The following is a 72,089-nucleotide window of genomic DNA, read 5'->3' as shown; positions in this document are numbered from 1 at the left end:
AATAACTCCTTAACGTCATTGCTCCCCGCGAATTAAATGTTTCGTTCATAATCATGCGTGTACAAGTATAAAAAATGCGTCTCTGTCTCATTCGAAACTTTCGAAATGAATAGGCAATCCCAAAAGAAAGACGCTTACAAACTTCTGTCTGAGTCTGCTAAATATTCCGTAGGCTGAGATTCTTCATTGGCAGTATATAGACTATGCTACTCTACCATGAACACATAATATAGTCTTTATAACTTTATGGAAAGATCGCCCAACTCCGAACTGAAAGTGAAAAAGGCGGCGCTGCTGCTGAATCTTCAGGAAGTGTCTAAGGTTGTTGGAGTTAGTTGTGACACTTAGTTTACACGTCAGAAAATCATTGTTGTTTTGTAAAAACAAAAACAAAACAAAAAACTTTTATATAATATTCACATAGACCAAGTAGCATAATAGTAGTATAATTAGTTTCAGTTATAAGTAATCTATAAAATAGTTTAGCCTTTTTATTCTGTAAAATTAGGTTTTACAGGAGAAAGCATCTGACGCCTAGGCCTACACCTATATGGGAATAGGCTACAAATTAAGAAGAAGAAAATCAGTTGAAACAGTAGAATTCCAGCCCTAATAAAAACAACAACAACAAAAATAGCATAGGCCTATATCAGCCTATATACCTGTCTAATACCCTTCCGTATGTTCTTCTTAAATTTTCTTCGCATAAAAGTGTAGGGCTGGGTCCAAGACTTTTTTTTCTCTTGTAAAACCTCCCTTTACACTATATAAATATAATACATTATAAACAGTTCACTAGGTTGATGCTCATGTGGTCCAACGCTCTCGGCTCTGCCCTGGCCTGGTCAGGCACACTGCAGAGTTTCGAGAGTGACAACAGCAGCGGGGTGCGGGAGGGTAGCTATCGTTCCGGGCCAACACACGAAACGAGTGAAACATGTTGTGCCACTTCTTTAGAGTAGTAAAAAAGCATGCAGAACCACATTTAAAACTCAAGAGGGAACCCTAGCATCATGTAAAAATGTAGCCTGCTATTTATCTCAGCTAGCGTCTTTTTTTCTCTTTTTTTACAGTAGCCTGGGCAAATGATAGCCTAAATATTTATAGTACATAGATCATAGGTATTAAAAGTTTCAAGATATTTAAAGTTTTAAATATGGATATTTTTTTTACTAAAAGCAGCGTGGAATACATTTATGATGGATGGATGTACTTTTTGAGCTTCAAATTCGTGGGCCCCGTTCACTGCCATATAAAGCATGGAAGCGTCAGGATATAGGATAGGGTGAGTAAAAATGTTGTAATTTTGATTTTAAAGTGATCTAATCCTTTGAGGCAGTCGAGGGAATTCTGTATAGACTCAGTAGCTACCATTAATAAATAGTAATCAGTTATGGCCTTTATTTACTAGGCTATTTGTTTAGTCTGCAATCCTAAATTGTCATTTAGAGTTTTAATAATTCAAGCAATAGCCTGTTATCTTCTGACGATGAGACACAAGACACAGGAGTCAACTGGGCATCGGAAGCTGCTGTGAGTGTTTGGTGTTGATCCTTTGTGTGGGCTGTCTGGCTTTGATGTGACCAGAGCCGATCAGCATGATGTCTCAATCCTTCTATCCACAGTGTAAAAGACAGAGCATATATATTTTTTGTAAAAATACAATTACACTTTTTTCTTTTTTTTTCTTTTTTAATTTACTGACTTGCTCAATCTATCAACGTATCTATCATGCTGTTGCATTTCTGGCACTGGACACAGAAGAACAGCCATGCAGTGGCCAGCTGACCTGCTGACAGTGACAACACAATTAGCCACACTCTAAGAAGAAAAGGTTCTATCGGCGCTACATATTTGGAACCCTTAAAAGGTTATATATAGAGTTGAGTATACTCCAAAGACCCTTTTATGCTAAAAGGGTTCTATAATGACAAGAAAGAACCCTTTTGGCACTTAAAAAGGGTTCTATATAGAACACTGCCAAAAAAAAAAAAAATGCATTTATCATCAAAGAAAAAAATGCATTTCTTATCCTAGCAAAAACTCTTTTAATTTTGAGTTATTTTACCCAAAATAAGACAATTACTTTTGCTTGTCTAGTAAGTACTTCTTGTTTTAAGAATGTTTAGATGTTTGGACTAGAAACAAGACACAAATACTAAGTAAGAAAAGGATTACCTGTAATTCTTATACTCTGCTTTTTTATCTCAGATGTTTTAGAAGTTGCCATGTTACATGCTCAAGACACTCATCGGGGGGAAACAAAAGAAATTTGAAAATCTTCAGAGCTAGGAAAATATTCAGGCATTAAAACGGAGTTAGACACCCTGGTCAATTCAGGCTTATTGGCATAATATCAAAACAATTGAAAGCAATGCAAAAACGTTCTTTATAGGCTGCTTAAAGTATGTGTGAAAGAGATATGGCTTCTCCAATCTGCCTTTGTCTTTGATCTACATAAAACATGAGAGAGTTGTTTTGTTCCCTTATTGTTTTGTCATGATTGCTTTATCTCATAGTTTATCTTGTGTGATGATTAGTTTGTCATCTTTCCAATCAGGAAAACAATGACAGATGTAATGATGACAAACAGTGAGGTGTGGGTTGTCATGTTACTTTTCCACAAAGACTGTTAGGGAACAGAGAGGTGATTTCTAGCAGAATTGCTAATATTCTAATCAGAGAAGTACCGTGAATTGAACTCCCTCTGCATAAATGTTCTTGCCTTTTCAGATTTTGTAGGACTGTGGCGTGCTTAATTGTAAATATTGGAGTACAAGAAGAGATACAGGATATTTGCTGTCCCTTCAGCATGATTGGGTGACCTTATGATATACATTTGTGGGTGATACATGGGCGTATACAAGTATAGAAGCACACATCAGTGTTTCGTACAGAATATAATGATAGCTTGCAGTTAAGAGAGTGAGTGAGATTTTGACTCAGTAACTGATCTGGTGGATTGTGATGGAATTATTGAGAAGGATGAAAAGAAAACTGATTTAAACATGTCTAATTTGCTAATCAATCATGTCTTTTTGAACTGGCTCATAAGAGACATTTGTTTGGGGTTCAGAACACTGGTCACGCTCAAAGTTTTTGATTCACTAAAAAGCAGTTCATAAGAGTCATTCGTTCAGGAATCAAACTACTCTGGTCAAACTACAACTGGTTCATATGAAACATTAATTCAGGAATCAGATGGTCATGCTCTATATTTTTGGTTCATTAAAAGAAGATCATAAGAGTTATTTGTTTGGAAACTGGACTACACTGCCGTTTGTTTATGCATGGGCCCTGTGAAGACAATTCAACAAAGATGCTGCCATTATTTCATGGTACACAATATTTATTTATAACATCACATTCAATACAGACAGTGAATTCACATTCACAAGTCCTGCAAAATATAATGTATTTTGCCAAGGCACAGCGGGGGAGCATTAGTGAAAGACGCTATAGCTAGGACACACTGATACACAAGTAATGTCTCTGGCACTGGTACTCCAATAATGAAGGGTTTAATTAATAACTACTTGAAGGTTCCAAATTCTAGCTTGATTTTACTTAAGGATCGTGTTTGACCACAGCCAGGCACGTGCACTTATCACAGAGTGGTTATGGCTAATTGGACGGGCAGCACAGCAGGGAATTTTGGGTAAAGGGGCATAGAACATAAAATGAATTGCAACTTTTCGCAACTCTATAATAGCCCACATATTTTCTATAAAGCTGAACCTCGTCTGCATTCAAAGTGTTGGGACATGTTCTCTTGCTTGAAATATTTAAAGAAGAGATCTGTTCACATTTCTTTCATCACATGAAAATGATAACAACAGCCATACAATCATATTTCTGTCCGGCACACCTTCATGACAACACAATTTAGCCTATATATTATTTGGTTTTATAAGAATTATAAATTCCGATACATTGTCTCACTCTAGTTTGCAATCAGTCTTAATCACACATGCTTTGCAGGACATTTGCAGTTTGCACTCTTTTTCGAAATAGCACATCAAAGAAACAGGTGAGTTGACACTGTTTGAAAGTCTGATGTAAAACTGATGTAAAGACTGGGGAGGCAAGCTGGTAAGCGATGTCCTAATTGAGTCGAGTCTTGGTGAAATTGGAAGCCAATTAGTGCTGAGCTATAGAGAGACATGCTCTGTCAAAAAGAAAGAGATCAAATGTCTTTCAAAAAGAGAAAAAATGAAACAGAAGAAGTGCCAACGCGTGTTGCTGCGCATCTGCGACCGCAGTCGCAGGCACAGGCACAGGCACGCGCCTTTCTCTGTGTTTGTGCGGTTACTTTTGTATTGGGTTTTAATTGACAAGAAGATTAAAGCTCACTTCTCTGGAGTTTTCAGCAGAGGGCTAAAAAGAAAGAGCGAGGGAGTGAACGATAGTAGTTAGAGGAGGAGTGTGGGGCATTGTGCGTGTCGTTGAAGGTTAGCTCTGGCTCCCGCTGCGTGAGCACTGCCTGAGATGGGCTACTTGTTGGACATTCATTATCAAACCCTGTTTGGTCCTTTCATCTGCTGCTCTGCAGAGCCCTCCTCGCAAACTACAGAGGCACCTTGCAGCTTGACATCTTTCCATTCACTCTGTACCTTAAACAGCATGCTGCCACATCAAAGCAGACACAAGCCCTTTGATGTTGCAAAAATAAAGAGCCCCAATGATCTACTCAAAACCAATGGAACTTTTGGTGCCTCTCTCTCTCATACGCTCTCCCTCTCTTTTTCTCATTTTGTTGGCCTCTAATAGACTTCACCAGAGTTTGAGGAAGATAACCAGGGCTAACTATGATAACAACGGCCCGTTTGGAGTTTGCACCTTTGAAAAAATGTGAACAGCATGTATGCATGGAATTAACATATCAAGGGCTATATGTAACGTCAGATGCAGATAAGCAAAATAATTGGAATGTCATTCAATTAGACTCATACTGTGTAAATGCCATGCGCCCATCCTGAGTTTGCAACATCATAGAAGACTTTTGTACAACTTGTGGTAGCTGAAGTAGATGTAGCTGCTCTAATATTATAAATAAGGGGGATACATTTCTCACGTGTGGTCTCTGAAAAGGATTTGATAAACCAAAAAATAAAATGCAAGCTAACATTTTTGGAAGGTGATAAATAAAAGCCTCTACCCAGTGTATTAATACCCAAAGGAGGAAATCTTCTGAACTGCCGATTTAATTAAATGAATCTCTGGTTTCCTGTGCCGAATCGAGGTTATGTATTGAAAGTATTAAGTAATAATTGAAATAATTAAGTAAAGTATTGAAAATGTCTAGTTACTTAAAGCTACACTGTGTGATATTTTCCCCCATCTAGCAGTGAAAAGGTATATGACCATCCAGCGAGTATTAGTTTCTGTTCCTCTCAATTCTGATTTCGTTTTAACTCCTACGGTGGCCGATTTAGTCCAAGATTAACATGGAAATCCCCCTCTTCACATTCCACAGGGCCATCAAGTGTTAAAACGCGAAAGGCGAAGCTTGAATTTACGGGTATGTCCCTCTTTGGCTAATGTAGTTTCAAGATGGAGGGGAAACATGGCAACCGGCATTCGAACCCCTCACCCGTATGTGTTTTTAATGGCATATTATAAACTTACGAGAATACTTTATTACTTGAAAGAAGTAAATATACATTAATGAGCACATATATTTTTGAAAGAACTAAGTGTTTTTAGCTATGAATGAACTAAAAATGTTACACAATGTAGCTTTATATATAAGTAACTTTGCAACTAACTTACCTAATGTCAACAAACTCGCATTAGAGTATTTTTTAAACTGTCTGCTTAGTAACTTTAATGTTGATGCTCCCACATACATTCTACTGACTGACATGTCAACTTATTCTACTAACCTTAACTCAAACCCAACAGTGTTATAGTCTTATTACAAACCCAATTCCAAAAAAATTGGGACACTGTACAAACTGTATCAAATGTTGAAAGTGAGAATTTTTGAAATATCATGCCAAATATTGGCTCATTTTGGATTTCATGAGAACTTTACAAAAAAGTTCGGACAGGTAGCAATAAGAGGCTCGAAAAGTTAAATGTACATATAAGGAACAGCCGGAGGACCAATTTGCAACTTATTAGGTCAATTGGCAACATGATTGGTTATAAAAAGAGCCTCTCAGAGTGGCAGTGTCTCTCAGAAGTCAAGATAGGCAGAGCATCACCAATTCCCTCAATGCTGTGGTGAAAAATATGGGAGCAATTTCAGAAAGGAGTTTCTCAGAGAAAAATTGCAAAGAGTTTGAAGTTATCATCATCTACATTGCATAATATCATCCAAAGATTCAGAGAATCTGGAACAATCTCTGTGTACACATCTGGAAAGGCACCATAAATGCCGAAAGGTATATCCAAGTTCTAGAACAACAAATGCTCCCATTCAGACGCTGTTTCTTTCAGGGAAGATGCATACATTTTCCAACATGACAATGTCAGACCACATACTGCATCAATTACCACATCATGGTGGCGTAGAAGAAGGATCTGATTACTGAAATGGCCAGCCTGCAGTCCAGATCTTTCAATCAGATCAATGTAACCCGGCCTGGGATATCAGAAAGCCTTAACCATACCTAACCATCATTAAGAGTGAGAAACTTCTCAGGAACTTCTTCAATTGGCTGGTGCTAAAGAAAGGCCTGTAAACAATGGCCAAGTCCCATGCCGGCACCCTGGTGGGAACCGGAGGCCTAAGTCTTAAAGTGCCACGAAGGAAACAAGTAATAAGCAGATGTCGCCCCAATGAAACACCACCCAAAGGCATGTGGTAAGCTGGTAAGGCCGCCCCATGAACCTTCAATGTGGAGGGAATTAACCCTGTAGAGAATCTTTCCTGCAGGAAGTCCAGCACTGCACCTACTGGGCGGTTAACTGGGTCCCACTGGTGATCCCCACACCAAGAAGTGAAGAGTTTGCACTTCAACGCATACAATTTCCTCATGGAGGGAGCTCTAGACTGTAGAATGGTCTCCGCAACCTCAGTTGAGAGACCTGAACTCATGACCTGGGCCCCCTCAGAGGCCAAGCCCACAGTTTCCACAGCTCTGGGCGAGGGTGCAGAATTGTCCCCTTCGTTTGAGAGAGTAGGTCCCTCCTGATCGGAATCTCCATGGGAGAGCTGTCCAGGAGAGACACTAAGTCCGAGAACCACACTCGGCCTGGCCAGAATGGGGCTACTAGTAATAAAAGGGCCCCGTCCCGCCGCACTCTCTCTAGAACTCCCGGAAGCAGAGTAATTGGGGGAAATGCGAACAGAGGCAGCCTCGGTCACTCCTGTACAATGGCGTCCAGCCCAAATGGAGCTGGAGATGTTAATGAGAACCATAGGTGACAGTGAGCCATCTCTGACGACACGAACAGATCTACTTCTGCCCTGCCGAAGTTCTCCCACAGGGGCTCCACCACCTTGGTGTGGAGTCTCCATTCCCCTGGCCTCGGCCCCTATCTCGACAGGCTGTCTGCTTCCACATTTAAATACCCTGGGATTAAAAGTAGATCGGCGGCAAGGAACTTCCAACACTGGGCCTCGAACCAAGAACCAGTGCTGTTTCCATAACATCTACGCACGAAGGAAACGCAGCGTGACCTTGTTAAACTGAAAAAGATTTCCCCTCAGGGGAAAACCCCTTGGTCTTGAGCCACCACTGCAACCGTCTTATGTACAGGCCACAAGGAATCACGTTGGACACTGCTGCCATCAGACCCAATTGATACTGTTTGAGAGTAAGTAGTTGATCTAGGTTCACCCCTTTGACTGCTGAGAGAATCGACCCCACACAAGGCTCTGCTAGGCGAGCCCACATGGTGGTCGAATCCCACACAACCCCAAGATACGTAGTTTTTTGAGTTGGCAAAAGAATATTCTTTGTGGAGTTCACTCTCAGCCCCAGGTTCCTCATATGAGCGAGAAGAACATCTCGATTTTGAACCGCTAACTGCGGCAACTGCGTTAAAATCCAACAGTCGTCAATGTAGTTGAGAATTCGGATCCCCTGCATATGCAGAGGAACCAGAGCTGCGTCTACACACTTCGTGAAGGTGTGGGGTGACAAACCTAGACCGAACGGAATAACCCGATATTGGTACGCTTTTCCCCCGAAAGCGAACCTCAGAAACTTCCTGTGCTGTGGAAGGATGGATACATGGAAGTATGCGCTTTTTGATCGATCATGACAAACCAGTCCTCTGACCTGATCTGTGACACGATCTGCTGGAGTGTAAGCATCTTGAGACTGAGTTTCGCTACCACTCGATTGAGAATGTGCAGATCTAAAATGGGCCGCAGCCCTCCATCCTTTTTTGGCTCAGTGAAGTACCAGCTGTAAAACCCAACTTCCTGGGAGTAGGAACCCTCTCTATAGCCCCCTTTTGCAAAAGAGTCTGTACTTCTTAAGACATAACCAAAGCCTGCTCGGGGCCCACCACTGTGGGCAGAACCCTGTTGAAACTGGGTGGACGACACCTGAACTGGATGGCGTACACCTTTCTTATAATATGCAGGACCCAATGAGATATATTTGGAAGATTCTCCCACTCTGCCAGAAAATCTACTAAGGGTAACAGCCTCTTGAGGCTGGCCTCTGATGTACTCTGCACAGCAGGCACAACGCCCTGAAGTGGCGAATCGGCAGGGAACAACTGGCCCGACTCCACTATAACCCTCCTCGGAGGGTGTGATCCATCCTCGAATGACTCGAGAGGGCTTTCCGCGCCCCAGCATTGCGGCGGGGTTAGCAAATCGACCCTGTGAGGGCACCAAAGGGAGGCGGGCACTGTATGTTGAGGTGAATACCGCCTGCCTCCGGAGGGGACCACCCTCACGATCCTGACCCCAATGGCGTCAGGATATCTTCAATGCAGCCTTCTTAGAGATAATGACGGTCCTCAGATCCGTCTTACCCTTCAAAGGCTGCGCCTGAGAACGTCATCCCCCGCCCCACCCCTTTTGTGGAGGTGTACGGGTGGCGACGTTCTGTTTTTTTTTTTTTTTTTGCGCTCGGTGTGAGGAGTTTGTACTTGGTTTCTGCTGCTCCCGCCCAGCAGCAGCAGAAGTCTGGGGTTTCTGTGGGAGAAACTGTCAGAGCCGACTGTTTCTTAGCCTCCTGAAATCTGTCGGTGACTGTAGTGACGGAGTCACCGAACAGACTGTCAGGAGACAACAGCGCATCTAACAGAAAGCTTTTGTCTCTCTCCTTTGTCCCGGTGAGGTTCAGCCATAAGTGCCTCTCCGTGGCCACCAGGGCTGCCATAGAACGGCCAATAGATCTGGCTGTCTCCTATGGCTGGCACGGAGAGCAAGATCAGCTGATGATTGGAGAACTCTGATAACATCAGCTCTGATCTCCTCACTTCCCCCCAGATCTTTTAGCAGGTCACTTTGGTATGCTTGCACTATTTCCATAGTGTGCAAGCATGCGGCAGCCTGACCTGCTGAGTACGCTTTGCCCACCAACGCTGATATAGCTCTTAATGGCTTGGTGGGCAATGTCGGGGCTTTAATGGATGACGCCGAATCGAGAGGGAGATGGCTTGCAAGCGTCTCCTCCACCCTCGACATTGACCCATATCCGTGTCTTTTCAGCCCAACTATATTAATATAGGTGGATGTTTGCGGGCTGAAAATCCTGGATGAAACCGGACGATTCCACGACCTCACGTGATGAAACGTGGGCAGGGATGAACACACTTATGAAACTCATGCGGTAATTGTTCGCTCGCCATTTTAACTTAAATGTGTGTGCAGTCAGTATATTGTTTTTTTTTTTTTTTTGTATGGGTGAAACTCTTTTACAAAGACAAAAACACCAAACTGACATACAATGGTTACATAGAGCACTACTGAAGGCACGTCTCATTGGTTGGTTACATACGTGCTTCAGGATGCAATCATGCAGAAGCGTTCTCGCAGCGGTGACACAGCTCGAGTTCCCTTGAAACGGGAACATTTGGCACATCATAAAGAGGAAGATGAGACAAAGAAGACCCAAGACAGTTGAGCAACTAGAAGCCTGTATTAGACAAGAACGGGACCACATTCCTATTCCTAAACTTGAGCAACTTGTCTCCTCAGTCCCCAGACTTTGGCAGATTGTTATAAAATGAAGAGGGAATGCCTTATGTCTAAATTGGACCATCAAATTAAAGTATAATCTTTTATTGATTTGTTCAGTTGTCTGGGGTGTCAAACACTCAAATAATGTTGCACATGTTGTCATGTAAGAATATACACATAAAGTGTCACCAGTTTTGTAGGATCTATGCGCTGGATGGATAAGTAAAAAATACTGAAGGGGTGTCAGTCAGTGCTTTGTTTCTGAGACCTCAAAGGAGTTCAACATAATCTTAAAGGGATCCCCTGGTGTTGAGACTTGTATGGCTTAATATAACATAAATGATGTCTCTTACTGAATTATGTAGTAGAAAACCCATGAAAGATCTACGTTATTTTAAAAATCGATTTTATATTTGGACCATGGGCGGCGCCATTTTGTTTGCGTTCTAGGTTGATGACGTAGAGTGGTTGAACTCCTCAATCAGCTGGCATTACCCGTAGCTATTTTTACCACAACGCAACTCGAAAATTGTTTCAGAGTTAAACAAAACCAATGAATTCCTTTGTAATTATACTTAAAACACACTCAAACATACATGTGCACACAAACTCACCTACACAAGTCACAAACAGATCGGCGGGCGCGCACACGACAGGCTGCTCTGTCTCAATCGAGATGTTGGGCTGCTCAGTCTCCACGACAGGGGCTGAATCTGAAATCGACCCTATACCCTTAAATAGGGCATTATTTGAAGGGACGGACATTTGTAGTGTTGTCCGACACCATAGTGGACATGTTCGAGTGCAGTCATTCAGTCTCATGTTCCACCGAGTAAAGCCGATTTACAAACAGCTGTCCGACTTCACGCACTACATGTGCACACAAACTCTCTCTCTCACACAGACTCACACACACCCCAACAGATCGGCGCGAACACACACACACCCCAACAGATCGGCGCGAACACACACACACCCCAACAGATCGGCGCGAACACACACACACGCGCACGCACTGCGCGCGCATACATAACCCTCAATCTATTCCCTGTGTTGATATCCTGTTCAACACATCCTGTTCCCTAGATAGACTGTTGATAGTAGATTAATAATGCCTAATGTGACCAGCAGAGGGAAATATCTAGGTAGGACGATGGGATAAAGTAACGTGAGGAAGAGAGGCAGGATGTTTTGGTGATGATGCATGCGATTGAGACAGAGCAGTCAGGTGTGTGTGTGCGCGCCCGCCGATCTGTTTGTGACTTGTGTAGGTGAGTTTGTTTGCACATGTATGTTTGAGTGTGTTTTAAGTACAATTACAAAGCAATTCATTTGTTTTGTTTAACTCTGAAACAATTTTCGAGTTGCGTTGTGGTAAAAATAGCTACGGGTAATGCCAGCTGATTGAGGAGTTCAACCACTCTACGTCATCAACCTAGAACGCAAACAAAATGGCGCCGCCCATGGTCCAAATATAAAATCGATTTTTTAAATAACGTAGATCTTTCATGGGTTTTCTACCACATAATTCAGTAAGAGACATCATTTATGTTATATTAAGCCATACAAGTCTCAACACCATGGGATCCCTTTAACATATCTCATACTGATTCACCATGAAGAGACTCCAGAAGAGGATGTGACAGCCTGAACACTGAAGTTACAAGTGAAGCATGTGGCTCTAGATGGATCACAGGAGGAAACACTCATTCAAGACTATAGGATATGCGGGTGACTCAAAAAATGTCTCCACAGACTTCGAGAAAGTAAGTAGCATGAGAGGAACAGAAGAAACAAAAGAGCAGGTGAAACATTATCAGATACAGAGGGTTCAATTAAATCCAATAAACTGACCCGAGAGTTAAGATTTGTATATTAGTTCAGATTTTTTGGAGCACTTACTCATGTCTACTATATGTAGCTCATTGGTTCAAGCCAAAGGAAGAATTAATAGCTTTAATGTCCATAAAGGCTCGGTTATGCTCTGACAGTAGGATTTACTGCTAATTGGAGAGACGTGAGCTATGGTCTCATAGTAACTAATCTCTTGATGATTTACTTTCAAACACGCCACATTTTATTTCTCTTTATCAGTGTTAATTTACCATCTAAAATGTTATAATTACAGGGGGCTTGGTTAAAAAACAATAGCTCTCTGGCATGTACTCTTTCTCCTTTTGAATAATTTACTACAGTTCATTGGCATTTGATGTTCCTGAGTTTAAAAATGTCTCCATCACTCATAAAAATAAAGGTTCTGGAAGTTTTTTTATTTATTTTTTTATTTTTTTATCGCCAGAGAACCTTCCACTGATCAGTTCTTAAAATAATCTTTTTGTGATGAATTTTTTAAAAATCTAAAGAAAATATTTTTTTCTTTTTTTTCTTTTCTTTTTTTTCTATCTAAGGTTCTTCATAGAACCATTGATGTAAATAACATTTATTTTTAAGAGACACACCCTCATATTTTAATCACATGACACACTGGGCTGATGTGGAGATAATTGTGATGGAGCAATCAGTCCAAAAACATAGTTGGAGATTATTATCTGAATGCATTTTTTTAAATGTATTTCTGGAGAGCAATCAGCATAAAACATGTTGATGTTTTATTGAAACGTGATTTTTTTTAGTACAAAGTATACAGCAAATTGCACAGCAGGTGTTTCCAGATTTAGCTATAGAGCCAACACGCATTTTATTTTAGTATTATTTACAAACTGTTATATAGTATATATTATTTACATTTTCAGTTTTCATTTAAGTTCAAGTTTTAGTAATTTTGTTACATTTGGTCATTTGTCTTTGATATTTCTATTTAGCTTTAATTTTTAGTTTTAGTCATTTTAGTACTTTAACTTAAAAGCTATTCAAGGCAACATTTCAATTTTTTTAAATAAGTTTTCATCTATTTTTTTATTTCAGCATCAGTTTTTCACAGCCAATGATCACAGAGAGGCACAAAGAAAAGTAATTATTTAAAACAATATAACAATAACAAAATAAAATCAATAACAGTGATCCTGAGAGCTTTTTCATTTTCATAATTTATTGAGATTTTATTTTTATATTTAATGATAACATTTTATAAAACACAAACATAACGAGACTTACACAATGCACTCATAGAAATGTGCATCCTGTGACATTCCTACCTCCATTTACCATCTCCTTCTGAGCCGTCACACGTGCCCCTGTGATTACAATGGGGTGCTTTTAATATCAATGGTGGTTAGCTCATCATACCCTTAACAGAAATCGATATGGAGCAAATTTCAACTGGGCACAAGACCTTGAGGGCTACAAACACACCTCAAAGACAGACAGAGGGAATGTGAACTTTAGCACTCGTCTCGCCTAATTCAGTGAACTGGGCAGTTAATAAAGTCCTTTATATTCGCACTTCTTCTCATACATAAAAGCCTCCCACACCAATTAGCTTTAATTCACTTTTTTTTCTTCCTCTCTCTTTTCTTTTCATGCTTTCTTGCCTGCAGAATTCGCTATATTCCAATCATTTGCATTATCCAGAGAATCTGCTTTGAAGTTGTGAGATACTGTAAGAAAAAGGGCTCCACTTATCCTGTAGAAAAAACGTTCAAAGCCTCTAAATACTCTGGAACAGATGTACATTATCATTGGATTTGCGTTTTCGCCTCTTTGCTCCTGTATGGGTAATAGTGTAGCGCGTAGTCGCGTGTCCCTCACATCCTCTGTGTTTAGCATCTCCTCTCAACAGAAGCTAGCACCCCACTGGGCCAATCCGCACTTCAAAGCACTGTGTCTATCTACAGGAGACAAAGCACACTCCACACATATGGAAGCAGCCTCCTCACTCACGCTCGAGTCAATAGCATCATTCGCTTGCTCGTTCGCTCGCTCGCTGTCTGTTTGTTTTTGTGACACAGAGATATGGCTCTTTCACACCTACAGCCCTCACCACACAAATCCAGCACCCAATATGAGCCTGGTCTCACTTTCATGTACTTGTAAACGTATTTGTTGAGTTAAGGAGAACAATTTTTTTTAGGTTCTAGTAGCATTCTATTAGGCCTAGCTCAAATGTTAGGCGCTTGCAATGCCAAAGGGTCATGGGTTTTGGTTAACAGGAAACACGTATGCTGATAAGAAAATTGATACCTTAAATGCACTGTTGCTTAAATGTCACAAATGTCATATTAGTGCTGCATAATATCATTGCACCTGCTGCACCCATGTTATGGCAGCAAAGTTCCTTGGTTATTTTGCCGACATGAGAGTGTAGTCCCTAGACATATCAGTCTAGAAAATTGACACTTTTAATTTCCTGTCTTAGTACACAATGTAACTGTACACATCACAACTTGTAAATATGAAAATGTTGGTGTTATTTTGTCACTTTTTGACCAGTAGGCTAGATGGAGCCATTCACCTCCAAGCTAGCTGCTAAGCTTGGCTAGCGTGTGTGTCAGACAAAAATATGGCACACACAGAGATAAAAATGTTATTAATGACTTATCTAACTCTGGAGGATACAGTGAATTAGCTAAAGTCCCCAAAAGTCGCTGTGTTCCTTTCAAATTTAGGATTTCAGTACTTTCTTCGGCCATGTGTAATGCTGAAGCTGTGGGAAATATTTGAAGCAAGACATGCAAAGAACATAGATATCAGAGAGCATGCTAGAGTATTAATATTTTTCTAAAGTATTTGCACATTTGCACAAGCAGAAAGAGATCTCTGCATGCAGCATATGATGTAGTGTACTTGCATGCAAAGAAATCATCAAAAAACAATGGCTAAAGAAATCAGGGCCACCCAGTCAGTAAGCAACAGTTCCGCTTTTAATGAAAGGTTTTCTATTGGCACAGGTCTGCTATTAAATAAATAAAGCAATTTTTCCATCCATCTATATAAACTAAACAACAAGAGCATGAAAAAGTATTAGGAAAGTCACAAATTATATGTACTAGTGTTCAGGTGTGGCATGAAATGCTACCACATTGTGTTCTTTATTTACAAGCATCTCCATGAATCACTTTCTTTGAGTCTGATGAGAGTGGGTCGTCACTCAATCACACCAAACTAAAGCACAACAGAAATTAAGAAATGTTATAGAGACAAATGGAACTCTTAGAAAATTGCAAATAGCATACCATCCAAATAAATAGCACACAATCAGTCTAAAATACTGGTATACAGTGGCCCACTTTTATATTTATAACCATCAGGCCGCAACTGATCAGATATTTAAAGGATCAGTGTTAAAACATGACCAAGAACACTGCAGTAGCTACATATCATGAAATACTATTATAAATGAACCCACTGCGCATTTAGATGTTTTGCACAGTTGCCGTTTTTAAACTTTTCATTTTCTCATAAAGCCATGGGTTGTTTTTAGCAGCAATACATGTTTAAGTAATGGTCAGAATCATTTCAAATGGCAACAGCTCATACTATCTCACTGTAAAGAGAGAATGAGAAGGAGAAATAAGCTCCACAGCACACATTGTGCAACAGCGAGACTGAGTAAAGGTTACTAGCTGCAATGAGACCACCCTGAAGCTGCAGGTGTTTTTTCCAGAGTCTTGTGTGTGATGCTCTCACATTTCCACCATCCTACTGAGCAGAAGAGTCAACCGAGTCACCCTAAACATATTAGGAAGTTGAACAGGTTGCAACCAAGTATAATGAACACATCTCATCACTGACTGCTGTCCATGTTGAGGCCAAAAGCTGCAAGTGCCAAAACGGTACCACATTTAGCATTTAAAGGGTTACTTCAGTTTTTTAACATTAAGGTTTGTATTTAAACTCGGTCATTAACGTAGTAGAAATGTGAAATTATTTTTGAATTTGGTGCCTTTTAGACTGAGAAAAGACAGAAAATGTTTTTTTGTCTCATGGGGATGAAAGAGAACAACTCCCAGAATGCACTTGCTTCGCTGCCCTACGAGGCCACTCCCAAAGCCACCTCTGACACTACACACAGACACTACAATTAAAAACTAAACATGTCTCTTCAATAACATGTGAGTGAGCCAGAGGAGAGTCACGGCACAAATGCAGCAGGAGTCAGATTACATTCATCACTGAGGTAGCCTAATCGCGAGCGCAGCATAGATTCACAGCGCGGGTTCAGCCTGGCGCATTTTCAGTTCATGCCTTTGGAAGCTTAACTTTCATCGGAATTGATTTGAGAAGTTGAAACACTCACTTTGCTCAGCACCGCTCCGTTTACATGAATGCATGCGGCTGTCCGAGCTGAGTGCTGTGAGTGTGATCCCAACACCCCATGCACGAGTTGAAAACATGCCGAAATAGCTCCCTCTACTGGCTGTAGTCTCTAGCCTAAAAATCCTCCGATGATGATGCCAATTGACGATATTTAAGCACGATCCTTCGAATATACTTCTGGGTTTCTACTAATACAAAGCCATATGTTAAATCGCTGAGGTAACCCTTTAATGTGTGTTTCTGTATGTAAAAAATCAATTATGTGATACACACTTGGATTATTAAAACACCTGCTGTGAGTTTCCACACACACACACACACACAACACACACACACACACACACACCAGCTTGAGTTTGAACGTAGGCTTCTCTGTTTCATAATCTTCCGTAGAGCTGGTTTCAGATGCACACACGATCATTAACTCTGTCAGTGGGGTATTGGTGAGTTATGGGAGGACTGGAGACTTCTAGGCGGCAATACTGTCATTCTGCCCCTGAGGAATGAGACAGCTGCCACACACACTCACTCACACACACCCTCTAGGTGACTTGGGATACATCGAACCTAGAATAGATTCATAATGTACTATTTAAATGTTGTTTAAAACTGCTGCAGGGAACAGATGAACTCCAAATCAACCAGACTTGTTCTCTCACTACCCATCTCACTTCTGCCAACAAGCGAGGGCTTCTGAGCTAAAGGCACTACCATACTGTCTAGAAGATCCTAATTCAGTCTGAGGACATATTATTGGAATCTGAAAGAAATTAAACACTCTACCAAAATAGCCTTACAGTCCAGTGGTTTACTGCTCCCTTCAAAACAGATTATATAGTCTTGTCAAATTAATTACTCAAACGTAACCAAATTAACCTGAGAACTGAAAATACTATTTTTCCTTGGCAGCACAATTTTTTTTACACTTTACAAACTTGAATGATCTTGTTATTACTGAACTGGTAACAAGGAAAGGTTGAAACCACAACTAAACAAGCAAAAGATACAATATCATGTATAATATTGGGTCGTACAATATAAACTCTATTCAATGTTTTCCAATATTTTGATTTGACTTCCCATAAACATGACAGGAATATGTTTTTCAAATAAATTATTTTAACAGCCTTCAGAACATTATTCTACAATCATCAGAAGATTATTTTAAGATCTCATATTGTATGATACACATAATAACACTATAAACTCTGATACCTAGTGGTCTTACAATGCAATTAGCTTAATGTTACGGGGACAGGAAAACACACAAAAAATAATTAAACAAATTAATATAAATGTTTCAGTAAGTTTCAGTAATAAAGCTTACAATGGATTAAAATCCAATACATTTCAACATAACTGCAGATTGGTGGCATATTAGAACATACAGACAAATAAAAAATAAAATCTGAATAATAAAAAATTATATCAATAATACAGATAATCATAATAATACTAGAGGTAGCAGCTGATTATGATGCTCTGTTTTCTTCATGTAGATTTGTAGAGTGTAGTTCTCGTACTGTCCTTCAACAAGTCCTCTCTGATGGTTTGAGCGTCTTTACAGGCTCTGTCTATACATGTGTCCTGTATTGCATTTTAAAGGTTGATTCAGATCTGTTTTTTTCGGAGAGAAGCTCTTCATAGATAAAGTGTCTTGAATGCAATGGCACAAGAAGTGCTTTTCAAGTGGTCTTCAGTGGAAAAAAAAAACGAACAAAACAACTGGATAAGTGTAAAAAAAAAGACACCTTAGGCACACAAAGAGCAGGTCCCCCCACCCCCCACACATACAATATAAATTACAAAACCAAGGAATTGTATTCCTTCAAAAGTGGTTGGACAACTAACAATTCTTCATTTAACAGGGCTGACCAGCTTTTCAACCGAATAGGCCAATCAGATAAGCATTAAGAAAGCGAGATATAGAGGGAGAGGGGGAGAAGAGAGAGAGAGAGAGAGAGAGAGAGAGAGAGAGAGAGAGAGAGAGAGAGAGAGAGAGAGAGAGAGAGAGAGAGAGAGAGAGAGAGAGAGAGAGAGAGAGAGAGAAAGAAAGAAAGAAAGAAAGAAAGAAAGAAAGAAAGAAAGAAAGAAAGAAAGAAAGAAAGAAAGAAAGAAAATGGATATAGAGCCCTTACGTAGTACGTAAACCTGTCCAAAGCTCCTGTTGCCAAAGACAGGACTGACTACATCAACGCACATTCAAACCAACCCACGACCTCACACACACACACTTATATATACAAATGCCCACACGCTGTCTGCCACTTTTTCATGAACATGATGCATTGTGTCCTTCTCAGCCTCAATGTGACCATGCAAGAAGATTTAAGATCATTCATGTGTTACATGTTCCTTGTGTTTCTTCTTATTTGTATGTGGGTTCACTCTTCAGGACTGATAAAAGTGATGATAGTGATGATGATGTTCATGATGATGATGATGCTCGTGTCGCTGGACCACCTGAGCTAGTCCTCCTTCATACAGCACCAGACTGGGCAAATCCCTAACGTGCTCTTTCTCCACTACCGGGCCGGACGTCACAGTTGGCCCCAGAGCCCGATAGTGCAGCCCTTCTTTAGGCCTCTGTTTGTGCCGTCGGTATGGGCCTGAGCTTTGGTGAGGAGGGGTCTGGTTGGGAACCGCTGGGGGAGGCGGCGCTCCTCTCCTCATCACCCGACCGGCAGAGGCCTGAGTGGGCGGCATGCGATGCGTCTTGGGTGAACGGAGTGCGTGTGTGTGCCGGCTGAGGACTGCAGGAGGATCTGTAGAGATGGGCTGTGAACGTCGATTGTGAGCAGGGTAAATGTGGCCATTCTCTGGTTCTTGAGATCGTGAGCGTGTCTGATTGGATGAACGTGTGGTGTGGTTGGGTTTTGCTGGTTCTGTTGCAGGAGCTGCTAAGAAAAACACAAAATAATTATTTGAATTGTTATTATTATAAATGTTCATCTCCACACACACACACAATACAATTACAAGAGTTGATACGTGCACTTACAAAATATAATTAAAACAATGATTTTAATATATATATATATATATATATATATATATATATATATATATATATATATATATATATATATAATTTAGTATTATTTATATATATATATATATATATATATACACTAAACTACAAATGCTGGATCACACAAGACAGATCCATGCTCCAGGTGTAAGTAGGGCCTTAATGAGGAAGATCTATTGGCTCTATTTACTTTTTGTGATTAAGCTCTTACCTGTTCCAAAGCGGGATGTGTAGTTTTCAATGCCAGCCAGGTCAAGGTAATGGTTTCTTCTCTCTAAGTTCTCATCCACGCAGTGCCGCTGGCAACCCTGCTGGTTGTGGTGTTCAGCATGGTAACGCCTAATACAACAACATCATGTTGAAATGACAGCAAGTACCTTGCTCTGAGATTCAACACAGACTTGAACCAGTCCTCCGTTTTTCAAGTTTCAACTGTGACATGTTCTTCTGAAGTGTATATATTGTAGTTTTATGTAACAATGACAAACTGTAATGTTTAGTGTAATAAGTTAATTTTATAATTACCTAAGAAAAGCTCTTGACTTTTTCTCTGAAGTCTTGGAGTCCTCAATGCACTTTTCTCCCCTGTGCTTGGGATGGGGAGTGTCTAAATGAGAGAGAGAGTGAGAGTTAGGAAGGGGGTCTTTATCAAAGTGAACGCCGTTGAGTTGCAGAGCATCACACACACATATACTGCAGCAGCTTTAAAGACCGACCAAAATAAGAAAGATTCCTTTGTTCCCTGTTTTCCATTTACTTTGAAGATTCATAAAAGAAGAAAAAACAACAATGCTTCATTTATTCTATTTTGAACCTCAGGCCTCATATAAATCTAAAAAACACACACTTGTGAATTTGCATGAAGACAGCTGCTGTTCAAAGACTCTTCTCTTTCAAATACATGACGGGTATAAATAGCCCAAATGACAGCACTAAACAAACAGAAACACTTTCTTCAGTGTACTTTCTCTTCTCAATCACATTGTGTATTTTTTTACCAAGTAACACAGTAAGAAAGTGGCTAAATGTGGATATATTTATTTTTCAAACAGCAAAAGACTGTCTGAAAGAAGACTTTTAGAGAAGGATAAGATAGCGCTTTCCAAAAGGAATCCAAAAGCTCAGGGCTGCAGAGGTTTGTGTTGTTTCTCTCTCTCGTCATCTGCCTTTGACTATGAACTCATCTTACAAGAGATACAATGACACGGAAGACAGGGAAAAGGAGGAGGGCAATAGTGTAGGTAGGAGACAGCATAACAAGATTGTTCTCCCAAAAATTCTGTCACCTTTGTGTCATCTTTTTCATGGTTTTTCTTTTTAAATGGCATACAGAATTTGGTATTTAACAACATGTCTAGGCTGCACTGGTCCAAAGAAAATGAGACTGTCAAGCTCCAAAAAGAAAAGAAAAAAACATAAAAGTATCATGGCAAATTACACACTGCACATATACAGTCCCTGTCCCTTACATAAACCTGCACGGCTTCAGAAGACTCAGAATACAGTCCTACTGACAGCATGACATTCTCCTAAACCTCTTCTTTTATGCTCATGTCATACAGGTTTGGAAAAACATGAAGGTGAGTAAATGGTGACAATTTCCTTTTTGGATCATTTGGATAATTTTTTGAAAAAGATCTCTTAATCTGGAAAAACACGCTCTCTTTGTACCTGTGTTGGTCTGGGTGCAGTTCCTCCATCTCTGGCTGGAGTCTGGGGCGACGGAGAGTTTCACTCTGAGGGTCTTACTGCTGCTGGGGGAGTGATTCACTGATGCGTCCACCACCTCATATATAGTGTGCAGTAGACTGGTGATGTCCTGGAAGTAGAGAGATAAAGAGGAAAAAAAGCCATTAAATTAAGAGGCCTTCACTGACACAAGACAGTCGATTACTCTTTGTGCTGTGCAAGCCTTTACGTGATATATAAGATACATGCATTATTCATAATTTATACCCAGGCATGTCCATAATAATGTGGTAATCAGAATCTCAACAGCCTCAGGGATGGAAGACAGATGCAGTGGAGACCATGTGTACAAGCATGAAACATACTATACACATGTGGCTATTTAGGATGAGAAAATGAAATGTAAATGCAGAGCAATTATGAGGCTGATGGAAACAGTGAGAAAGTGAAAAGTGAGAGATGCAGAGACAGGGTAGAGACATTGACACGGTGGAAGAAAAAAGACAGACAAACATGACATACATCAGTCACTGTCCTTACTGCATAGAGGTTTCCGGTGTCTTACCTCTCTCGTGACCTTGCCATTGTTATCGAAGTCGTAGAGTGTGAAAGTCCACTCCTGCCTGTTATCTTCTTCAACTGATACAGCGCACTCCAACTCCTGATTAATAAACAACAATGTTAGTAACACACACATTCAAAATGCCCTTCATAACTTCGAGGTGGGTACACATTTTTGGTAACACTTTACAATAAAGTTTCATTAGTTAACATAAACTAATGAACTGCACTTCTACAGCATTTATTAATATTTGTTTATGTTAATTTCAACATTCACTATTACATTATTAAAATCAAAAGTTGTATTTGTTAACATTAGTTAATGCACTGAACTACATGAACAAACAATGCCTGTATTTTCATTAACTAACACTAACAAAGATGATAAATACAATAGCACCTAATTGCTCATTATTAGTACTAGTTAGTTATTACAATTACTATGTTAATGAATGAAACCTTATCATAAAGTGTAACCAATTTTTTTTTTTAATGTTTTTTAAAGACGTCTCTTATACTCATAAAGGCATCATTTATTTGAACAAAAATACAATATAATCAGTAATATTGTGAAATATTTAATTAAAAAGATTTTGATACATGTCATTTATTCGTGTGATGGAAAAGCTGAATTTTCAGCATCATTAATCCCGTCTCCATTGTAACGTGATCCTTCGGAAATCTTTTGAATATGCTGATTTAGTGTTCAAGAAACACTTTTTGAAATATATTTATTTATTTTATTTATGTTGTATTAAATATAAAGTTCAAAAGAACATAATTTATTTGAAACAGAAATATTTTGTAACATAATAAATGTCTTGACACTTGACTCTTGATTTCTTCTTCAAAAAAATTACTGACCACACATTTTTAAAAGGTAGTGTATGCCTCACCCATCATGTATGTGTGGTGTATACTGACCTCAAACTGTAATTGTTTGTGTGGGCCGACGGTGGCAGAGCCTTCAGTGTCCTGCATTCTCTCTTCCACACTGCAGTTGTCAGTCTTCTCAGGAGGCAAAGCCACTGTAGAGGGACACACATTCACATAATGTTCAAGTGCTTAAAGAAGTAACATATTGGACCTTCACTGACATATTCTGTATGTAGCATCAAATAAAAGCACAAATGTGTTGAGTTACAGATACCAGTGTAGAAATGTGTGATTCACAGTCAGCTATTTGATTAATATATTCCAAAACTGAAAGATTCTAATAATGGGGTTAAGTTAAAACCAGTAATATTTGGCCGGACAAGTGGAATGGGTTTTCACAGACCACTGATATGTCTTCATCGTGTGACTTTACATAATTTAATACATTGTTCAAGAGTCCTATTAATTTCTTAATGTGTTCTTTTTTTTCAATTAGGAAAATATTGAAATACACCATTGAAAAAGTATAAATTCAAATAGACAGAGAAGAGAAAGAGTTAAATGAGAATGCAATTCTCATCTATTTTTGAATCAAACCATGCAATTTTAACTACGGCCGTCCAGTAACAAACACTGAAGACACTCACACAATCTTATAGTATGGGACATAAAATAAATCACACTTTATACAAAATAAAAAAAAAAAAGTTAAACTCAGAAGAAGTACACACTCCTCTAAATACTTTGTAACAGCCTGGGAAGGTATTGATGGACATGTGACACACATGTAGATTCTGTCTAAATCTCAAATCTGTACAATTTTATTTGTGCAAAGGCAGCCCTTTCATTATGGATTGCCTGAAAGCAGATTAAAGAGAGCCTTACATCCCCCACTAAGTTATTCAATGGCAACAATGGTGAGGAAAAACGCTCCAAGATGGTTAGAGATGATCAAGAACCAAAACAGCAGATCGAAATGTAAGCAGTTTAAATCAACATGCCAAGTTTAAGTAAAATCAAGCTTAGCATGAGTTCTGGCAAGTCACGTCAGTCAAGCTTGCATCAGCTGACTCTCAAGATGATCTATGTCTACCTATAGGAATACACTGCCTATCACAGCATCCCTTTATATAAGGTTCATTCAGTGTTATCAGCAGCTTTATCGTGTTTCTCAGGAGCTTGTTACCCTCCTCCATCCCTAGCTCCTCTCATCCAGTCAGGACTTCTTATATTCCTCTTCGAATTAGAAAATTTTTTCTTGAATCATGTTGTACATTAAAGGGGGGGGGGGGTGTGAAACACTCAGTTTCAGTCAATCTCATGTCAATCTTGAGTACCTATAGAGTAGCATTGCATCCTTCATATATTTGTAAAAGAAATATGGGCTGTACCGAGTGCCTGGAGGCGTATCGTGTGGGCGGAGCTAAAGAATGACGAATGCGCAAAGCGGCGACGTCCTCAAGCGTGGAGAAACCCTTGCTATCGATCTCAGCTAATAGATATGATCCAGAATCTAATTCGGAGGCTGAAATAGAAACAGCAACAGCAGGACGTCCGTCTCTGTGGTATGTACTGTATTAATGGCCTGTCAACATTTGTCTTTACTCTCAGTTTATGAGGACATGATTCGGTTTATGGACTATTGTATGCGACCAAACCTTAGTAGCAAGCAAAACGGCTTTGCACGTCAGACTAGTGTAACGTTATAACCTTATATAGAACAGCAATGAAGTCCGTTAGCGCATTTGAATGACGAAGCACGCGATCGTGTCGTTTACTGATGTTTACATACGCGACGATAAGCACAGCACAGACATTTGAAGCAGTTTTACTCACCGGCTGCTTCCAAAGCAGGACTGAACCTTTATCGCTGGGACGGCTCCGTCAAAAACACACTTCTTGGAGTGTGGAGATCCACTTTGCGATGCGACTGAAGCATTTCTGCGTTCAAATTGGTTCAAATGCAGCGCTGCCTTCCCGGAATGCTGTGCTGAAGCGTTGAAGTCGCTTAATGTCAAAGTGGAGGAATGGAGCGCGGCGCGGACTATAACCGACGTTAGTGTTCACGGACGACTGGATCTGCAGCTGAGAGAGTGTACGGCCGTGCATTTCCTCTCTCCCTCTAGTCACGCGCGCGCGCACCCACCCTACCGAGAGAAGAGCCCGTACGGCCCATAGACCTTCCGTTCTATTAACGTCAAGTAGACACCCATACTCGAAAAAAACTCTCCGAAACTTGTGAGAAAACGGAAGGAGTATTTTTAACACAGAAATACTCCATCAAACGTCCAACATTAGTTTTTGAAACTTTGTCTATGTTTAGGATGGGAATCCAAGTCTTTAACAGTGTAAAAAGCTCAGTATGCATGAAACAGCATTTCACCCCCCCTTAAATTATTGATCATTAATAATTGGTTTACCCAAAGGCACGTTGTGTCTGCTCTCCCTCTCCTCAGTCTGCTCTCTTCTCCATGCTAAGCTGCATGTTCTTGCCCAGAACAGAACCATACCGCCAACCCAAAGTGTGTGCTAGCGTTCAATCATTTTTGATGATAGTTGTCCTGGCAGAACTGAAATTTGGGTTCTTTGGCTGAAGGCAATATTTTCGGTCAGTAACTTTTGGTAAAAAGTAAAATTTGCAATATAGTCATATGAGGTTAGGTTTATAGTGCTTTTTTACTGTCTTTTTTATGTTCTAAAAAAGATAAAAACAGGTTCAACCAGAAGATGTCAGAATATTAATTTTCAGTTAACTCTCCCTTTAATGGCAGACTATGGGAGATCAGCTATATGCCTGGATAAAGCTGTAAGTATAAATGCTTAAATAGGACAAACTTCTGCCATCACAACCTAAGACTAGACTTCAGAAACCTCCTAAATATCCTGATTACTTGCCTGAAAACAAGCAAATTTAAGGTGAGAAAGACAGTCTAACAGCGGCCCATTCTGAACTAGAGAATACCTGTCAGGATTAATCCTGAACTCAATACCCAAATTTGAGAAGCAACTTGTCTCTTTGTATATTGTGGGTAATAATATGGAGATGTTTTAAATGAGAGCAGATCTAACGCAGCTCAGTGAGGACACAGCTCAGCACCAGGCTGGGTCCTGCAGGCTAAATCCTCCCCCCTGCCCCAAATCCCTGTGCTTTGAAGTTCCATTCTCAAACCTTTTGGCCCAGGATCAGTCCGTCTGTAAAACAGAATCTCTAATTAATTAAGCAAAGTCAAATCTGAAACAGTGTTTGTTGTACGAGCCAAAAGGATAGGCAGACACAACAGTATCTCTCTGTCTTCTCTCTCTCTCATTCACTTCTCCTCCGCTGATCCGCTCAGATCAAAGAGGACCTGTCTTGTCCCTCTGCAGCGAGAGGCAAGGGAGGATGAAAAAAGAAAAGAAAAGCACCAGAGGATGAGAGCAGTCGTACCCGGGGAGCTTTTACAGGTTTTTTGGAGGGAAACTGCGTCAGATCAGGGCTTTTGATCAGGGCCAGAAACTCAAAGGTAACTCTGAGCTCCAGGGCCAAAGCCTGCTTGCAAGCCAGCTCACAATATACAGGAGCTGTTTATCTAGAGGACTAACAAATGGTCACAAAGAAACTAAACACACATACACACACACACATATACACAAAGAAAGTGCTAACTCTCACAGCAATGGTCAAAGTCCTGCCCCACAGAGTGATGAGACAGCCAAAATCTCTGCAGAGCTCTGGTGACGGAGCTTAAAAACAGCCCTATAGAACACAGAGGATAGCTTGGCGGCGTCCCAAACGTGGCTTTGAATCTAAAGGTTCACCTGGAGTTCAGAATGAACTGTGTGGTGACTGGTTAATAGCTGAAGCCGAGTGTGTTTCCTCAGCATGAATGTACGGTACGGATAACGTGCAGTGGAACTTTAACAAGAAGTGAGCATTTTAAGATGCAAGGTCAAAACTCCCAGCTTCCAAATATAGAATATAGAATATTCAAGAATATCCAAAAATCTGCATTCTGCATCACTTTTTTATTTATTTTTAATTTTTTTACAGATTAAATAAAATGTGCCAGATCCAATTTCAGAGGTAAGATCTGATATAATGTAACTATGAGGCAACAATAACGCCAAAAATACCTTAGCCAATCACATATCTCTTCGACTGACCTTTGAACCACACAAATATGAGTGAACCACAAGCAAACATAAGCTGTACATTTTGAACAGGAATCTGACCTTGTTGTAGCCTTTTGATCATGACCTTCACTTTGAGGTCAAATGATTTAATAAACATCACAAGAACCAGTGCCAACACTGTGATTTCAATAAACCTTTTGGTCAAATTAAATCAACCAAATGATTTTGACCAAAACTAGTGGAACCAACCTTTCTTCTCACTACCACATTGATAATATATTATCTAATCCAGGCGGAGAAATAATAAAACTGCTCTTTATATCCAAGAGAACATCAATTGTTAAAGGGTTACTTCAGCGATCAGCATATGGCTTTTTATCAGTAGAAACCCTGGAGTATATTCAAATGATTGTGCTCCCACCCCTCATATCCCTCTGAGACAAGAGATTTATGCATTTTATTTCTGAAGAAAATCCTCCAATGACGCAAATATCATCAATTTGGGTCATCTGAGGAATTTTTTGCCAGAGACTAAAGACTACAGCCAGCAGAGGGAGCTATTTCCACATGTTTTCAACCTGCACATGGGGGATGGGAGATCACACTCACAGCTCAGCTGGCAGCTGCAGGCATTCATGTAAACAGATAGGGTGCGAAGCAAAGTGAGTGGTAAGTAAACTTCTCAAATTAATTCCTAAGAAAGTTAAGCTTCCAAAAGCATGAACTGAAAACGCGCCAGCAGTGCCGGCTCTAGCTCTTTGGCTGGTTTTATTTGCTTCCGACGCCCATGTAGAGAGCATTTGTACTTTTCATAACTAGCATGCATATGATACGTTATCCACATTTATAACGTACTGGACTTTGATATTTAAATTACATCCATGTAGGTTATTGTAGATTATTGTCAGTGAAGTTATGTTTGTAATACGTAGCGATATGTAGAAAACTAGCAAGTGACAGCTTAGTAACAGAAATGAAACAAACGCCGGCCCTGCGCGCCAGACTGAACATGTGCTGTGAATGTATGCAGCAAGCTTAGTCGCGTTTACCTCAGCTCTCATCACAAGCTCATTCATGACGGTGAATGCCATCTGACTCCTGCAGCGTTTGTGCTGTGACACTCCCTCAGCGGATAAATCACATTATATAAAACAGACACGTTCAGTTTTTAATTGTAGTTTCTGTTCTCTAACTGAACTGATTTTATGAAAATGAACGCGACCGCGTAGTAATCTAGTAGCGGTGGCTTTGGGAATGGCCTCGTAGGGCAGCAAAGTATTCTGGGAATTGTTTTCTTTCATCCCCATGAGACAAGAATACATTTTCTGTCTTTTCTCAGTCTAGAAAGCACTAAATGTAAAAAAAAAAAAAAAAAAACCTTTCTACATGAATGACCCAGTCTAAATACAGATTCATCTTCCCAGCGCTGAAGTACCTCTTTAAGAGGATATTGTGAGAGTTTACCTTCTAAACGATAATGTTCATCACTGATGCCCTCAGCATAACCTTCATCCAGTGGGTCCTGCAAAGACAGAAAGGAATAGAATGTTAGACCTATTCAAAAGAAAATGACTGTAAAATGATATGACACTTCTCAGATTAGAAAGAATGCCAAACTAATGCAATGGTAGTATTTCAAACAACACATTTATGCAGGTGTTTTTGTGCAATAAGTATTATGAAGACAGGAAATTAATGACAGGACATGATGCAGGCTGGACTTGAACTTGCATCCCCCACACAAGCACCTAGAACAAGCATAGAACTGCTAGAACAAGTTGCCATGGGATTAAATCACCGAAACATTGAGGAAGGAGTGCCCACTTCATAGCCCACATAGCCCATATAGCCCTAAACTCAGCCAAGTTGAAGGAAGGTCTTAAGACAGGCAGAGGGGAGAGCAATGCTCTGACTCACAGATGGTGCAGGGCGATTAGTTGTAAAGGTGAGATGGTTGCAATAACCCTATGTTATATTGCGTGTATATGATGAGTCTACACATCCCATAACAGATAATGTGAGCAGGTGTGGTTACCCTGGATACTGGAAGTGTCTCATCTAACATATTGAACCATCCTACCCCTACAACACACACACAAAAGCAACAGTCTACAACATTTCTGTCATCTTTCCAACCAGCAATCAGTCTAGAAGAAGACTATTGTCTCAACACACCTGCTACCTTTGTCTCATTTTAACACTCCAGCTGTCTGGATACTAACAATTCATTTCTCTTGCCCAAAGACTGACCCTACAGCATCCACTGGAGCTCTGCAGCTGCATGTGTGTGCTCTTTCTGCCGATGAGGGGATGCTTTGTCTTCATCTACGCTAGACAGGAACACTAAATGTGTTGCTGTAGTGCCTCCAGCCATATACTGGCCACTAGAGACACCAAGCCGCACAGACAAACACACACGTTTACCACAATGCCCGAGAGGTTAGCCAACAGCATGCGAGGGGAATGCGCTAATTATGAGTTGTCTGGATGATGGATGGGATGTATTATAAATATGACTCTTCTCAGTTGGTTGAAATGAGAATCAGTCAGCAGAATTTCTTCTACTATTTCTCTTTAATGTTTTTCTTTCTCTCTATCATTCAAGGTCAAGTTGGGATAAAGCACTACTTGGCCTTTTCAAATGATTGTGCTGTGTTTGAGAGCAAGGATAGGTGTTGTTACGCAGGACATTGAGGGCTGTGAGAAACTCACTAATCCCTGAACTTCACCTCTAAGTGGCGTTTAGCACAATCACTGTGGCGTCTGTCCGCCCCTCTCAGTCACTTTTCAAAAGCTCTATAGAGTCCCAGTCTCCACCACCATATATCAAAACCTCTTTTCTTGCTTCTCTGCTTCTGTTTTCTCATCTCACCCAACACCCTTACAATAATAAAAATCATTTTCAAATGTTTAAATAAATGTATAAATGAATAATATTTAAATATTGGATCTCACAAACCCAATGTATTTCACAATCCATTACACTTCTTTTTTTTAGAAACACATACAGAAACATAATGAGCAAATGAAGGAAAATATTTAATTTGAAGGAAAAAAGTGGCCTGGGTGCTCAAGGAGTTAGAAAAGGATTATTTGAAGGTGCTCTTTGGGGTCGGGAATTCAGTAGAATATAGTAAAAGGAAATTCAAGACACTCTTCTTTAGAAAATAATAAAAAGCCTTTATTAAACTGACTATTTCATGATAGAAAGTATAAAAGCTATGGGAGAAAAAAAACAACCCAAAAAACAGCCCTTTCGTTGATATGCCTTTTGTTGCTATGTAACCTCCTAGTGGACCTTCTCTGTATGTGCATGTGATTTGTCATTCAGGTGTTTCTAATCAGCATCTATAAAAGAGTAAATTGTTTGATTGTAATACATACCTTGAAGAAGGCTGTTTGGGCCGCTACGTGTGGGTTGTTTTTTTTCCCCATGGCTTTTATACTTTCTATCATGAAATAGCCAGTTTAATAAAGGCTTTTTATTATTTTCTAAAGAAGAGTGCCTTGGATTTCATTCTACTATATTTAATTTGAGTTTTAGAAAAACAAAAATATTCATTTTACATGGATATTGGTAAGACATGAGAATGTGAGTACTAGGGACATATAGGAATTAAAAAATAATAAATCAAATAAAATATAATAATATTAAACTTATTAAAATATAATAAAATATATTCTGGTAAAACCACACACACCATGGAATTATATGGTAGATGTCCATGTTACTTTTTAGATCCAGCCACCTTTCAAGCAAACAGTTGAGCATGTCACTACACACTTGTAGAGGGGACACACTGTACTGCGGTGACCTTGACCACCGAAACCAGTCTTTTTTTAAATAACATGCTTTTGTACACTTACCATTTAACATCAGAGGCTAATTGGCTGTGAAGAGTGTAATCAATAGAGGCTGATCTCTCTTCAGTGTTGTAATGAGAGGCTGAAGAGGGATCTGTACACACTCAGCCTGTGTTAAGGTGACCATGTGCTTCAGGTCACTCACTAATGTATGGAGACTAAGTGCCATTTATAGCGCAAGTGAAAACTCAATAAGAAAAAAGGGACAGAGTTTGCGTGTGAAGAGTGAGAGTGAAGGACAGAGGTTTTGTTTAAAAGAATTATCTTGTAATTTCACAGATGAAGTCTTGTGAGCAAGGGTAGGCGATTTGACCAAAATCTTATAGCTAATCTTATAGCTATGAGTAATGTTATTTCACGTTAGCGAAATAAAATCAGGATAGATATATCATGATATTTTACTTTGCTTCAACACTGATTAGTCTTAACTGTGTTATTATGCTATACATTATGCTAAATTCATAATGTTACAAAAGTCAAAAGCAGTGAAAGATTGTATCTCTTTACTTGGGCAACATTTTAAATGAAGAATGAAAAACATCTGAGAGAACTTGTATCCTGCGACTAACTCCTGGTGTGAATGCATTTGTGTCTATGTTTTGTACTGTCTTGTGTTTATAAATGTTTATAACAGATGAAACAATGACATTTCTGCTGTGGGACTTTTGCCTCAGCAGCATCATGAAAAGGCCTGTGAAACATAAACAAGGGCTTCATCAATCTGTGCCAGCAACCAGAAACTCTTTCCCAGACACCATGTTTCACACTCTGTGGAAAACCAGCTAGATCTTTTTGTTTTAATGCAAGCCAAAACAGGAAAGAAGAGAAGTTTGAGTACAAATAGATGCCCACAGAACCCAGTGCAACATTACTGATTTGCCAAAACACATAAACACATATCAAGCACTCCGTTGCTGTTTTTGTTGGCTCTGTTATCAGTGGAAGTAGCCTAAACGAATACTTCAGTGTGAAAGTACAAATACAAGAATGAAATAAAGAAAAACTAAGGGGAAGAGATACAAAGCGATCTTAAACCTGGAACCACATTCAAACACAATGCCAAGTGTCTGTAAATATGTAAGGGTCACCCCCAGGTGTCTGGACTGGCACATTAATATGTAAGCACTATGAAAACAAAATTGGGAAAACTGCAAAGAGAAAGCCAGGGGATTTCTCACCCAGGTTAAATATGGGATATGACTTAATTAGATTACACATATGAATGTTGCCTTGTTCATTTTGTCATTACGGTATGTGTGTGAACGCATGTATGTGGGTAAGGGAGTGTGTGTGTTGTGGAAAGTCCCACACAACTCTCTGTATTTTCTGTTTGCTTGCCACGCCACAAGGGCTGATGGACAATTTACACAGCTGATGACAGTTCTGCATGATCACGGGCCAGATGCACACACGCACACATAAAACACACAGACAGATCAGTCGCCAAGCCTTCACTAGGCCACAGCCTTGGAACTTCATCAAACCCGGGAAAACCCAATTAAGACTGTCGCCTCTCTCTCTCTGTCGCCTTTTCACTTCTTCTCTGTCACCTTCAGTTTTCACACTCACAGACCAGTCCTAATCATATTAAAACAAGCAAAAAAGATGGAAAGCTTCAGTACTGTGAACTGCAGCCAACCTGAAGCACTCCATTTTTAAGACAATTTAAGCCTTGACAAAGACACATGTGCCTAAAGGTGCCATATTTCATCAGCGAGACAATCATCCACGAACATATAGTCAAAAGCGCTGACAGAAAAAGACTCGCAACTGAATTCCTGATTAATCTTCCGTGTCTGTTATCTTGCTTAAGCATATACGGTTACATGCACAGGATCTCTGGAGAGGGGATGTATATGCTTGCGCGACCCCCTGCACCGAGGGCACGACAAAACCGGTCCTCACTAGCTACAGGGCCAATCCAAAAATGACTCCCTATACTCCCCCCAGTACCCTACATACTTTTCTAAATGTGAGGATGAAAGAGTCTGGAGTGCAGTGACCTACATAAGCACCTCATACTTTATAATGAGCAGAACAGACAACCCAGACAACCTGAACTACTGACTGGAGTGTCAGTACTGCACTCTTAAAGGAAAAGTTCACCCAAAATATATACTGTATATTTGGGCATCATTTACTCATGTCCATTGAAACCTGTATGAGTTGTAGTTTCTTTTTTCTTTTTTTTTTGTACATGCAATGATCATAATGTTTTGAACCCCATTTAATTTCATTGTATGCACAAAAACCTCCTTTAAAATTACTTTTTTGTGTTCCACAGAAAGAAAGTCATGAGTGCGAGTAAATGATGGCAAAACTTTTTTCCTTTTTTTTTTTTGGCGGTGGCATTGCCCAAATAAGGCAATGTCTCACTGCTGTTCTTGAAATGTTGTGGGTTATTACACCAATTAAAGGTGTTGTGGGTTATTTACACCAAAACGGACTCGGGTCGAGTGCAATAACAAACTTCTGCCAATCTGCAGGCAAGGGGCGTGTCTACTATTGGTGGTGAGAAGAGAGCGCTCTGTGCACGTCATTATTCAAAACACACGAGTCACACAGAACGGACATTAGCCGATAACTAATATATGCTGGCTTTTGCTTGAATATGCTTGTGTGTCATGTTCACTTGTTTATTCATTTGCGATCGTATTGTGGCTCACTTAAGCGATGATAAAGACCCGTTCATTTCCACACCGTATGGAGCATCTAATCCTCCTCACTGTCTGTTTCAAGTGTCAACTCACAAAATGTGTCCCACAAGTAAGATACTATAATTTTAATATATGTTTGTTTCCTCTTTTCATTATCTATATACCCCTTCTCCGGTCATAATTGTAAAATGTCGTTAGCTGGACTATCGTGCTTGTGTACTTTCGAGTTGCATGAGAACTGTTTGTCTTTTTGTGATCGCTATAACTCTGGTCACAATTGTAATATGTTCATTAGTTGGACTGTCGGCTCGTGTTCTATCGAGTTGTTCATGAGAAGGGTTTGTGTTTTTGTGATGGAGATTCACTTTTACATTGAATATTCGACCTGGATTAGTAACACGCAGATTCTGCCATATTCGTTGTTACGTATGTGTGGGCCAGAGTTATCAAAATAGGACCAAGACCCTTTTTGGGGGTTGGGGTGTGTTTGTTTTGGTGATTTGAAATAACAACAATATTTACCAGTAAGCACTTACCCCACCTTTAAGACTGTAAAAGAGGTAATAAATGAAACTACTCCCTCTGACACTCCTCTTTGATTCAGTGTCATGTATTGCAACGCCCCATTCTGGCAGCTAATCAAAGTGAAGATAGAACCATCGTGCAAATGGTGACAATTATATCAGGATTCAAATCATGTAGGGACTTCACACTGTTTACGCGTGTAATATGTAGCTTATTTGTCCCTTCGGGGCTTGCCGTAGAAAGTATGTGTTCATGTGCGCCGGGAGCGCTTGTCAGCTTGAGAGAGAAAAAAAGATTTACATTCTATAACAGACTGTTGACTCTTCATATTTCACTATTCATTTAAGGTTAAGCGAATGCCAGGAAAGCACTTGGTTAAATAGCATTTGTGACAGACTTGTGTTTGTCAGGTTGCAAACAATGAGAAGAAGTATTGTTCAGTGCCAATACCATGATATCCCACCACATCAATAAGAAAGTCAATTAGGCTATTAAGTCAGCAGTAGGGCTGTGCAATATTGACATTGCAATATTAAGTTTTTCTGCAATATATATTGCAATGTGAAAATAAATGTCACCAGATTCGTGAATAGCTGAATATATTTGGAAATAATTAATAATTCTAGAATGATTGTGGTGATTTTCAAGCATAGATAAATACAATACCACAAAGATAAGCTATAAATAAAATAAAAAGTGCTTTATGTTTGTCAGGTAAGTTTAATTGAATGCAAATATAACTAATTCATCAAATGCAAAATAACACTGCATAGTCTTAACTGTATACATTAGATATAAGCAATCTTTGTTACAGCTAAAAAAAGTGGTTTTCTCTTTATATTTTGTTGTTTGATTAACGTTAATGAAACAGACGGCAGCAGGAATGTTAGGTTGCTGTCACTTTAAGACTGAATGCACAGATCCAATATAATGATATGCATTTGTTTTCTTTCTCGATTGTTTAAGTTCACGGAAGCCACAAGCGTGTGTGATCAGATATAGATGCAATAAGATATAGATGAAAAAGAGCGCAGAATACAATGTTCGCAGGCTGGCCTAAAACACATGCAAAAGATAAACTTTCACTCTATGATGGTTAAACTTTGCAATTAATTTAAGAATCTCGTGCATTTGAACCTGTGATGCTTGGTCTATACATTCAACTACAATCCCGATACTTGACATCGCATATGCGCACATTACAATATCAATGCTAAAATGATATATCATGCAGTGCAGCCCTACTGGCACCAGTGAAGCAGAAAGCTGAGTCTGAGGGTTTGTAAAGGCTCACCTACTGACAGATGCGGTCATGAAATTGCGTACAATTTAGTAGGGACTCTAGGCACAGAATCCAAACACATACTGCTAATTTACTGAATCACAGGTTTCTAAATCAAGGTAAGCTGAGAAACAGAAATGTAGAGACTGGTTGTGTGTGTAAATCCATGCCTCTGTTCAGATGGTTAGGAAAAGAAAGAAAGAAAGAAAGAAAGAAAGAAAGAAAGAAAGAAAGAAAGAAAGAAAGAAAGAAAGAAAGAAAGAAAGAAAGAAAGAAAGAAAGAAAGAAAGAAAGAAAGAAAGAAAGAAAGAACGAGTGATCTGAGAAAAACAGAGACTATTTTAACCAAAACACTGGTAAAGAAATGTTTTTTTTGAGAGCTACATTAGTACATACTGTAAGCCCAAAAATAAACTTGCCATCACAGCCAAATGACCTTTGGGAACATATTTAACATTCCTAGTAATTAAAATAGCATCTCTGTCATCAGCATATCAAATAATATATTTTGTAGACTTATTTGTGTGTGTATGTGTGTGTGTGTGTGTGTGTGTGTGTGTGTGTGTGTGGGAGGGGGGGGGGATTTAGATATTCTCAAAACTCTCATTTAAAAGGGTAAAATATATATTTTTAATATTTATAACTTGAAACGTATCCTTGATTAGACTGTAACGTTACATATGCATCTGTACAGTCCATGTTTTTTTTTTATATTGTCTTTGCAAGGTGGACACAAAGAAATCATTAATGTATGTGTGTGGGCAGCTGCTTGTGTCAGTGTCTGTAGAGGCTCCTTAGTAATTTCTCAGATGAGATTAACATTGCAAACATTTCCTCACACATTACCTCATCCACATCAAAGCGCTCCACGCTGATGTCACCACATTTTGTCCACAGAAACACACACACACACACACACACACACACACACACACACACACACACACACACACACACACACACACACACACACTCTCTCTCTCTCCCTCTCGCTCTAGCCTTTCTTACTCCTATACACACTTTATGTCTACAAAGAGATATGAATATAATATCTACTAATGCAGTTAGAGAGAGCTTAACAAATGAAGATTTATTAAACTAGATGTAAGCTTAATTGTGTTATCAAGTCTGTTTGATCATGTATTTTGAGCATCAAAGACCATGAAATGGCTTAACAAGTGCAGTATTTCCTATTAAAAAAAGGTTGGGCAGGACATGGCCAGTTCCTCTCTCTTAATGAAGAATATAGATAATATTGACAAATACAAATGCATGAGCTTGGAGGACACTTTTACACAGTTTTACACACTTTTCAACACATTATACAACTAACACAACATCCACAACACATATGAAAGTACAAAGTCAGTACCACTGAAAGATTCAACAGAAAGAGGTTGTTGGCAGAATAGTTAGTGAGAGATAAAAGCATCCATCTTATCACTTTGGAGGCAACAACAGAACACTTACTGAGATAAAATGATGCAAACATATTGTACTGGTGAGGCTACGCTCTCATTTACCGGAGACACCTTTAAAGCATGATAGCTGCAGGAGGGAGGAAGGGAGGGAGAGAGAGAGAGAGAGAGAGAGAGAGAGAGAGAGAGAGAGAGAGAGAGAGAGAGAGAGAGAGAGAGAGAGAGAGAGAGAGAGAGAGAGAGAGAGAGAGAGAGAGAGAGAGAGAGAGAGAGAGAGAGAGAGAGAGAGAGAGAGAGAGAGAGAGAGAGAGAGAGAGAGAGAGAGAGAGAGCTTTGAAGCACAGAAAATGAAGCAGCGTTCCCCATTTGTTCTACTCTCTCTTCCCCTTAGGTGATCCCTCCTTTACCCTCTCCCCATTTCCCCTCTTCCTTTTCTCTTTAAAGGCAGAGAAAAGGAATAACTAAACTGCCCCAAAAATACAGAGAAAGACTTTTCAAACATTGTGTTTGAAACTCCAGCCTGTTCCTCTCTGAAGGACTTTAAACACCAGATATCAGAGAGCTGGAGATTTGTGAAAACAGCAAGTCAGAGATTTATCAAATCCTTCAATATTACTATTTCATAAGTACTCTAAACACAGATAGATGATAAACATGTGATAAGATAAAACACAGATAAACATAGTGGAAAAAATCAAATAAAAAATCAAATAAACCGTTTTCCTGCTTTTTTTCTGTATCTTACAAGTCATGCGCTAACAAATACAAAACAAACCAAAATCTATCCCAAAAAAAATGGATTTTAATGATTTTGAAATAAGTCTCTTATGATCACCAGGTCTGCATTATTTTGAATAATAAAAGTAATATTAAAAACATTTTTATTGTGAAATATAATTAGCCTACAATAATTACATTTGTTTCTTATTTCAATAAATTTTAACATTGATGGCAAAGCTCAGCATCATTACTCACATGATCCTGTAAAATATGCTGATTTGGGGCTCAATAATTTATTGACTTATTATCAGCTATGTTGAAAATTGTTGTGCTAATTACAGTTTTTTTCAGTCGCTAACAAGCGTTTGTCCAATCACTTGTCACATTTTCAAAACTCTAAACACAATTAGCACAGCATCAGTCTTTTGTGGCCATACCTTTCACACATTTCGTGTCATTTTCACACAATATGCAGTTAGTGAACACATTTCCACAATGCTTACATTTTCTTAACAGACAAGTTATACCTCCCAACAAAATTATGGATTGTTTTTGTTGTATTTGCGAATGCTAACACACAACATCCCACAATAGAAAAAACAATATTCCAAACCTTAGATACAGTATAAAAACCCTTGCTTCAGCAATGCTATCAGTTCAAAAATAATATATCTCAGCTGATAATAATTCTATTCTCACTTGACATGTCAATATGTCAATAAGGTCATACAGCAATGCATATGTAGAATGTTTTGTCCCTCTAAAGAATACAACGTCTTCCACCCTCTGGGAGAAGAGGAAAGCTCCTCAGTAATGATCAAGAGCTTGCCATTGTAGACATGGTTCTTGAAAATAATGCAATAAAACCGCAAGATATTCAAACTAGAATTGTGGAGGACCATGATATTTTTGACAATATCGATAGCATTAGCCTCACAACCATTACGCGGGCATTGTCCAAACACAGAGTGCGGATGAAGCAGCTCTACACTGTTCCCTTTGAGAGGAACAGTGAGAGAGTCAGGGAGCCCTATTCACCTTTCCTCAACCCCATAGAGGAGTTATTTTGTGCATGGAGATGGAAGGTTTATGACCATCAGCCACATGACCAGATGTCCCTCCTTGAAGCCATGGATGCTGGCTGCAGGGACATCACAGTTCGTAATCGCCAAGGGCGGATCCGGCATACCAAGTGGTCTTATCCCAGGTGCATCGGCTTGGTTAATATCAGATGTGATGTTGATGAAAACGTGGCCTAACCCTGAAGATCGCAGAGATTAGATACAGTAATTTTGTGCTTATTTTTGTAGCTTATTTTTTTGCTGTTGTTTTTTCTTTGTTCAAAATGTTCTTGTGTGTTTGATGGATATTTTGTTCACTGTAAGCAATACTGTAAAACTTTTTTCTGTTCTATCATACCCTGTATCTACTTTACCTCCTGTAGTAAATAGTAAAGAAAAAAAAAACTGATTTGTTTTTTACTAGAATGCTTTTGAATGTGAACATACTTTACATGTGGACATACAGTTCCCAACCAAGATATTTAGTGCAAAACGGAGGATTGCATGTTTTGCATGCAAATACCTGTAAAATTGAAACATAAAAGTCTAGGCAGTCTTTGTAATGTTAACAATAGCCAGAATTTTGAAACCTGGTATACTTTAATTGACTGCATGTACCTTGTGAAGTGAAAAGAAGTGTTATTCTTTGACAGAATAATTCCATTTTGAGTCCGATTTCCAGTGTTTTGGTAAAGTTAGTGTGTGCAGAGAAAGATGTGTTCTATTTTGAAATGAAGAGTTAGTGTATATTTAACAAAATGTGTTTTTGAGAATAAAATTATCCATTTGGCCAATTGTGTTTTGTAGGTGTAAGTCTGTGTTAAGAGTTTAGAAAAAGTATCTGAAGTATGGGTAAGTGCTTGTTAGCGACTGAAAAAAACTGTAATATTCTTTTGAAAATTGGATACAATTTGAGGATTTTAAAAATGTATGTTTGTTAGTGTTATATACATACTAGTAAAAGTTTATTTACGAGTAGCAAATCAAGTATCTCAATCATACCCTTTGAAGTGCGGAAGAAACATAAATGTGTCAGAGCAGCTGAATAAATAGGGGTGTTGAGGAGGTTGGAATAACACTGTCCTGTGTGTGTGTGTGTGTGTGTGTGTGTGTGTGTGTGTGTGTGTGTGTGTGTGTGTGTGTGTGTGTGTGTGTGTGTGTGTGTGTGTGTGTGTGTGTGTGTGTGTGTGTGTGTGTGTGTGTGTGTGTGTGTGTGTGTGTGTGTTAAAGGAAATTTGGAAAACACAGCCCAATTCTCAGCTGTTAATCCTGGCAACTCAGTCCACACATTCCCACCATGCACTTTGATCTCTAGAGCACATCCGGACAGACGTGCTTTAATGCACAACACACACATACACTTTATTTCTCTCTGATGCACCTAGCCAGGCGCCATCCTAGCCCCCAGCACACCCCCATGACACACATACCTGAACACTATTTTTACACACATACTTACACACACAAATTAGTCATAGTTAAATGGAAAAACACATACAAAACACTGGGTAAACCTTTTAAATCACCTACAACAGAGATGACTGCAATGCTTTCTGTGTGTACTTACAAGCCAGCTTTGCATGTCTGCTAACCAAGAGTAACTCGAGAGGAAAGTCCAGTCACCTCAAAGCTGCCTTTCAAGTTCCACATCTCATTACAGGCTAACTTAACATAGATCCAGTGCACAGGCTACTATTCCTGGATCCAGACTCATTCATAAACATCAATGGATGAATAAATGACCGTCAAAGCATTTAAATACAGTTTAATTTCAGTAAAAAAAATAATCTGTCCTTTGAAAAAGTCATGTCTGCACATTAGCTTAACTAAAATTGTGGCCGTATGTTTCTTATGAAATGTCTTACTAACTATGTGATTGTAGGTCCGCTTTGCCCAGCATGTGAAGGTTGGGGCCAGTAAGATTAATTGTATTTAGGAAATTGTTCAAATGGAGCAGTAAAAACATTTACAGTGTTACTAAAATCAAATCAAAATCGTATTTCAAATAAATTATGTTTTTTGGAACCTTCTATTCATCAAAAATCCTGAAAAAAATGGGCACACCATCACAGGAAACTTTCTGCATTTAAACATTTTGAACAACTGAAAAAAGCTGTTTTCCTCATGAGGACCAAAAATATATATCCACACACGGTCAAAAATGACTGGCATTACTACCTTTGTGGGTACATTTGGTCTTCATAATGTAGGGTTTAGCAGGTACACAAACACACACAAGTATGGAAATGAAATGTGTCAAATGTTCTGAACTGACAGATATGTTGCAGGATTTAAATGGAATGAGCTCAGTCTGTAGCATGTTACCATTAAACAATGGCAAACACTTGACAGAGTAGATGACAGAGAGCAGCCACCAGCAGGTCCCTTCACTCTTTTAGACCTGGAAGAACTCTGTTCCCCTCCTCCCTTCTCGTCTCTTATCCTCTTTTCCTTTCTCATTGGAGGCCCTCAACAGCCCTACACTGGAGCCAGGTGCTGTCTCACTCCCCAGAGGCACCATCTTCCCTTTTCTTTTTCTTTTATAGAAAAAAAAAAACATAGCCTTTCCCTTCCGCCCCCACCCTCTGTCTTTCAATCTCTTTCTGTCATCCTTTCTTAACCAGCCCTGGAGAGCATGGTAAAGCTGACGTCTAGAACAGAAAAAAAAGGAGTCTAAGGGTAAGTGTGTGACAACCACACTTGAAGCTTAAAGTGAGAGAAATACTTTGGATATTGGGAAGGGAATAAAAGAGACAAAGGATATAGTGCATATACTGTCATTCTTTGTGTTAGAATAAAGTCAATTTTGAAGTAAAGACAGCAAGAAGAGAAAAGTGTTTGTGTTGTCAGCAAGGGTTTAAATAGCAAGCTTTGGAATCCAACATTTTCCCCAAAAAGTTCTGAAATTCCTAAAAAAAAATATTTTTAGAATTACAGTTCTGTGTTTGATCTAGGCTTCAAAGTGTTTGGTCCCTGAGCGATACTACACACAGAGTGAATGCTTTCAAAGTCATGATCAAGCCTGGTTTATAGTTGACCTATTGGCCGCTTTTGACTGTGGCGGAGATTATGTTTAAAGCTGTGATGTTGTCTGGTTTGCCCTAGTTTAGAACTGCTGTGCCAACTGGTTTCAGAGTGGTTTTCAAAAGCCACATTTCAAAGCAGTAACATCGTCTGGTCTTGGCACTTTGATTCTGACTGATTTTAGAGCTATGATGTTGAGTTTCTTCTTTGATAGTGTGATTCGGACCGGTTTTAGCGCTGTGTTGCTAACTGAAAGCTGCAACCCAGTGTTACATGAAAGCAGTGTGGAGTGGACATTGTTTTAGAAGGTTTGACCTCTGTTTAAATGATGACTATAGAAGCTGAGCTTTACTAAAGCATGGTAATGGGACTAACACACATAGAATGACCAGTAAACACGACTGTAAGCCACACAGTGATAAAAGCTGCACCACATGACAGATCGGTTATAAGGGAACACGAGCATCACTGCACTTTAGACCAGAATACAAAAAGTGTAACAGTATGTCTGAAAAGCAACATTAAGAGGACAGGAGATGATGGAGCTATAAATTTACATTGCCCACATGAGAAGCAGTGCTCAACCTGCCAACAGCTATAGGCCACCTCTTTTTGAACAAGACCTTATAGTGTAATTTACAAATAACACAGGACCAATGTAAAGCAGTGGAAAATGTAATAAGCAGTTCTACATAAGAAAGTCTTGTGTGTGAAGGCTAGTTAACTCAGCACAACACAAACACGTTCATCAAACAGATTCTTGACTCAGACTCCCCACCGACCATACCATCTGAACCACATTAACAACACAGACACACACAACTGTCCATACAGCTCCTATAAATAACTAACTCTCCAGGTAGCCTCTATTAGTCCCAGTATCAGTCTGCGTTTATGAGTAAGGTTTATGCTTTCTTCATGCTCAGAGAGTGAGGTAATTCTTCTCCAAGCACTCCATGGTGCTTTTCTCAGTATGAAAGAGAAATCTTATATAAGTAGATTGTTTAACTTGTAATAATTACTTTTGACAACCTCATTTTATATTCTCTTTGGAAAAAGGTGGTTACTTCATTAAAACTCAAGAAACATTAAGAAAACAGACAAATAAAGTAGGGGGGTTTCAGTAAAAACTCCATATGCTGGTCCAATCAACATTTCTCACTGGAATAATAGAAATAATGGTTGAACCATTCTCAAATTGTTGCAATCTAAAGAGGGAGAACAAACAAAGGGATGCAAATCCTGAACAGCCTTAAATTTTATCACTCCATAAAATATTAAACGGTCCTGGAGATTCTTTGTTATGTTCAATCCATAGACTGTGAAAAAATATAGACGAAGTGTCCCCTGACGTCCCCCATAGGATTCTGAAGAGCAGTTTTGAAGCGTAGGGCCTGTCCAATATGGCACACTTCATGTGCACTTTCGGTCTTGTGGACATAAAATGGCCGCTGCGTGTGCATGTCCGTTAAGTCTAAGAGACCGCAGTGTGTCCCATTTGTCATTTTAGGTCTCAGAAGGGTGCTCGAGAGCACCCCGTTTGAGGTCGCTATTCGCCCTTGATGCACGCTTCTGCCGAGTCAGCACTGGTGCGGGTTACGCAGCAGACTTCTTCCCGGCAGTCAAAGCGGCATAACGTTGTGAAAGTGCGGACTCAGAGGAAGACCGTGAGGATTTAGGGTGTCATTTGGGACAGGGCCGTACACTCTCAGAAAAAAAAGTACAGTGCTGTCACTGGGGCGGTACCCTAAGGTACAAAAGTGAAAAGGTACATATTTGTACCTACTCACCCCTAAATGTACCTTTAAGGTACTAATTTGCACTATCAAAGTACTGATATGTACCTTTTAAGGTAAAAATATGTAGGAGTGAGTAGGTACAAAGATGTACCTTTTCACTTTTGTACCTTAGGGTACCGCCCCAGTGACAGCACTGTACCTTTTTTTTCTGAGTGTAGATACGAGCTGGCCATTGCCATTTTGGCAGTGCATCATCGCGCGTCACACACGGATAACAGAAAATGGGTAAAGAGGCGGGATGTGGGCGGAGCTTAGGGGATGCAATGACTAACAGACATCAGATAAATGGCTATCCACCTGTCACTCAAAGTGGCCACGCCCTTAATTATGCAGAAGGCTTTATATTATGTAAGCGAATGAGTACTAAAAACATATAAGCTTATGTTATACAAATGATTGAATGTTTTCAAAAGGGATTCTTTTCCAGCCTGGCCAAATCACTTCACACCAACTGGGAAAAAACACAGTCCTCAGTACTGCTATTGTTACTTAACTCGTCATAAGTACATCAGAAGAAAAACAATCAGGTTACATTGGCTAATCCCTGGTTCATTTGCTGACTATCATATTGATGTAATGAAGGCAAATATTAAAATAGAAAACTGAACGAATGTTTGGCATTATAAAGTTAAGTGCGGTGAAGTCTGAATACCTAAATAAACAACAGGTAAATCAATGGAGTCATTTCAGACTTTGTAACTGTTGTTCAGTGCATTATGATCTCTCCAGCTAATAAAACCTCCTTCTCACAGTAATAAACATTAAACAGTGTGAACTTTGAGCAAAGCAAGAGCCATGCGTTCAGTGCACCTTCAACTTGTTTTTTCCCCCCCTTCAGTTCACAAGATCTAAAATCCACACTTCACAGTTTTGCTGCAGTCTTTGTTTGCATGGTTTATTGCCTTTCTTAGTGATTCAAAAAATAAATCAAATACAGCACTCCTACAGCAACATTCCTGATTCTGAAAGTTTGTGTTGTGTTTGGATGTCCACATATGAGGATTGGGTTTTAAGAAGTTGTGGCGGCCCTCTCTCCTGCTGTCTGAGATGGCTGTTTAATAGCAGCCTTCTGGATTTCCTCTCTCTCTCTCTCTCTCTCTCTCTCTCTCTCTCTCTCTCTCTCTCTCTCTCTCTCTCTCTCTCTCTCTCTCTCTCTCTCTCTCTCTCTCTCTCTCTCTCTCTCTCTCAGCGTCTATCGCTATCTCTCCAACCCTCAGAAAAGTCTTTTGAGACTCCGCAACAGTCCTTGACCAAAAGAGGCTTACTCTGAGGTATTTCCAGAGGATTTCTCCTCTCCTAAACGACAGTGCTCTTATGTGTTTACTAGGATGCCAAATCTGAGACAGACTGGCCCTCCCTCCACCCCTCTCTCTACTTCACAATACAGCGCTGTCACCAGCCTGTCAGCCTGCAATGCTTTCAACCCGCCGTGATCTATTACCTACAGAGAGAACTTGCATCTGTTCCTAGCCCTCACACAGTTCTTCCCACCACGTTCAAATAAACCATTTACCCATGTGAGCCGCCAGTGAAAAAGTTGACGCGCCTTTTGTCTAAACAAGACTGCTATAACATTTTCCTTGTTGAGCAAATTTAATATTTAAACATAATTTTTTTGGAATTTTTGCTTTGCAGAATTTTTGCTTTTAATAAAAAAATTGTTAATATCCTATGCTATTTTCAAATAGGCTATGTGCCGCCTTTAAGATATGCTAGCTAAGCTACCAAACATATGTATTTATTTACCCAATGATATTTCCTCTCATAATGACAATCTGAACCTGTCTGGAAACTTGACTTTTCCTCTTTCTATCATGCAAATGAATAACAACACAAAATCTCCTCCTCTGGCTTCAAAGGCATCAGTTGGAACCGTGGAGAGCGTTTTAACAGACATCATTAAAGGGAAACGTGTATTCAGAGAGTGTTTCTTCTTTAATCACTGTTGATAATAACGCCGCTGGCTTTTATAGCTGGGCTCAAACTACAGAGTGTTTCCAGAGAGTAAACTATTGTTCTTGATGACGTCACAAACAATGGCACGATCGTTTTCAAAGCGCGTGTGGTCTAGAAGCGCGTGTGGCCTCTAGAATAATGCAACGATCACAATGCTACGGGAATACATCGCTACACACACTTTTGCCACCTACAACCGATTCGGGGAACTGTCATATAATATGTCCAATAACTTATAACTTCTCGCCATTCAAAATTTGCATGCGCAAAGAAAAGTAGCCTGTGTTAGTTAGCCTATTAACGGGTAAACATTCCCTGTTTAAAAAGTTTTTAACCAATTTTAAACCACTTCCTTTTCACTACAATTATTTTAAATCGTGCCGTAAACAATATTTAAAATTATAAATATTCCAATTGTTTCTTAATCACTCTGAGGTCATACTGCATGTAGCTTATTAGGCTATACAGAATACTATTTGGAATTTTCCGTTTGACATAGCTAGTTTTAGATAAATTAGCCTACAGCACGTCACATCACAGAACACCGCTTGACATTTCATGTCAACTACCCATCATTAAGAACAGAAATGAAAAGAGTTGTACATGCGTCAGTTGTAAATGTTGTCGTACATTTATCACGACAAAACAAAGTTTTGATCAGTTTAAATACAAACTCTAAACTGCAAACAGCTCAATTTTCTTGGGCTACTTCAAAGAGCGCAACATTTTTCCATAATAACCTAACACCCAAACAGTTGATTCATATGTCTATGAATGCAATGAAGGCGAAGCGCAAGGCTTAGTCCAACTTTCTCAAACTCCAAAATCTTCACACCTCACATGCACGTGTGATAAAGTTATTAAAACCGTTCACGTACCCGTGGAGACAGTCCGCAGGTATTTTTCTGCTGGCAGTCCTGCTGTTCTACACGAGAGCTCGAGCAGTAATACTTCTGCTTAACCATCCAGTCATCCAGTCCTTTCCTCGCCAAACATGCGTTAACTACAAAACTATCGCCTAAAATAGTAAGGAAATACAATTTATACATATGTTTAAAACTACTGTGTATCTACCAGTTAAACAGTTTTTAAATTTAGTTTCTAATGCTTTTCTTTGACGTTTTTTATGTTTAACGGTGCTGCTTTGTTTTGGGTGTTAATAAAATCAATAAAAAATAAGCGTTATTATTTGTATAATGAATAAGAGTAGCCTACTCACCTTCAGGACTCTCCCTCGCTTTACAAATAGCAGCTTTAAAAAGGAAAAGACGTCGTATAAATGTATATAACTCGAAAGAACTATATCTAAAAGAACTAAGTGCTTTAAAATCAAAGACTTGCTCTAAAACACCAAAGAGGTGCCATGTCTTACCATGTTTGGAATGAAGTTTACCCATTTCTCTGCATCGGAGAGCAATTGAGAAACATCAGAAATGAAAAAAACAATCCAGAAAGAATGCGATATTCGTGAGCGTCCGTAAAGAACAGCGCGCGGGTTGCGTACACATCCAGCAACGGCGGAGGATCGAGTCGAGTGATCTGCAGCTCCAGCGGACGAGACGAGAGGCGCTTCAGCCACTCAGCGAGCGTGATTGACGCCTCGCGCAGGCCGCCTCTCCCTCCGTCTGATTGGACCGAGGCGGCACATGAAAGAGGAGCGGGATTCTTTTGGAGTCTCCAAATATAAAAAGAGCAGCGCAAAGCCCCCCGTGGGCGCCATGAGCAGGAAGGACGTCAGCTAAACACGTCCAGCCGAGCGGACACCAATCGCTGGTTTGGACAAATGTTGAATAACAAAAAAAGAAAATACAGTAAAAAAACGATTGACTGGAGGAACTGTAAATTGGACCAAATGTGCACAGTTAAGCTGAAATCTATCTATCTATCTATCTATCTATCTATCTATCTATCTATCTATCTATCTATCTATCTATCTATCTATCTATCTATCTATCTATCTATCTATCTATCTATCTATCTATCTATCTATCTATCTATCTATCTATCTATCTATCTATCTATCTATCTATCTATCTATAGCAACTATTACAACTTTAGTTCATCCAATCCCTAATCCTGGGACTTTCTCTCTCCACAGTAAGGAGCCATAGCTTGACACTAGAACATGCAGGTTACACCAGTGACACCAAGAGAGGGAAAAAGGGAACAGATGTTATCTCTCATACAGATCAGCAGCATATATGGTGATTCTTTCTCCCTGCAGTGTTCTACAGATGACAAATGCACAGTATTTGTTTGTGCAGTTCATGATGCTTTTGTTAAACCGATTCGTTTGATTTCATTGTTTAAAACTGATGCAGTAATGTTGGGGGGAAAACATATCCTGCAATTCTGTCTCTATTCACTTCACAAAAGACAACTGGCCATAAGCAAAAGTGTGACATAAATAAGGTCCCAGACAAGTCAACTGAACTCATTAAAGACTTTCTAATGAAAGCTGAATGAGGTTGAGGGGTCTGAAGAAAGACATTCCAGTGGATCACTCTCTACTGTACAAAGAGAACCTTTTCCAGGACAAGTTGTGCATGTCCGTGGTCTTGGAAAAAACGCATCCACATACAAACAAACATTTGCATATGCCAGAGTGGGGCATCAGCGCCACAGCAGATTTTACATCCTGTCTCTCAATACCGACGATTCTGTCTGGCTTTGAACCACCCAGACACACACATATATATACAGGCAAAGAGATGAGCATGTTATTACACCCTGCATACACATATTTTCTCTCTCTCTCTCTCTTGCTCACACACTAACACACACGCAAAGGCTGGGAACCAGCCGGCTAGTCGCTTTGACACACTTCCTGTGCTTTGAAGCGGCCAGCGGAGAGATGGCTTTTCCCATCATCGCCTTTGAAGCCTTCGTGAGGAGGAGGTTGTGTGTGTACATGATATGGGGGAAGGGAGGTACTGACATTAATTCATTGTAATGGTTCATCAGTCGCTTTTTTGCTAAGAAACGATTAAAGCACCATGTAGCTGTTTTCTTTAGAAAGTTCTTGTCTTTTTCAATAAATATCTGATCTAATAAATTAACCAATCATCACACGTCCTATGGTTCTTCTCATGATGATCCTGCTTTTGCATTCCAAAATGGTCTTAGAAACATAATAAACATAATTCATATTCTATAATCCTTTAAATCACCTGTAAACATTTCAGCAGATAGACAGACAGCAAGAGGAGGACAAGGCCAGCAGCTGCGGGGTGTTCAGTGGACATGTGACCGTTGCTTTTTTCTTTTGGGACAAAGGAGGGCTGGGTGTGTGAGAGGGCAGAGGGCAACAGTCCTGCAGTACAGTGCAGAGTCCTGGGACGGCTGCAGAATAGGGCTTTGTAAAGACCCAGCATGCTGTGTGTCAGAAGAGGGGGGCCTGGGACAGTTGTGTGTGTTGGGGGAGGGTGGTGAGAGACAGCAGGCTGGCATGTGTGTAGTGTGTATGCCCGCTAGATTAGCACCATGACCCCATTGTGCAATGACTGCAGACATTGTCAGAAGATGGGCTTCTCACGTGATGGTTAACACAAGCCACCCTGTCTAGTGCACTATATTATTTACTGCAGAATTCCAACATGTTAAGATAGTTGAACCAAAAAGAAAAAAATTGTCATATCATTCCAAACCTGTAAGACTTTCTTCTGTTCAAGATATTTTGAAGAATGTTTTTGTCCATATAATGAAAGTCTGTGGTATCTAAAACAATACTTGACCCCATTAACTTTCATTATATGGAAAACTTTTTTTTTCTTCTAAAAATCTTCCTTTGTTTTCTGCAGTTTGGAACAACACGAGGGTGAGAAAATTATTACAGAATTTTTATTTTGGTGTGCATTATATCTTTAAGCTGTCTATATTAACCTAATTAAAATACAAACCCTATTCCAAAAAAGTTGGGACACTGTACAAATTATGAATAAAAAGGAATGCAATAATTTATAAATCTCACAAACTTATATTTTATTTAAAATGCAATATACTGTAGGTAACATATCAAATGTTGAAAGTGAGACATTTTGAAATGTCATGCCAAATATTGTCTCATTTTGGATTTCATGAGAGCTACCCATTCCAAAAAAGTTTGGATAGGTATAGCAATATGAGGTTATAGCAAACAAATCAAAATTTGAAGTTAAGTTCTTTTTGGAAAACTGGGATGCCATGTCATCTAGACTAAAGAGGACAAGGACAACCCAAGTTGTTATCAGCGCTCAGTTCAGAAGCTTGCGTCTCTGATGGTATGGGTTTTTATGAGTGCGTGTGGCAGAGCTTACACATCTGGAAAGGCACCATCAATGCTGAAAGGTATATCCAAGTTTTAGAACAACATATACTCTCATCAATCGTTGCCTTTTTCAGGGAAGACTTTGCATTTTCCAAAATGACAATGGCAGACCACATACTGCACTTACAACATCATGGCTCTGTAGAAGAATCATGGCACATCATAAAGAGGAAGATGCTGCAAAGAAGACAGTTGAGCAACTAGAAGCCTGTATTAGACAAGAATGGGACAACATTCCTATTCCTAAACTTGAGCCACTTGTCTCCTCAGTCCCCAGATGTTTGCAGACTGTTATAAAAAGAAGAGGGGATGCCACACAGTTGTAAACATGGCCTAATCCCAACATTTTTTAGATATGTTGATGCCATGAAATTTAAAATCAACTTTTTCTACAAAATCAACAATTTTCCCTTAAAATTATACATTTTCTCAGTGTAAACATTTGATATGTCATCTATGTTGTAGTTCTGAATAAAATATTGAAATTTAACTTCCACATCCTTGCATTCTGTTTTTATTCACAGTTTGTACAGTGTCCTAACTTTTTTTGAATCGGGGTTGTATCAAACTTGCTTAAAATCGTTTAAAGGACAAATTATTAAAGACACACTGAAGCCCAATAATGTATGCTGTGCTCTAGGAGTAAAGCATCTTACTAGATAAGCTTATTTTTTATTTAAAGGTTTGTCCTGTAATTAAAAGAATGCTGATGTGGTGTTTTATCTTGTGGGCTCCTGGTGTAAAATGAGGAAACTGTGTCCCACTTCTGTTTTATCTGATGAGGCACACACAAACATCCAGACACATACACATACTCAAACATACTCATAATCACACATCACAACCAAGAGTGATTAACCCCAGACGTTAACTCAGGTTACAATGCAGATAAAAGTACATTTTCAGTTGAACTAAAGCAATAATAAACCTTTTTAACATGGAAACACTTAAGTCTGATTGAAATCATAGCAGTCTGGACTTGGTCAATTCAGACTATACAGATAAAGTGATTTTACAGCTTGAAAACAGTGTATCTATAACACAAATTGTATTTATAGTGCGATTTATACGGCAAAATTCGTTTTTACGTGCATTTTTTTATGTATGTGAATAACCAAGTATGTGTATCACCATGTGATATGCACTTTATAACGTGTCATATACACATAACCTACAACACTACCCAAGCATGTTATATGCACGCACTCCACATCACTAAACTCACCCAATGGGGTGACAATGCGTATCATATCGGACTACAAATGGCATTTGAGAATGGTCGAGGAATGTGTCCTTTAGTAACTGACATCCTTTTTGTTCAGAGAGGTCGCAGAGACAGATTAGCTTTATTAGCTTTAATCAACACTTTTTTGTGAGTAAATATTGCTCTCTCACTAATCTAAGATCTAAGATTGATCTAAGACCAATTTTTGACAAATCTGAGACGAATGCCTAAACTCCAAAGCATTACTAGGAAAAACACGAAACCAATCACATGGAGGCATAAAAGTAAAACTTCTCCCAAAGCAGTTATTTGAGTGTGTCCCCTCACTGTGCTATCTGTGCCCTGCACTGGCTGGTTTTGGAGCAGTTGGGGGTTTTGCCCCATCAAAATGAGGACACAATTAGAGCGCTGAGCAGAGAACAGTGGGGATCCCTCTTTGAAGTGTGGATCAAATAGAAGAGCCGCATGGTTTTGTTCAGAATGACAGAGCTGGCAAACTCACCACAGCACGGCTAATAGAGAGAGCGCTTTATGATGCTCGTTAATTATCCTTTCTGTCACAGGCCATAGAGAGGAGAAGAGAAAGGAGAAAGGAAGGAAGAGAAGGACAGAGTATGAAAGAAAGCTACTGTAATGGCATTGTGGGTGGATGTAGGTGAGTGGTAGACTGCATGCGGGGAACACTGAGACGGCTGGAGGGAAACTGCATGTGGAGAATAGGAGAAAGACAGACATGATGAGGAAATAAATTCGGGTTAGTAAGAGTTTAAACAGAGTTTGTTGTTTATTTGGAATGGGGCAGATGGTAAGAGAGGAGGACAAAGATGCTAACCCTGAAATAATGTCAACAAAAAAGACTAAACAGGAAGCAAAAGTGGAGGGAAGAAACAAAGCCAAGAGAAAGGGAAGCTGGAGATAAACAGTTTCCTGAGATAAGAGGTGCCACCAAGACAAATCCATGCTTGAAAAGTGAGATGCTCCCTGGGGGCCGCTGCACTGTAAACCTTTAACCACAGCTTCAGAGGAAAAAACCCTGCTCCTGATCCAAACACTAGCCATCCAAAAACACCCCCCCCCCCCTCCCTCACATTTACTCTCTTAGCCTATTGCTCCCTGAAGTGACATATATCCTTCAACATCAGAACTTCAACAAGTTTATAAATCATTGGCAAAAATTAAACTTCTATAAAACTGTATCTGTAATAAGAGTATTTAAAAAGACCAGAGTACTCAGTTCCTGAAATAAATGGCTAAAATAAAGAAAATGTTCCGTCTATACTGATCTGAAAATAGCTGAAATTAACCAGATGAACAGATTGCTTTGATGTCTTTGGCTACATTAATATTAAACTAAAAGTCGAAAGTATACTTCACTTGTCCTTTTCAGCATCAGCACAGTCCGCTGATGTCTGCGCACACCGTCCATGTGCAGACCAGCAGACTTGAGCAGTGCATGTGCAAGTGATTTGAGCGTTGGAAAACAATGGTCTACGAAAGCATCTATCCGAGCTCACAATCAAAAGAGTATACTTTGAAAGGCTTAAGCACTCAACTGTGCGCGAGAGGGAGCGGAACGTGCAAGATGAAGTATACTTGGGCTTTAGGTGTTATATTTATACTGTGAGCAGTCTAAATGACAGGATTTGTTTTTGAAGTATACAATATTTGACCTTTCACCTTTTACTACATTGATGGTACAGTTTGGAAGAGGCTGTTGTTCTCAAACGAGTCAAAAGGAGGTGCAGATGGCAGTCAGTCAACCCTGGATATGAAGAAAGAGAGAGAGGGTGATAATATGTCTGTGTATACTGCATGAAAAACTCATGAAAAGCAAATGGCGTAAAATAGAAACTAAATATTTTGGAAATATTTTGACAAACTCACGTGATACTATAACTAAGCCCCTAAATGTGATTTAAAAAAAGAAAGGATGGAATAAATACAGTTATTCTAAGCAAATAATCTTGAATTAAGTGTCCACTATCTTATAATCAATCATAAATTAAACAATGTTTAAAACTAAGCACAAAGAGACTCTGGAACTTCATTCTGGAGTTATTTGCAATCAAAACTTGGCAATCATGGCGGCATTGTCGTTTTAACTTTATATGAACCACATACAGAAAAAACAAAAAACTTGCCAAACACTGGTGCAGGCGCAAGACTACAAGCAACATTGTTAAACATTTGCTTAAAATACATATTACATTAAATGTTTTATGTTTCTTGTTGGTGGTGCATGTGAATCTGTGATGGAAAACATGCGGAGAGCAAGCAACAGCTATGTTTGTGCTCTGATAGTAGCAAGGAATGATGATAGAACACCACACCACGTTTTTCAGAAGTACGTTTCTCATCTTCACACTAGGTATTCAGCAGACAAAGTGTAAGTCCTGAAACTATGAAACTATGACATAAGAATTAAAGGAACTTATGAGGACTTTACCCATGTCCCCACTTTTCAAAAAGGCTTGTAAATCATACAGGATGAGTTTTTTTGGAGAAAGTAAAAATGCAGAATGTTTCCTGTGATGGGTATGTTTAGGGGTAGGGGCAGTGTAGGGGGATAGAAAATACGGTTTGTACAATATAAAAACCATTACGCCTATAGAATGTCCCCACATTTCACAAAAACAAACGTGTGTGTGTGTATGTGTGTGTTTTGATCTGGGACCTTGTCCTTTGCAAGAGGAAGTTACAATTTCCTCTAGGATTTAATCAAAATGCCTGGCAGGATCTCTCACCTCTACACAGAATCCCTGCTCCCCCTGACACATTCAGCAGATGTGTGTGTTCTTTTGCTTGCGTGCGGACTCACCTTCCCTTTTCATAAACCACTCGACTATTTGTGTGACTGTCTGTGAGTGTCTACGTGCACATGCTCTCTTGCCATGGCCTTCCATTGGCCTTCTGTGAGTGTTCCGAAGACCTTGAGGAAGAAAAACATGCTTTAGTCTCACGCACCAGGCAGACATGGTCAGCTGTACTGTACTGAATATATGGGCACATTCAACTCTTCTACTTTAAATAGCAGTTTAACAGTTCACCACTACAGAAATAATTTAATTTAAAGCTAATCAGCCAAACCTTGACACATAGTCTTCCCACATCAAAACAGGAAACCTTGTTTAACTTTACAGTTATTCCGAATAATGTATTATTGAAAGCTCTTTATGCATCAAAGAGAAATTTATTTCAAAAATCATTTCTAAAATAAAAAATTAAACTACAATTCAACAGTTTGGGGTCGGTAAGATGTGTTTTTTTAAAAGAAGACCCTAGACTGGGTAAACCCAGCCTGATCTGTGGGCAATTTGATTTCACCCTCCAACTCAGTCTGGAAACCTGTACATTCAACTCTACTGCTTCTGTTACACTTTTGCGGGAACCAATCACAGACTGGCTTATCCACCTGCATATTGGCAGGTTTAACATGATAACAGATAGAGAAATGATGGGTCGGTGCCCGTCTCTGCAGGTTAGTAATATATGTTACCCGATCAGTGGAAGTGGCCAAACAGAGGGACATTTTCAACTGTGTTACCTGATTTGCCCTCATCACAGTGTGAGTAGGGTTTAGGGGTAGGGTCGGGTCTGGTGAAGGGGATCATTTTCATTGTATGATTTATAAACACCCATCAGTTTGAAAACACCCACAAATTTATCATGCCTCTTGTGCAGTATAAAATACAGAGCAGACTCCTCAGACCAATGTTCAATCTTAAATTGAGCTTGGTCTCGTGATAGCCAGACAACCCTTATGCAATCTTAGGCTACATTTATTTAAAGGTGCACTATTTTAGCAGCATCTAGTGGTGAGGTTGCGAATTGCAACTGCCTACTTCTCCTTTTCGAAGAACATAGAGAAGCTACATGGCTGACAAAGATATTGTCGTCTGAGACATCAGAGAGTAGCTAGCGCTCTGTAGAGCAGTTTGTTCATTTAGGGCTACTGTAGAAGCATGACGGTGCAAAATGACAAGTTCACTAGCCTACGGAGACCCGCGGTGTATGTAGATAGAAATGGCTCATTCTTTCGTAAAAAAGCATAACGAAAGTTCATTATGAAAGGTCTTTATACTCCACTAAAAACATATTTATATAAAGAATAATTGATAATGGGCCGTTGAATTGATGCGGTCGACACAAAGCGGAGTGGCCGTTATACCTCGGGTGTGAATTATTTTTTTAATAGCCTAATTCAACGGCCAGGAGTTGCATCACGGTTACCACATCTCAAAACATTGTTCCGATTATATATTTAAAGGGATTTGTCCGTTTTTTGTACTTAAATTGCTATCGTGAGTAGGACTATTTCTTCTGCGTCTCATCCAATGGCTCGTTTGCTAGTTCCGAAACGTCATTTTAAAGCCGGCAACGGTGGCTTGAGCCGTTGATAGCATTCTACTGCAGTTATTAATTACTAAAGTTATTAGAAAGAGAGCGAGATGCCATTTTATGTATTTTGTTTTTGCCGGCTGCTTTTGATGTCCGCTTCCGTTTATGTAGTTTTTCATCTGGACCGTCTAATTCTGCTGCCGCCCAGTTGTTGAACATTTTATATTCACTGTAAATATAAAAATTTCAGCATCATTACTCCAGTTGTCAGTTGCATGAGCCTTCAGAAATGCTAATTTGCAGTTTAAAAAATATTTTTTATCATTATCAATACCAATAATTAATACATTTGTGCTGCTCCATATTTTTTGTGGAAACCATGATATATATATATATATATATATATATATATATATATATATATATATATATATATATATATATATATATATATATATATATATATATATATATAAAAACACATAGTTATATAAAGTTATAAATTATATAAAACACATAGTTATATATATATATATATATATATATATATATATATATATATATATATATATATATATATATATATATATATATATATATATATATATATATATATATATATATATATATATATATATATATATATATATATATATATATATATATATATATATATATTATTATTATTATTATTTTTTTTTTTTTTTTTCAGGATTCTTTGATTAATAGAAAGTTCAAACTAACAGAACGTGATTGAAATAGAAATCTTTTGTAACATTATAATGTCACATTTTAACAATTTAATGCATTCTTGTTTAATTAAAGTATTAATTTATTTATAAAAAAAATATAAAAATACAGACCCAAACTTTTAAATTGTAGTGTACATATTGTCACTTTGTAACATTGTAACATGAAGATATAATTAATACTCTTATTATTTTTCTAATAGATGCATATTAGGTCTCAGCTGGAACATGTTTTTGAATGAAATGGTGGTTCTGATAGCTCTTCTCGTGAACAGAAATTCTGGCACAAGCAGGCATTTACAGAAGTAGGAAGGAGGAAAAAAACAACAGCAGCGGTGAGAAAAAGTTCCTATAATTTTAACTTACTACATAATGTTAAAAGGACCATACAATTTAAAAAAAGTCATTTTTGTCAAATGTGGGTCAAAGTTTATGTGAAACAACCAGTGTAGTTCTACATGAATATCCACTCTCCCTGACCCCTTAGTTAAGTCACAATATATATACATATATCACACTTGCACCTGGTTGTAAAGGGTGTGATGTCGGCCTATGGTAAAAAAATAAAAAATAATAATAATAATAATTCAAGTATGCAAATTATACTTTGACTTGATTCTCAAGCAGTGTTAGTGTAGTTAATCTTTTTAAAAGCATTGTGTTGAAAATGACATGAGTAGGTGAATTCTCTAGAGATTTGGACTGCAACTTTAGAGTGAGACTGGGCACAGGGTTGCACAGAATCAGTTGGACTAATGATCAAAATTGTATACATTATAATGTATAATTAATTAAATCGGCCTGAGAATTTAAATATAATTATAAAATAATTTAAAAATAATATTTATATTTAATTTTTAAAAACTGGACTTAAAGTTAGACTGGTTATTGTAAATCGTGTCTCAGTTTATATTAATGATAATGGGAGAAGAGAACAGGAGAGGATATGTCAAAGAAACAGAAGAGACAGCAATGAAAAGAGGGAAGTGTGGGAATGACAGATGTATGAGCATAAAAGGAAGTAAAGGTCTAGTGAGCCAGCTGTTTCATGGCCTAAGAGAATCATTAATTCAGGACGTTTTCTATTTCAATTCTTCTTGTTCTTCTGTCTGTCAGTCTGTCTAAAAAACTGTTAAATAGCTCAGGTTTGGCAAATTTGCAAGCGTAATATCTGTGTGTGAACATGGAATCTTTTTACGATAAAATCATGACTTGAACATGCCATTTAATGAGAATGCTGATAAAATAATTCTTCATATCTTGTCATATCTCATATCATTCATAAATGTTCTGCTCAAATAATAACTGATTATTAAATAAATATATAAAAATAAGCACCCAGATCTTCAATCAAAAGCAATCTCTTTCTGTCATTTTTCAGTTTTAACATTGGTTTCAAGATTGCCAAAATATCAATGACAGTTTTTCTCAATCGCTTTGGCACATTTTCAAACTGTAAGTTCAATGATCAAACTGTTTGCTGGAAAATCTGAATAGCATGTCTGCAAAATGTAATTACTCACCCAAAACATTTAATTCATGCCTCAAAACCTAGTTAATGTGTAAATCAGTCAATATAAAAAGTGTTTGTCATTGTGTAGGCCATACTGGTAAAAATGTTTTTGTTATTTTGTTATAATAATGTCAGTGTTGTCTATCTGATTTCTCTTGTGGATCACAACGAGCTTTTATTTTGTTTGTTTTTTTGTTTTTTGTTGCAAAAACAGATTCAGACAGTAGGTCAAATTTGACGGAAGAATATAAATAATGTAGTACACAAAAAGAAAATCAACATTTGCATGTATACAGTACATTTATTTTTGGAATAAATGTTTTACATGTGAATTTAAAATTCACATTTTTTTTACACACTATTTTATGTATTTCTCTAACATGTACATCTTCTTACACATCGTCCTCAAATATATATGTCGTACATATTGCACCGATAAGTACAACCATAAGTATATGTGTGTGTGTGTGTGTGTGTGTGTGTGTGTGTGTGTGTGTGTGTGTGTGTGTGTGTGTGTGTGTGTGTGTGTGTGTGTGTGTGTGTGTGTGTGTGTGTGTGTGTGTGTGTGTGTGTGTGTGTGTGTGTGTGTGTGTGTGTGAGCCTGTTTATGTGGTTTATGAGGACACAAATTTGTATAACTACATGGGTATTACACTGGTATTACACTATAAATGTGGTTTATGAGGACATATCAAATGTCCTCATAATTCAAATGGCCTTAAAAACATACTAAATGATGTTTTTTTGAGAAAGTAAAAATGCAGAATGTTTCCTGTGATGGGTAGGTTTAGGGGCAGGGGCAGTGTAAGGGGATAGAAAATACGGTTTGTACAGTATAAAAACCATTACGCCTATGGAGAGTCCCTGTAAACCACATAGACCAACGTGTGTGTGTGTGTGTGTGTGTGTGTGTGTGTGTGTGTGTGTGTGTGTGTGTGTGTGTGTGTGTGTGTGTGTGTGTGTGTGTGTGTGTGTGTGTGTGTGTGTGTGTGTGTGTGTGTGTGTGTGTGTGTGTGTGTGTGTGTGTGTGTGTGTGTGTGTGTGTGTGTGTGTGTGTGTGTGTGTGAAGCAATAGATAGTTTTACTGAGAATCAACTCAGTTTTGCACGTGCCAAAAACAAATGCAGTTTGCTAAAATCAATAAGAAATTTTAATCTGATATGAACAGGAAACTAATTATTCAGAGATCGGAACTAATTGTTTTGAGAGAGAAAAAAAGTATCAAAAAAAAAAGTTTGAGAATTTAACCAAAGTAATTAAGAAAAGAAAATAAGAAAAGCCATAAAATCCAAAGGGTATTTTGTATTTAATGATGTGACATTTCAATTTTTATAAAGTTTCTTTAGGTAATTCAAATGTTCTTCACGCTTAGAAAAAAAAGGTTTTTCTTTTAAGAACAATAATTTGTTTATTGAAAGGTTTTTTGAAAAACCTAAAAAATGGTTCTTCTGGTTTACTCTAGTATCGTTCTCTCTGCTGGTGAGATGGTGCATTTAAGAGCTCGGAGGAAAGTCTCCATGAGCTCACTCACACACACAGGGTTCACTGACCCTTGAAGGAAAGGTCACCGGGCTATGCCCTGATGTCCAGCATGGGCCCACCCAACTGAGTGATCCTCCAGGACACACACACACACACATACACACATTCCCTTAAGCATTCTCACAATACATTCAGAAGAGAAGAGAAGAGAAGAGAAGAGAAGAGAAGAGAAGAGAAGAGAAGAGAAGAGAAGAGAAGAGAAGAGAAGAGAAGAGAAGAGAAGAGAAGAGAAGAGAAGAGAAGAGAAGAGAAGAGAAGAGAAGAGAAGAGAAGAGAAGAGAAGAGAAGAGAAGAGAAGAGAAGAGAAGAGAAGAGGATAATGCAGTGATTGATTGATTTGTGATGATCCAGTAACAGTAAATTGGAGTGGTGTTTATAGCGAGTGAGAGGGCAGGAGGGATGCGTGAGAATGGAGGGAGGAGGTGTGGGAGGACTCTTCTTAAGGGCCTGGTGATGTCATCTGAACCCGAGCATCAGGCTGGTGTTGTGTTGCCCCTAAAAAGGCCTGGGAAAATGTTCCTCGGAGTGTGACAGCGTCTGTGTGTGTGTGTGTGTGTGTGTGTGTGTGTGTGTGTGTGTGTGTGTGTGTGTGTGTGTGTGTGTGTGTGTGTGTGTGTGTGTGTGTGTGTGTGTGTGTGTGTGTGTGTGTGTGTGTGTGTGTGTGTGTGTGTGTTAGGTCATGTGTTTGTGAGAGTGTGTGCCTGTACTAAGGGAAAACAAAGACTGAACAAAGAAACAATGCCATTCAAAGTATTCCCTGAAGATGAGGGAGGGAAAGAGAAAGGAATGTGCAAAGATGGAAGGGGAAAATGAGACACGAATGGGTGTTTATTGAGATGTTGAGGGCTGGTTGTTCATGATGTTGGTTTATTATTAAAATCCTTCCAAAAAATTGATACCAGACCAAAAAAAAAGAAGAAAAAAAGTAAGTCTGGCATGCTTGGGATGACTTCATGAAATGAAAAATAATGAGCATAATGTCCTTCTCAGGGTTTGACGTGTGAAAGAGGAGGGGGTGAGGTCTGAGCTCAGGACGTGATGCTAACCAGCCCTGATCTACCATAAAGAGAGGCTGAGTGTGTGTGTGTGTGTGTGTGTGTGTGTGTGTGTGTGTGTGTGTGTGTGTGTGTGTGTGTGTGTGTGTGTGTGTGTGTGTGTGTGTGTGTGTGTGTGTGTGTGTGTGTGTGTGTGTGTGTGTGTGTGTGTGTGTGTGTGTGTGTGTGTGTGTGTGTGTGTGTGTGTGTGTGTGTGTGTGTGTGTGTGTGTGTGTGTGTGTGTGTGTGTGGCAGGGCCTTCTCTGAAGTTTTTCTTCTTCATGTCTCAGCTGCGTGGAGAAGAACATCTGGAGAACGTATGGCCTCCTCTATAGGACTGATTTCTCCCCCTTTCTTTCCTCCACTCCATTTCTCTTTCCCATGATCACCCAGCTTCAATCTTTCTCATACTGATATTTTTCACCATCTTTTGTCTCAATCATCAAACAGAATAGCAACACCTATGAAAACAATCAACATTTATCTAATTTAAAATTACAAAAAAACACACACACAATACTTTAAAAAAAGAAAAATTGCACCATGTACTCTGCAATTTGTAACAGACATTATCAGGTCAGATAAATAATGAATTTGAGCTGAAAACAATACAATGGCATGCCCTAAAGGTAAATCACATCATTTTCACTACTAATAACTTTTTGAAAAAGTGCTATGGAGTTATGTACTACTTTATGTGCTTACATTAAAAATTACATTACATTAAAAAACCTCTAAAAGGTTCACTGCAAAAAAAAAAAAAAAAAAAAAAATGCTTTTCCTAATTTGTATTTTTGTCTTGTTTCTAGTCCAAACATCTAAAAATATTTACTAGACAAGCAACAGTAATTGTCTTGTTTTGGGGAAAAAATTACAAAAAATTAAGAGAGTTTTTGCTTAAAATAAGATAAATAATCTGCCATTAGCATATTATTTTGCATTTTTTTAAGCAAAAACTATACTTCTATATAGAACCTTTTAGGGGTTCCAAATACGTAGCACCGATAGAACCTTTTCTTCTAAGAGTGTAGATATAATCTGTACATTGTAAAACATGTGCACAATAAGTGCATTGTATCAAATGATTCATTTAAATGTTAGTACTGTATTTAAAAAATAAGTTGGTTGCCTTAAAATTTTGAGTTCATTGAAAGTAAAAATAATAGTATTAAAATATTTTGTAAGCATATTGGGTAAATGTGTGTGCTTTATTTGTGTTGAGACAGTGAAGCATGACAAATTGTGCTGTTTTCATGATTTTTATGTGGTTTAGATACAATAATATTTTGAGTTTCTATTTATTAAACCAATTTCCCTCATTGTCTCAACTCAATTTTTTAATTTCAATAAACTTACAATTTTAAGGCAACTAGGTTACTTATTTTTTAAGTTAAACCAACAAAAAATTTAAGGCCACTCAATATAAAGTGGGACCATGGAGTGTTTGCATACTATCCCTCACCACCTCATTTTCATTCCTGTCAAACATTAAATATGGGGGTATGGTTTATTGTGGCAGAATATTATATAATTGGTCCTGTAATCTCATTTCAGACCAGTTAGATTTTAGGTTTAGATTAGGATAGTCTTAGAGCTTTTAACCTTCTGTTTTTAAAGGTGAAGTTTGTAAAGTTTGTGAAGTTTCTGTGTCATTAGGGTCACTGAAAGGAATTCAAAAGTAATGGAAAATAATGGTTGACACTATAGCATATAGCCTTTCGGGAATAAGTCAACAAATGGCTTACATAGTTGGCTCTATATATTAAGTTTAAAAAGGTGTATTTAATATTTAATATTGAATATAAAAATATATACACATCATCTATAACGTAACACTAGTTAAATACTTGCAAGACTTGCATGCAGGATCAAAATAAAATTAAAAATCAGTCACCGCAAAGATTTATTCCATGTGTTCATCAATCTATAGCCTAAATTATTCAGCAATAGCGGTTATGATTAAGCCAACCTATTATGTGCTTCATGGTCCTAAAAAAAATCACAAATACTTTTATGTATGCCAAATGAACTGAAATGACAGTTTTTTAAAATCCATCTCAGCCAGACTGTTGCCTTTTTGGTCTTTTACTGAAACAGCATATAATATGAACTAATAAAAACTGTAATGACTGACTCTGCAGTTGAATTTGACCTTTCCAGTGTTTATAACAATCCATCAAGTTATCCGCAATGTCTTATGTTCTCTCTTTTCAAAGGCTTCTGAACTTTGATCCTTCCCCATTAACTCTGCCATGATCCCAGATGAATATTCTAATATACCGATATGAGTTCAAACCCTCTCACTTTATGTTCAATCAGAGGAATGCTTTTCAAAACATCACTCCCTGCCAAACTGAAAATGAAAGCCAGTCAGCCATGAAAAATAAAGAATGCATGGAAGAGAGTGAGAATGTGACCAAGAGATGCTGAATGGAAGAAAAACACAAGAAGAATTATGAAGTTGTTTTTTTCCCCTTATTGTTTTTACACCCAGAATTCCAAGGATCCTGTAAGTTTAATAATTACACTACTGGGAAAGAACTTACTGGCAACTACTGCAATTGATTGTATAGACATTTTGTGTGTGTATAGTTCTTATTCTTATTATGTTTATTAACTTAGCTGATTTTTTTTTTTTTTTATCCAAAGGGACTTACTAATGAGCAAACAAACTGCACAATCAATTTATCATACAACTACACAATATTTTCCTGCACTGAAATGGCAAATGTCAAGTTAGAGAGCTAAAGCAAAAGTGAAATGAAGAAATGCAACAATGTACACTACAGTTCAAAAGTTGGACGGCATTCGTTTTTGTTTTTTTAAATAAATATTTGTTCTTATGCTCACCAAGGCATTTTTTAGACAAAAAATACAATAAAATCAGTAATACTGTGAAATGTAATTACAGTTTTAAATGACTGTTTCATATTTGAATGCATTTTAAAGCTTAGTTTATTCATGTGATGCCAAAGCTGTATTCTTCAGTCTTCACTGTCAAATGATCCTTCAGAAATCATTCCAATATGATGATTTGGTGCTTAAGAAACATTTCATTATTGATGTTAAAAACAGTTGTGCTTAATATTTTTTGTAGAAATCATGATGCATTTTATTTCTGGATTCTTTGAAGGAACAGCATTTACTTTAAATTGAACATTTTAATTCAGAATGTATTCAAAAGCCATAACCACAATGACGTTACTTAACAATTAGTTAATAGTCATGTGCCTCAACAACTAAAGTCATGACATAATGATACCTTTGCAAACTGTTACCTAATGATTAATTAAAGCTTTAAGGCTTTGACCCATTGTGGTAATTAACACATTAATTTACATTATTAGTCTATATAATATTATAGACATATTATATTCATGAGTCATGTTATAGTACAGTAGTAATAGTTCTAGTACATTTTAAAATATAATTTTAATAATGTAGTCTGTTCATTATAACAGGCCCACACTAATTCTCCCTAAACATCAAGCAATGCTCTGTTGTGCAAAGTCTGTTTCTCAGGTTCTCCCAGTTGTCTGGTTGCTGTTGCGGCTCCACAGCAGGTTTATTTGGAGGAGGTCTTTCTAGCAGGTTTAATAACCTTCTGAAGCCCTTTCCCAAGCGTGAGTGCTCTGAGGATTTTTTCACTGGATGTGTGTGTGTGTAATTGAGAGCAGACGCTGAGGGGCCTGTGGCCTCTGCGTGTTTCCACAGTGATGTCAGCTCTGGCGGTCTGTGGGCGATGGGGAAATGTGCGGCAGAGCGGAATGTCTGGGAGGACGCACACTCTCTCTGTTGGGTTGTATTGTTTCCGATATCTGCTATTATATCTCCCATTGTCTCTGTGGAACCCCAACAAGTTCATCTCTGACGCTACCTTACTTTTTACCTTCTCACTAAAAGAAGAGTAGATGATTATACAACAATTGACAGTTGTTTGGAAAAAAGCGTCTTGTCAAATTAAGGGCAATTATGTCTGACTGCTATGAGGCTGTAAATCTGCTCCTGTTAGGATATTTGTGCTCCACATACTTCACTGTAATATGAGCCATTATTCCACCAAGCACAAGTGGGATTAGTGAAGAAAATTAATACATACAGCCAAGCTTTTGGTTTTCTCTTAATGTGACAAACCCCCTCAACTAAGCAGAGCGGAGCAGACCTTAAGGGGAACCAATAAACACTGGCTTAATTACTCTCTCTCTTGTTTTCACTCTGTGATTTTTACATTTAAATATCTCATTAGGCTCTCTGTAGACTGCAGAGCTCATACTCTAACAGGGATTTAATTCACACACACACATACACACACAACATACAGATGAACACATGATTCCAAACATGCACACACTCCCCGCGTGCAGCACATATCATCTTCTGTTTCTGCCCTGACCCATTTCAGCATGCTTTGGATCATTTGCATGAGAGGATGCAGGAGATGAACGCCAAAATCAACATCAGTTATAGCTGTCATCATTTAGCAGCCAAAACAGCTGCAGCTTTGAACGGTACTGCAGCGGCTTCAAACACGGGTCCCTTTAAAGCACAGCTCCATACAGACTAAAGGCCAGGCTGTTTATAGACCACACATATCCTTTCTACCACTAACATGACCAGTATGATGACCTCTGTGGAGGATTACTTTATTTACTTTATTTAAAATGTGGAGTGATGCTTTGTTAATAAAAAACAAAACAAAAAAAACAATGGTGTTTGTCTATTTGTGTACATGAAAGACTGATCTCACTTTTAAAAAGGAGGTGTAGGTTTGTTTCGAACAAAACATTTCTTGATTTAGTAAGATCTCATCTTTAATCTGTCATTGTGTGTAAGAGCAAACAAAGTTGTGGTATTAAGGTGGCTTGACTTGACCAGGTTAGTGGCATTAATCCTTTGAAAAATACTCTTTTGATCCACTAAGAAGGAAATAAACTGCTAGATATCTACAAACATCACTACTTAAGCCTCTGGGCTTTTAGTTATGAAGTGGTCTGTACTTACATTTTATTTTTGTACAGTACTGAAAACAACTACCAGAAACTTCATAGTCTCTATACATTTTCCCCTTTTATTCAGTATGCTTTCTGTAAAATTATTCTGTTTTCAAATACTGGCATTATTTCCAATGCTAATATTGTTTAGATATAAGGCTATCTCTGATAAATACAAAAATAAACTTCTCCAGCAAAACAAAATGAACTGTGATTGATGTCAATCAGCCCTTGGACAGAACAAGCTGCAAAGACTTTTTGTTTCCTTGCTAAAATATCTGGCTACATGAGACAAATCCCTAGTGGGCTCACTTTATATTAGGTGGCCTTGTACTATGTACTTACATGAAAAAACAAGTACAATGTACTTACTGTGTTCAAATTGTATTGCAAAGCACTTTTGCTAACATTGAGGTGGGATACGGGTAGAGTTAGGGACAGGTGTGGTGATATGGGTAAGTTTAAGAGTAAAGTTAGTGACAGGTGTGGCGATATGGGTAAGTTTAAGAGTAAAGTTAGTGACAGGTGTGGTGATATGGGTAAGTTTAAGAGTAAAGTTAGTGACAGGTGTGGCGATATGGGTAAGTTAAAGAGTAAAGTTAGGGACAGGTGTGGTGGTATGGGTAAGTTTAAGAGTAAAGTTAGTGACAGGTGTGGTGATAAGGGTAAGTTTAAGAGTAAAGTTAGGGACAGGTGTGGTGGTATGGGTAAGTTTAAGAGTAAAGTTAGGGACAGGTGTGGTGGTATGGGTAAGTTTAAGAGTAAAGTTAGGGACAGGTGTGGTGGTATGGGTAAGTTTAAGAGTAAAGTTAGGGACAGGTGTGGTGGTATGGGTACGTTTAAGAGTAAAGTTAGAGACAGGTGTGGTGGTATGGGTACGTTTAAGAGTAAAGTTAGAGACAGGTGTGGTGGTATGGGTAAGTTTAAGAGTAAAGTTAGGGACAGGTGTGGTGGTATGGGTAAGTTTAAGAGTAAAGTTAGGGACAGGTGTGGTGATAAGGGTAAGTTTAAGAGTAAAGTTAGGGACAGGTGTGGTGGTATGGGTAAGTTTAAGAGTAAAGTTAGTGACAGGTGTGGTGATAAGGGTAAGTTTAAGAGTAAAGTTAGGGACAGGTGTGGTGGTATGGGTAAGTTTAAGAGTAAAGTTAGGGACAGGTGTGGTGGTATGGGTAAGTTTAAGAGTAAAGTTAGGGGCAGGTGTGGTGGTATGGGTAAGTTTAAGAGTTAAGTTAGAGACAGGTGTGGTGGTATGGGTAAGTTTAAGAGTTAAGTTAGAGACAGGTGTGGTGGTATGGGTAAGTTTAAGAGTAAAGTTAGGGACAGGTGTGGTGGTATGGGTTAGTTTAAGAATAAAGTTAGGGACAGGTGTGGTGGTATGGGTAAGTTTAAGAGTAAAGTTAGGGACAGGTGTGGTGGTATGGGTAAGTTTAAGAGTAAAGTTAGAGACAGGTGTGGTGGTATGGGTAAGTTTAAGAATAAAGTTAGAGACAGGTGTGGTGGTATGGGTAAGTTTAAGAGTAAAGTTAGGGACAGGTGTGGTGGTATGGGTAAGTTTAAGGGTAAAGTTAGAGACAGGTGTGGTGGTATGGGTAAGTTTAAGAGTAAAGTTAGGGACAGGTGTGGTGGTATGGGTAAGTTTAAGAGTAAAGTTAGGGACAGGTGTGGTGGTATGGGTAAGTTAAAGAATAAAGTTAGAGACAGGTGTGGTGGTATGGGTAAGTTTAAGAGTAAAGTTAGGGACAGGTGTGGTGGTATGGGTAAGTTTAAGGGTAAAGTTGGGGACAGGTGTGGTGGTATGGGTAAGTTTAAGAATAAAGTTAGAGACAGTTGTGGTGGTATGGGTATGTTTAAGGGTAAAGTTAGGGACAGGTGTGGTGGTATGGGTAAGTTTAAGAGTAAAGTTAAGGACAGGTGTGGTGGTATGGGTAAGTTTAAGGGTAAAGTTAGAGACAGGTGTGATGGTATGGGTAAGTTTAAGAATAAAGTTAGAGACAGTTGTGGTGGTATGGGTATGTTTAAGGGTAAAGTTAGGGACAGTTGTGGTGGTATGGGTAAGTTTAAGGGTAAAGTTAGTGACAGGTGTGGTGGTATGGGTAAGTTTAAGAGTAAAGTTAGGGACAGGTGTGGTGGTATGGGTAAGTTTAAGGGTAAAGTTGGGGACAGGTGTGGTGGTATGGGTAAGTTTAAGAATAAAGTTAGAGACAGTTGTGGTGGTATGGGTATGTTTAAGGGTAAAGTTAGGGACAGGTGTGGTGGTATGGGTAAGTTTAAGAGTAAAGTTAAGGACAGGTGTGGTGGTATGGGTAAGTTTAAGGGTAAAGTTAGAGACAGGTGTGATGGTATGGGTAAGTTTAAGAATAAAGTTAGAGACAGTTGTGGTGGTATGGGTATGTTTAAGGGTAAAGTTAGGGACAGTTGTGGTGGTATGGGTAAGTTTAAGGGTAAAGTTAGTGACAGGTGTGGTGGTATGGGTAAGTTTAAGAGTAAAGTTAGGGACAGGTGTGGTGGTATGGGTAAGTTTAAGGGTAAAGTTGGGGACAGGTGTGGTGGTATGGGTAAGTTTAAGAATAAAGTTAGAGACAGTTGTGGTGGTATGGGTATGTTTAAGGGTAAAGTTAGGGACAGGTGTGGTGGTATGGGTAAGTTTAAGAGTAAAGTTAAGGACAGGTGTGGTGGTATGGGTAAGTTTAAGGGTAAAGTTAGGGACAGGTGTGGTGGTATGGGTAAGTTTAAGAATAAAGTTAGAGACAGTTGTGGTGGTATGTGTATGTTTAAGGGTAAAGTTAGGGACAGTTGTGGTGGTATGGGTAAGTTTAAGGGTAAAGTTAGTGACAGGTGTGGTGGTATGGGTAAGTTTAAGAGTAAAGTTAGAGACAGGTGTGGTGATATGGGTAAGTTTAAGAGTAAAGTTAAGGACAGGTGTGGTGGTATGGGTAAGTTTAAGGGTAGAGTTAAGTGTAAGGTAAATGCCAACTGTGTAATTATACTACAGAAATTAATTACAGATGTATTTACATGTTGGTATTGTTATAATGTAAGTACAATGTAAAAAACATATATGTACACAATAAGTGAACTGTATCAAAATATTAATTAAAATGTTAATACATAGTAGTTAAGGCCACCTAATATAAAGTGGGTCCACACTAGTGTACATATAGTATACATACCAAGAAATTATAGCAAATATCGATAAATTTTTTCTTTTTTCTTTTTTTTTTTTTTTTTTACAAAAGAGTAAACTGTTCATAAACCTCCTGTTATAATATTTCAGACTTCCAATGGTCAGCAGACCCACATTGAGAAGGTTTAACAATGGTTTAGTCTGGTACTAGTTCATAACTAATCCTTCTTCTGCAATACTACAACATCAACCTGATCTCATGGAAAACATAACTATGTTACGAAGTGGTGATTTTGTATGGATTCATACAAAGTATTCACAATTATTGGGGAAAAAATAAGCATGAAGGTCCACCCCCTAAACACAACTATCAACGGGCAAGCAAGCGTAAGCAGATCATATGAAAACATAATTCAGCCCCCAGTTCACCAAAATGAAAAATAGGTTACACATGAGATCAGCTCCCACTGTACTATATCTGACAACAGCAGTCACATGTCAACAAGATTGTATGTGAAAGATATTGTCATGCACTTGGTAGAAGATCCAATTGCATAGCTTTGCTATTTGCCAACAGAGGTGGAGTAACTAAGTACATTTACTTGAGTACTGTACTTAAGTACACTTTTTGAGTATCTGCACTTTACTTGAGTATTATTTTTTTCTGGAAACTTATGACTTTAACCTTGACTATATTTGAAAGACAAGTATTGTACTTTTTACTCCATTAAATTTCTCTCAAAGGTCCTCAAACTCAAAAGTCGTTTCTGTAGCAGCTTTTAAAGTGGATGATTTTTTTCTTCTTTAAAAGGTGTTTGAGTTTTTGTAGAAAGCCTTTCAGGAATCACTCTTGTAGAGTCACGTGAAGTTCAAATATTTCCCAGCATTTTTTTTGAACATTGATTTATAGTAAAATAGAAGAAGACGGATGTCAAAATGTTCAGTTTGTCAAGTAATCATATAAACAAAGTTGATTATGTCTTAAGTGAACATAAACAGTATATCAGATGTGTTCAGTGTATTGGATCTGTACATTCAGCCTTAAAGTGACAGCAGCTTTGTAACTTTTATATAAGTATTTAAATGAGTTTAAGTTAGTCGTATGATAGTATGTTGGATGGAGCATCACTGACTGACTTAAACCATGAAGGCATAGTGTGCATTTATACAACATACTACAAATATCATTATTATACAATAATAAAATAATGCGTTTAAATAAAGTAAATGTACTTTTGATACTTAAGTACTTTTGAAAACAAATACTTCTGTACTTTTACTTAAGTAAAAATCTGTTTTTACAACTTTTACTTGTAACAGAGTAATATTTCACCAATAGTACTGTTACTTTTACTCAAGTAATGAAGTTGTGTACTTTGTCCACCTCTGTTTGCCAACAATAAGAAGTATAATGCAGAAATGAAAAAGTAGCATAGTACCATCCATGAGTGGTGACTTATATTCCTTAAGAAGCAACATATTAACCCCAAAAAAGGTATTTTATAGCACAGCAGAATGCTAAAATAGGAAACAGCATGTTGTGAAGCAGGAAGTGGCATTACAGGGAGAGAAGAGCAGGTTTCTCATCTAAATGGCCTCCATCAGCTCAGCTCTTTACTTAAAAGGACGGGTAATTTAAAACATTAGAATGAGAATTAGAACAGGATGAGAGGAGAAAAGGCAAAACCCAAAGGCTAAATGTTCAATTGAGCCCACAGAGGAGGGAGGGAGAGGGACAAGATTTCCAATCCTCTTTGATGTGAATTCTTTAACTGAGGTCTGCTCAGCGACCGCTAGACAGCAGCTTAGAATTACCTTCTTTAGAGTCGCTCTGCTCTGGATGGTCAATGTAATTTTGAGCCACTTGGCTTGCTTTGATCCTCCATGCCTCCTTCACAGATCCTAAGAATCTAAGGTCTGACTGATTTCATCAATACCGACTGAAGCGCGGAGCTAGAAATCAGAGAGCGTGCTCATCTGCAATGAGCTGCCATGCCAGCTGACAGCCAGCGCTGTTGAAAGCGCTTCCTTATGCTGACAGTCAGTCGCGGTGACTAGCGGCTAATGGGTTGAACATTTCATTCTCTCCTCTGTGTTCTCTGTTTTCTCTACTTTGGCGCTTTAGAGGTTCTTTTCACATCGCTGAGCTGCAGTAAACGCAAGTAAATAATGACAAGTGCTTACACGACAACAGCTAAGCGAAAAAAATGGAACATCCTCAAGTTGATAAGATTATTTATAAGGCAATTACTTGGTTGGCAGCTTTCTGGAAACCCAGTACATATGAAAAACCCATTGTTCTTGTCTGAATTATTTATTTGCGAAGTGCATATCGGTTTTCAAACTACAGACTGAAATTTGTGTTTATGCTCAAATTTCTCACTTTTATTCCATCATATTTTGGTCTACAAAGCACCAGGTTGTTCTCCTGGGGAGTAAATTGCGACATCCATTCTTAATCAGTTCTGGAGATTAAAGAAATAGTCGGTGTTCAGTACAAGTTGAGCTAACTCAATAACACTTGTAGCATAATGTCGATTAGCACAAAAATAATTTTTAACTTGCCTGGGGGTTACAGTAAGCCACTTATAAGGGAAATGAAAGGTGCAGTTTGATCGAATATGCACACAAATATGCACTCAATAAAACAATATGCATGTTAAATGTTTAACCTTTCTTGTGTGAATACTGTTCAAACGTTTGTGGTCAAATGAATGCAATTTTAAAAATTCTATTCATCAAAATTTTTTGAAAACAATGCATGGCCATTACGGCAACAACAAAAACAAACAATTGGCAACACAACTTTTTTAAAGGTCCCCTTCTTCGCGTGTTTTCGAAGCTTTGATTATGTTTACAATGTGCAATATAACATGAGTTAATGTTTCGCGTGTAAAAAAAAACAGTATTTTTCACACAATTTGCTTATCTGTACAGCGCTGTTTCCTCTGTCCTGAAAACGGCCTGATGATTTCCTTGTTCTATGAAGTCCCTCCTTCAGAAATACGTAACGAGTTCTGATTGGGCCAGCACTTCCCATGTTGTGATTGGACAGCAGCTTAGCGCACTTTGCCTGGAAAAGTCCCGCCTCTTACCATAACGGGGAGATGCAAGCTGAATGCGCGCTCTTCTCCACGTGGGAGAGCAACAAGACCACGCCCCCTATTTTGCGTGTTATTGTGGGCGGAGGGTTAGTCAACAAACGGTTCTAGTGACGTCATTCCTGAAGGAAGTGCAGGGGTGTAGTCCAAACCGACCGTTCGCTGTAGGCTTTGAAAGGGAACTTCTGTTAAATAAAATATCTCGCTTGGCATTGAACTTTGAGCTTTATAATTTTACAGGTATTATTTATGCTCTAACAGCAACATTTCACACATAACAAAAAAATCTTGAGCAGCAAATATGTTTTCTGCCCTTATATGTGTACGCATAATGACACTTAAGCAGTTGTGGAAAGGATTTACTCGAGGTTGAGTGTTCTTGGGAGTGGTCGCGTGGTTCCCACAGTTTTCCGAACTACAGGGAGAAAAAGAAAGTAATGGAGAGCGAATGAGACAGGAATGTTCCCAGCAGAGAATGGGGCAAAGAGAAAAGAAACACATTAAACTTCCACACAAACATGCAAGAAATCTGAAAAGAATTTGCGTGTCTCCTCTGGGTGGCATTTGCACAGTACTGGCTAATGAAACTCTGCTGTGTGCTGCTTGGTGCTTTGGAGTGCAGCCCTAACGCTAATTAATTGATTCCTAACAAAACTGCATGGCAATTACAACATTTCTGCAGAGCCGAGCTCCAGTGCGCTGGCATGTTGAACATTAATAGCATAACCTTCATTTGAAGAGAAAGAAGAATTTGAGATGTCTCAAAACAGCTTCTGCTCATTAGAAGGAAATCTGTTGAGTCGTCATTAAGGGATTTCTTCCCACCTATTCCCTTTTTCCTGTTCACCAGAATGCCAACGGACACAGCAGAAAAAAGAGCGCTTTATTTCCCTGAAGTAGCCTGTAAGTGAAAAGCTCCAAAGACATTTGTTTTAAGTTGTAAATGGTCAAGCATTCAATATTATTCTTTATTTTATATGAAAAGGGCGAAACTTTAAAGGCTGTTTTTATGCTAATGCAAAGCTTAATTGGCATTAGCAAAATTGCTGTGGCATGCTGAGGGGCTGTGAGATTAGCTAGAGAGAAAGAGCGAGATAAAACCTTCAAAAGGCCTATTTCAGAGGAATTATGGGTTTCCTTTGAACATCTTCCAAGATTTAAATACATTAAAAGCCTGTTGGCATACATGTAAATTAAGCAGTACCAAAGCGTTCCAAAGAATTCATGCCGAATAATACCAAGGGTGGGAGGACAAATAAGAAAGGGCCCGATCACAGG

At 38.6% G+C, this 72,089-nt stretch overlaps 2 protein-coding genes across 3 annotated transcripts in view; both read right to left on the bottom strand.

Moving 5' to 3' along the window:
- Positions 1-287, bottom strand: part of nod2 (nucleotide-binding oligomerization domain containing 2) — a 7,647-nt gene extending 7,360 nt beyond the window's left edge. The window contains exon 1 of the mRNA XM_067440057.1: positions 1-287. This exon is cut by the window's left edge and continues 14 nt beyond it. The gene's annotated coding sequence lies outside the window, so the exon portion shown is untranslated.
- Positions 288-14,898: 14,611 nt separating this feature from the next.
- Positions 14,899-46,548, bottom strand: nkd1 (NKD inhibitor of WNT signaling pathway 1). 2 transcript variants are annotated; one of them, XM_067440036.1, is made up of 10 exons: positions 46,261-46,548; positions 46,108-46,140; positions 45,767-45,906; positions 28,047-28,104; positions 22,518-22,621; positions 21,598-21,693; positions 21,015-21,162; positions 19,869-19,950; positions 19,555-19,682; positions 14,899-19,212 (listed from the first exon to the last, which is right to left on the bottom strand). In XM_067440036.1, the coding sequence occupies exons 1-10, from the start codon at positions 46,283-46,285 to the stop codon at positions 18,704-18,706; spliced, it is 1,323 nt and encodes a 440-aa protein (XP_067296137.1). In that variant the 5' UTR covers positions 46,286-46,548; the 3' UTR covers positions 14,899-18,703. The 2 variants fall into 2 exon arrangements, with proteins under 2 accessions (XP_067296137.1, XP_067296146.1); XM_067440045.1 differs by having other exon boundaries at positions 14,899-19,209; positions 46,261-46,547.
- Between the last annotated feature and the right edge of the window lie 25,541 nt (positions 46,549-72,089).

The sequence above is a fragment of the Pseudorasbora parva genome, chromosome 1 (assembly GCF_024679245.1).
Source record: "Pseudorasbora parva isolate DD20220531a chromosome 1, ASM2467924v1, whole genome shotgun sequence".
In the NCBI taxonomy this organism is placed as follows: domain Eukaryota; kingdom Metazoa; phylum Chordata; class Actinopteri; order Cypriniformes; family Gobionidae; genus Pseudorasbora; species Pseudorasbora parva.
Note: the sequence above shows the minus strand (reverse complement) of the source record. Positions and strands in the feature narration are given on the sequence as shown.

Coding starts and splice junctions, on each gene's coding strand:
- nkd1 (XM_067440036.1), bottom strand. CDS start 46,285: ATGGGTAAACTTCATTCCAAACATG. Junction 46,141..46,260: donor TAAACTTCATTCCAAACATG/GTAAGACATGGC, acceptor TCCTTTTTAAAG/CTGCTATTTGTAAAGCGAGG. Junction 21,694..22,517: donor ACAAACAATTACAGTTTGAG/GTCAGTATACAC, acceptor TTTATTAATCAG/GAGTTGGAGTGCGCTGTATC.